Source organism: Pleurodeles waltl, unplaced genomic scaffold (genome assembly GCF_031143425.1).
Source record: "Pleurodeles waltl isolate 20211129_DDA unplaced genomic scaffold, aPleWal1.hap1.20221129 scaffold_125, whole genome shotgun sequence".
NCBI classification, from domain to species: Eukaryota; Metazoa; Chordata; class Amphibia; order Caudata; family Salamandridae; genus Pleurodeles; species Pleurodeles waltl.
This window is the reverse complement of record NW_027149831.1, coordinates 635,178-704,986: the sequence shown is the minus strand read 5'-3', so window position 1 is coordinate 704,986 and position 69,809 is coordinate 635,178. Positions and strand designations below refer to the sequence as shown.

Below are 69,809 nucleotides of genomic sequence, written 5' to 3'. Positions count from 1 at the left end.
GGGTTAAATCCAATAATGGTACCAGTTTGAATTTATCATCCTGAGCTGTTTGATACCAAACAACCCAGGGTGCAGAGTGGCCATCATGTAGCTGGGGAACTTGTGTTTGACCAGTGTCCAGTACATGCACTTAAAATGGCTGCTCTGTTCACTCACTATGTCCCATGTTTGGCAAGGACACAGCAGGGGCTTTTTGCTCATGCAATTATACCCTCACATATAGTATGGTGCACCCTGCCTTAGGGCTGTAAGGCCTACCAGAGGGGTGACTTACCCATATCATATGCAGTGTAGGGTGGATAGGGCACACAGGGAGTGTGCCATGTCGAGTTTGCCTTTTTAGGTTTGCCCCAGTACACTCAGTCTGCACTGGCAATGCTGGGTGCATCTGGGTGCCGGGCCCTAAAGGGTGGCACAATCAGTGCTGCTGCCCTCATGGGCCTACTCATACTATCCCAAGCCCTGGGTACTGGGGTTTCCATTTACTAGGGTCTTACAGTGATATGCAAGAGGGTATCCAATTGTGCCAAGCATCACAACAGATTTAGGGAAAGAGCTCTGGTCCAGGGAACCTGGTTAGCAGGGGCCCTGGGCACTACAACTTCTAGGGCACAGCAACATCAGGCAAAAGGAGGGGGTTAACCATGCAAAAAGCGGCCTCCTCTCACACCACTGATGAATATCCCCCCTACATTAGTCCAGGACCTACAAGCGCCAAGTATTTGGAACGGGGACTTCCATGCAGTCCACAACACCACATTTGACAGGGTCATCTCCTCACTACATGGCAATACAGCGGGGAAGACTGCACAGGCCTTTCAAGCCAGGCCAGGTCACGGTCAAATGCACTGTTCTCTGAATCCCCTTAGTGACTGTGAATAAGTCCCCAACAGGGGTACAACTGAACACACAAGACAACAATAATAAATCCTTTGGGATTACTGTAGAGTGCTACACCAAGGGACATGCGGGGACCGTCCTCCCCTACAAGATTACTAAGATGGCATCCATGTACCACAGCTTGACCCACTGCAACGTTCTATGGAGCTACATTCAACCCAAAACTCTTACAACTGTAGAACCAGGTGAGGGAATTGGGCACCCTAGTAGCGACTATGTGCATAGCATTGATCACCGTCCACCCCAGATCTGGCGGAGACCTGTTAGAGGCGCGTTCTTACAGACTGCTCTCCTCAAACAGACTGCAAAATTTTGGGGGAAGGTTATAGCTAAAAGATTATTACCACTGCTTCCCATGTTGGTACACACAGATCAAAATGCCTTCATACCAAAAAGGAATACTTTCTTAAACCTACTGCATCTCTTCCAAATCATGGAAGAATCTGAGTGCACAGGTCTGTTCCCTACAGCCTCATCTCTTGATATAGAGAAGGCTTTTGACACCTTAGGATGGCCCTACCAGACTGCAGTGCTAGAGAAAATGGGCTTTGGCCCAGAAATACTACTTTAGATAGGCGTATTATATACCAACCCAGTAGCTCGGGTCCATACATGAGGTGAGATTTCTGACGTGTTCAGTATACACCAGGGCACCAGGCAAGGATTTCTATCATTACCGATCATATCTGCCCTGGCGATAAAACCATTGGCGATCATAGTGCGTTTACAGGGTCCGGAGTGGGGGAAACTAAGCGGTGGCACCAGGGAGGCTATTTTGCTGGATGCGGTTGATTGCCTGGTGCACCTCCACGAACCCCAAGGAACATTCCCACAGGCAAAGGAAAAGCTTGAAGATTTCAGAACCATGCCGGGCTTGAAACTGAATTGGACTAAATCCTGCTTGTTCTCGTTGCGTAGTCTTACACAAGAGAGCAGGGCTGCATCTCCTGGCTCTGGGATGGTAGTGCAACATATTCAGATATTTGAGGCTATATACATATCAATCTGAGGCAGATCTAGTACAAGGGTACCTGTTGGAGTGCTGGCTGGCACACACAACTCCTCGACATTCTGGGGATCATTGCCCCTCTCTCTATCATGGGCAGAATGATGACAGCGAAACTGCTAGTATTACTCAAGCTATTATACCATTTTTCAGCACTGCCATTCCAGTTACCAAAATGCTTCTATCAAAACCTTAATTCTACCCTCATCAGTCTGATTTGGGGATCAGAGCAGAAGAAAGCACAAACTATATACTCCACTTTAACGGGGGGACTGGGTGCCTCCAACTTCGAACTCTACTGCGCCGCAGCCCAATTGCAGTGGGCGACACACAGCCTGCCGGATCCCCCAGCTCTTAGCGGTCAGTTCTTTTCCGTAACTTAAGGGCTGCCCTATAGTGGACTGGCTCCTGGACCACTATCAAGATCCCTCCTGCATTGGCCTCAAGGCCAAAACAGCCGAGTTCTACTGGTGGACATACATCCAACTTAAGCATGCTCATATGCTGTACTCATCAGCTCTACCCATGTGGACACTCTCGGATCTTCACACCCTAATGGAACATCATAAGGTTGGCCTGCGGACTGAAGCAGGTCGGGCTGCCTGGGAGACCTGTACACACACAAGACTTCCAGGAACTTGGAGAACAATACGATATAGATTGGGGGTGAATTCTGACTTGTAACCAGAGGCTCACCCTCCCTTGAAGGAACTATTAGCACTTGGGAATGACAGATGAGCGATCACAGACTCCAGCACTATGAACATTCCTGCACAGAAAGAGAAATGGGCCAGCAGTGAGGATTAAGACATCACAGAAAAACAATGGTCCACAACAGTGGGATATGTCTGTAAGGTCTCCAGGAACCCCTGCCTAAAATACACTCAGTTCCACTACCTACACCAGAAGTATCTCACACCTGTGCATTTACACCGCATTTTCCCTGGAATCCGCCCCCAATTGCCCCCTTTGCCTGTGCCTTATGGTGGAATTTTACCACATAGCGTGGATCTGCCCTGTCACAGGGTGTTTTGGGGCAAAGGCGCTATCACTGTTAACAGAGATCATGGGATGGGCTCCCTGGACTCCATGACCCCCACCCCTCCAGAGTGCATATCAGGAGTTCTTGCACGTACATGCAAAAACAAATATGTGTTGAAATTTATTGACCTAGCTTTTATACTAGTTAAAAGGCACACAGAGATGGCCTCGAAGACAGCAGATGCCCCCGACATACTGTTGTGGTTGAGGTACCTACTCACCATCACCAGTACAACACAACATTACAGGGTCAATATGTCAATACTGGTAGTGGGTCCAAAAGCCTCCGGGCTTTGGCAACAAAGGGCTTTTTTGAGAGTCGAAAACTTTATTATATGAGGGGACTTGAGACAGCAACTTATTTCCTAGAATTCTGTTCTTGGTGGATAACTCGAGCCTTTGTTAAGAGGTGGCAATGAGTTTATTTAGATAGTCAGTGTGGGAGGCAATGTGCTGACCACACACATTGAACAAGGCATGAACAAGGCTTCCATGAACAGTGCGAGGATCTTGGCTGTAGAAGGTTACTCATAAGATTCCAAGTGCCACGTCTGCAGTGACCAGGCAAAAGCCAAACACTCAAACACAAAAGCATTTTTAGGATGCTGTGAAGTGCTTTGTCTCTGTCCCGTTTTTGTGAACAGCATTTTATTAATGTACACATTATTTTAATGATTTATTCTTTAAAAAAACATGTTTTGTTTTTAATTCACAAATTTATCCATCTGCATAGAAAGCAACATCCCAACATACTGTTCTGGTTGAGGTACCTACTCAAATGGGCAACTGCGGAGGTCATGGCCTGGTGCTCGCTTTCTACTCACACAAGGGATACCTCAAGCAGCGATGCCTCGGATGCATACAAAGCTGGTGCCGAAAACAGACGACAGGCCACAGTGAACGTCCAGTTTTCTGCTAAAACTGTCAAAAGGAACCAAGCAAGAACACTCATTTCCCTTCATCCATCTGCACAAGAAGTGATAACACCAGAATTTCCATCAGACAACTGCAGAGACAGACCTTGTCAAACACCTCTCATTCTTATCCAAAGAACCAATGCTGGCCCGTCATCACCCCAGAAGAAGAAACCAACACCATGAAGTTCATCCTGTCAGGGGCCCCATCGGACCCCTTGCCCACAACACACCTACTCCAGAGCACTGCAACCCATAAGTGCCACGCCCACACCCATTTGCGATGCTTCCACCTCTTTCACAACATTCCCAGATGCTTGGAAACTGTCAGAATCCCGGTGGTGCGTACTCTAGTGCCTGCACCCGAAGCGATTCCTTGCCTACCTCAGGGTTACGTAGGCAAAGCCCAATAGTTTGCAGAGACCAACAAATGGTGGTCCTGTTGTGAATTCCACTGTGTCCGGTAATGCCTTGACCTCTGCCTGTGTTGTGGTTTACATTTACATATAGTAGGAGCTTTGCATGTCTCCTAGTTCAGCCTAAGCTGCACTGCTATAGCTACCTCTATCAGCCTAAGCTGCTAGAACATCTCTAATCTACTAATAAGAGATAACTAGACCTGGCACAAGGTGTAAGTACCACTTGTTACCCACTATAAGCCAGACCAGCCTCCTACATTGGAGGTGCAGCGGTGGGATAAGTACTTGTAACTGCTTAACCACTTTGTCATTTGGTGCTTTTCATAAGAAAATCATATACCAAATAGTTCAGTATATGTACATAGAACCAAAACAGCTTACTTTTCTGCTCTAAAACTTTTTACTAAGTTTCTGAAAAGTTCTGAAAACGTTTTAAAGTTTCCCAAAAGTTTGAAAAAGTTTTTTCTCTGTGCTTTCTAAAGTTCTAAAACGTTTTTCTCTCACTATCCTTAAACCTTTACTATCATGTCTGTAGTAGAAACCACTCCCAAGACTGTTAATGCAACATATGAGAGTTTAAACTACAAACGTTTGTGGGGTCTCTGCCTGGATAGAGGTTTGAGTATAGGTAAGAATCCTACAAAAGATTTCCTCTTTAACATGCTCATTGTAGATGACCAGAACCAGTCTGGCCCATCTCAGGAGAGGTTAGGAAAAGGGGAAGCTTCCCAGTCAGACTCAGAGGAGTTCCCTGAAGAAGCCTAGGAGGGTTCTTACAAAGTCCTGCCCCCTAGCAGGGCACCTAGTGACACTGGTACTGTTAGAGAGTCACACATCAGTACAACATCTTTCACTCCTAGAGGTCAGGTTACTAGGGTCCAGACAGTTAGGGACAGGTCTCCCTCTGAAACATCCCATATTTCCTCTGTGTCTAAACATTCCAAACCCACCCACCCTGAGGATAACTTGATGGAAAGGGAACTCAGAAAGCTGAGGGTAGAAGAGACCAGACTGAAGCTTAAACAGCAGCAGCTGACCTTGGATAGGGAATCCCTAGACATAGAGAGGGAAAGACAGAGGTTGGGGTTAGTTCCCCATGGTGGTAGCAGCAGTATTTCTTATAGCAATCCTGTTAGAGAGCAAGATTCCAGGAATCTGCAGATAGTCCCCCCTTATAAGGAGGGGGATGACATCAGTAAGTGGCTTGCTGCACTTGAGGGGGCCTGTATGGTACAGTTGATCCCTCAAAGGCAGTGGGCTGCTATCTTGTGGCTATCTTTCACTGGAAAGGGTAGGGATAGGCTCCTTACTGTCAGAGAAAGTGATGCCAACAATTTTAAAGTTTTGAAGGATGCACTCTTGGATAGATTTGGCTTAACCACTGAACAATACAGGATTAAGTTCAGAGACACCAGAAAAGAGTCCCCTCAAGACTGGACAGATTTTGTGGACTGTTCAGGGAAGGCCTTGGAAGGTTGGTTTCATGGCAGTAAAGTTTCTGACTATGAAAGCCTGTATAATCTTATTCTGAGAGAGCATATTCTTAACAATTGTGTGTCTGATTTGTTGCACCAATACCTAGTAGACTCTGATCTGACTTCTTCCCAAGAATTGGGAAAGAAGGCAGACAAGTGGGTCAGAACAAGAGTGAACAGAAAAGTTCATACAAGAGGATGGCAAGAAGAAAGATGGTGAGAAATCTCAGGATAAGCATGGGGATAAGGGTAAAAATAAAGGTCCTTCTTCAAAACCTAAACGCTCTTCAGGGGGTGGAGATAAATCAACTTCTTCCTCTTCTTCACAACATACACACATTAAAAGGCCACGGTGATTTGTGTGTAAATATAAAGGCCATAGGCCAGGGGATAAGTCCTGCCCAGGTAAACCCCCTGGGCCTACCACCACTGATACATCAAACTCTAGTGCCCCTAACAGTAGTGGTAATAGTGGTGGGACTGCTGGCAACAGTCAAAATAAGGGTGTAGTTGGGTTCACTTTTGGGTCCATAATAGAAACTGGGGTAGTCAGTCCCAGGACAGTTTCTGTCACACCTGGTGGCATTGGCCTTGCCACACTGGCTGCTTGTCCCCTTACAATGGATAAGTACAGGCAGACAGTTTCAATAAATGGTGTTGAGGCCTTAGCCTACAGGGACACAGGTGTCAGTATCACTTTGGTGACTGAAAACCTAGTGTCTCCTGCACAACACATCATTGGACAACAGTACAAGATTATTGATGTCCATAACTCCACTAAGTTCCTTCCCTTAGCTATAATTCAGTTTAGTTGGGGCGGAGTTACTGGCCCTAAGCAGGTGGTAGTGTCACCTAGCTTACCTGTAGACTGTCTCTTAAATAATGACCTAGAGGCCTCAGGTTGGGCTGAGGTAGAGTTTAATACCCATGCAGCCATGCTGGGTATCCCTGAGGCTTCCTCTCATTTCAGCTGAAATGAAAAAGCAAAGGAGAGAAAAAGGCCTGAAAACTCAGGATCCTCCTCCAACAACAGGTGAAAAGGGCATCAAAGTATCCCCTAACCACCCTACTATTCAGGATACCATTCCTGTGGTGGGAGAAACCTCTCCTGGGGTGGCACCTGTACCAAGGGAATCATCAGCTGGCACAGCTGTACTCCCTGAGGTGGAAGTACCTCTCTGTGGGAACTTTAGTGCAGCAACCCTGTACTGCCTCACAACACTTAGGATAGCAGCTCTCACCGGGGGGTGTAACACAGGGACGAGAGGCATTTTATTGCCACCTTTGCTGCTGGGTGTAAAACTGAACCACAGCTGAGATACAAGAGGACTAAAGGCTCATATTCAGGGTATCATTCTTCTGCCTTAGAAGCTCCTCCATCACTGAGAGAACTACCATGAGGCCAAACAAGCGTTAGATATTTTACAAGAAGAATACTTGGAAATTATATTTAGAGAGATATATATATATGAAAGGGAAACTCTCTACTCTTTGACTTGACTGTCCCCTTAAAGCCCACCGGCCGCTCTCCCTCGCCCACTTTGTTTTCTGTGAGGAAGTGCTGAAGTTTTACTTCCGGGTGACCGGAGGCAGCGACAGCACCAGCAGCTGGTGGGGAGGTCTGATGAGCAGCTCTCAGCAGAGGCAGAAAAGCAACAGAAACCGGTGAGGCCTCTGAGTTATATAACTTCTGGGTCAGCCGCAGTAGAGACAGAACAAGCAGCGGAAGCTGATGAGCTCCTCTCAGCAGAGGGAATGTAATAGTATCCGGGTTAGCGGCGGCAGAGTCAGCACAAGCAGCGGGTCTCAGCCTCCTGTGTTTCCAGCCTCCAGTTAATCTTCAGACCCTCACAGACCCCCCAGCTCGGACCCCAAATCTGCACCTGTCCCGCAGCCCCAGGAGGAGGAGAGAGCCTGGAAATGTCTGCACTGGTTTCTGCTCAGGTAGGAGATTGTCAGCACCTTCTGCTGTGTTTGTAGAAATAGACTGAATAATCCTGGAGGAAATCTCTGCCAGGAGCCGGGCTGAGCTGGGCTCTTCTATCCGGGGACCTCTGGGGGGGCTTTCCTTCCGGTTCTGGGGGTGTTTGTGGGCATCATTTGTGTTAAAGAGGAGATCTGTGCACTGCACTGCATCTTACTGCACCGAGGACTCTGTGCACTGCATCTTACTGCACTGTGGAATCTGTGCACTGCGTCTTACTGCACTGAGGGATTTGTGCACTGCATCCTACTGTACTGTAAGGAATCTGTGCACTGCACCCTACTGCACTGTGAGGGATCTGTGCACTGCACTTTACTGCACTGTGAGAAATATGCACTGTGCTGTATCTTACTGCACTGTGAGGAATCTGTCCACTGCATCTTAATGTACTGTGAGGAATCTGTGCACTGCATATTACTGCACTAAAGGACCTGTGCACACTGCACTATATCTTACTGCACTGAGGAATCTGTGCATGCTGCACTGCATCTTACTGCGATGTGATGAATCTGTGCACTGCATCTTACTGCAGTATGAGGAATCCGTACTGCACGGCATCTTACTGCACTGTGAGGAATCTGTGCACTGCATCTTACTGCACTGTGAGGAATCTGTGCACTGCTTCTTACTGGACTGTAAGTAAGGAATCTGTGCACTGCATCTTACTGCACTGTGAGGGGTCTGTTCATGCTGTACTGCACCTTACTGCACTGTGAGGAATCTGTACACACTGCACCTTACTGCACTGTGAGGAATCTGTGCACTGCATCTTACTGCACTGTGAGGAGTCTGTGCACTGCATCTTACTGCACTGTGAGGCATCAGTGCACTGCATCTTACTGCACTGTGAGAAATCTGTGCACTGCATTTTGTTTGCACTGTTTTCTAAGACTATACTGCATATTTTTGGTATTGTGTACATATATCTTGTGTATATTTGCTATCCTCATACTGAGGGTACTCACTAAGATACTTTTGGCATATTGTCATAAAAATAAAGTACCTTTACTTTTAGTATATCTGTGTATTGTGTTTTCTTATGATATTGTGCATATGACACCAGTGGTATAGTAGGAGCTTTGCATGTCTCCTAGTTCAGCCTAAGCTGCTCGGCTAAGCTACCATTATCTATCAGCCTATGCTGCTAGACACCCTATACACTAATAAGGGATAACTGGGCCTGGTGCAAGGTGCAAGTACCCCTTGGTACTCACTACAAGCCAGTCCAGCCTCCTACAGTGTAACGCAGGGACAAGAGGCTTTTTATTGTCACCTTCACCAGTGGGTGTAAAACTGAACCGCAGCTGAGATACAAGAGGACTGAAGGCTCATATTCAGGGCATCATTCTTCTGCCTTAGAAGCTCCCCCATCACTGAGAGAACTACCATGAGGCCAAACAAGCGTGAGAGATTTCACAAGAAGAATACTTGGATATTATATTTAAATATATATGAAAGGGAAACTCTCTACTCTTTGTCTTGACTGCCCCCTTAAAGCCCACCGGCCGCTCTCCCCCGCCCCGGCCCCCCAGGCCTCACCTCCTGTGTCACCTCGAAGCTCCCACTTCTTCCTCTGGGAGGAAGTGCTGAAGAGTTTTACTTCCGGGTGACCGGAGGCAGCAACAGCACCAGCAGCTGGTGGGGAGGTCTGAGGAGCCGCTCTCAGCAGAGGCAGAAAACCAACAGAACCCGGTGAGGCCTCCGAGGAATATAACGTCCGGGTCAGCCGCGGTAGAGGCAGAACAAGCAGCGGGAGCTGATGAGCTCCTCTCAGCAGAGGGAACGTAATAGTATCCGGGTCAGCGGCGGCAGAGGCAGCACAAGCAGCGGGTCTCAGCCTCCTCTGTTTCCAGCCTCCTGCAGGGGAGGAAGAGCCCCAGAGGGTCTGTTCAGTTAATCTTCAGACCCTCAAAGCCCCCGCCACCTCAGACCCCAAATCTGCACCTGCCCCCCCCAGCCCCAGGAGGAGGAGGAGAGAGCCTGGAAATGTCTGCACAGGTTTCTGCTCAGGTAGGAGATTGTCAGCACCTTCTGCGGTGTTTGTAGAAATAGACTGAATAATCCTGGAGGAAATCTCTGCCAGGAGCCGGGCTGAGCTGGGCTCTTCTATCCGGGGGCCTCTGGGGGGCTTTCCTTCCGGCCCTGGGGGTGTTTGTGGTCATCATTTGTGTTAAAGAGGGGATCTGTACACTGCACCATACTGCACTATGAGGAATCTGTGCACTGCATCTTATTGTACTGTGAGGAATCTGCACTGCACTGCATCTTACTGCACTGTGAGGAATCTGTGCACTGCATATTACTGTACAGAGGAATCTGTGCTCATTGGATCTTACTGCACTGTGAGGAATCTGTGCCATTGCTCCTACTGCACTGTGAGGAATGCGTACACTGCACTACATCGTCATGCACTGTAAGGAATCTGTGCACTGCACTGCGTTTAACTATACTATGAGGGCCATAACAGGAGGAAATCTGTGTACAGTGCATTGCTGTTTACCACATTATCAGAGACATTTACGGAGGAAAACCGGGCACACTGCACTGCCTTTTTACAACATAGTGAGGGGTGTTTACAAAAGAGAATGTCTGTGTGCAAAACCCTGCTTATTACTACATTTTGAGAGGTACTTACAGATCTGTAAGGTGTACTGATGTTTACTCACATTAAAAGGAGTGATTAGAGTAGAGAACATCTGTGCACGGCTTTTTACTCACACTACGAGGGGCATTTACTGTGGAAACATTTATGAACTGAATCAGTTTTCACAGACACTGAAGTGGTTTTAATTAAATTAGGGAATTTCTGCACATTGCACTGCATTTTACTCACAAAGTAAGTAATGTTAACAGAAGACAACCACCTTTCTACTTTACTTCACTTTGAGGCTTTTGCAGGAGAATTAATCTTTCCACCTGACGCTGCTCTTTACTGTGACACCTGAACAGAAGTTAAGACATGAATAAACAGTTAGATATTGATTTTTTCTGAAAGACAGTCTTTCTATAACACAAATTACCTATTACCAAACTGCTAACTATGGGAGATTCACTTTTTATATTTATATAAACAGTAGACTGCTGGCTTCTGGAGATTCACTTTTTATATTTATATAAACAGGAGTCTGCCAGCTTGTGGAGATTCACTTTATATATTTATGTAAACAGTAGACTGCCGGCTTCTGGAGATTCACTTTGTGTATTTATATAAACTGTAGACTGCTAGCTTCTGGAGATTCACTTTGTATATTTATATAAACAGTAGACAGCCGGCTTCCGGAAATTCACTTTGTATATTTATATAAACAGTAGACAGCTAACTTCCGGAGGTTCACTTCGTATATTTATATAAACAGTAGACTGCTAACTTCTGAGGATTCACTTTGTATATTTATATAAACAGTAGACTGCCAGCTTCTGGAAAGTAACTTTGTATATTTATATAAAGAGCAGACTCACAGCTTCTGGAGACTAACTTTGTTTATTTATATAAACAGGAGACTGCCAGCTTCCAGGGATTCACTTTGTATATTTATATAAACAGTAAACGGCTAGCTTCTGAGGATTCACTCTGTAAATTTATACAAATAGTAGATTGTAGCTTCTGGAGATTTACTTTGTATATTTATTTAAACATTAGACTGCCAGCTTCCGGAGATTCACTTTGTGTATTTATATCAACAGTAGACTGCCAGGGGGGCGTGGCTTGGTGCATGCGAAGATGGCCGCCATTTAAGCGAGCTCTGCAAATTAAAACTCCTATAATCCAGACATAATCCGGCGATATCCTGCCCTACGACAAAGTGCGCGAAACGCTGAGTGTGCGACTGCTGTGCGGGACCCTGTGGGGGCTCGAAAACAGCCTGGGAGGCCCCGTCGAGAGAGGAGGTGCATCGCGTCCTGGGAGCGAAGCAGTGTGAGAGCCTGTGCCGCTGGCGGAGGGGCTGTGATCGGCAGAGCAGGCAGAGGGAAGCCAACAGCGAGAAGAGGAGAGTCCCGGGGCTGGGGGATGAGAATTCGAAGGGGCTCGGCTGGACCCACGGGGGAGGCACCAAGCGTGTTGCGGCCTGGGAGGAGTAGAGGAGTTGAAGAGGCCTGTGAGACAAGTGCAATGTCCTGGCTGCCGGGAGAGAGTGTGAGCAGGGCGACCATCTAGGGTAAGCAGAGAGGAGAGCAAGCCCGAAGCGGGGACAGAGGGAAGTGATGTGCTTGCGCCCCCTCGTCTGGGTGCTGCTGACGGGCACTATTGGTAGTGGATGAAAGGTGCAGTGAGGGAGTCTAGAAGTCCTATGTCCGGGCCTCCCTGGAAAGAACAGTCTGTAACAGAGGAGCCTATAGGGGGGTTGTAGGAAGTTGGCTCTGTATGTGCTATTTCAAAGTAAGGAATAGCATGCACATAGTCCAAGGGTTCCCCTTAGAGGTAAGATAGTGGCAAAAAGAGATAATACTAATGCTCTATTTTGTGGTAGTGTGGTCGAGCAGTAGGCTTATCAAAGGAGTAGTGTTAAGCATTTGTTGTACATACACACAGGCAATAAATGAGGAACACACACTCAGAGACAAATCCAGCCAATAGGTTTTGTTATAGAAAAATATCGTTTCTTAGTTTATTTTAAGAACCACAGGTTCACATTTTACATGTAATATCTCATTTGAAAGGTATTGCAGGTAAGTACTCTAGGAACTTTGAATCATTACTTTAGCATGTATACTTTTTACATAAAACACAAATAGCTGTTTTAAAAGTGGACACAGTGCAATTTTCACAGTTCCTGGGGGAGGTAAAGTTTTGTTAGATTTCACAGGTAAGTAAGTCACTTACAGGTTTCAGTTTTTGGTCCAAGGTAGCCCACCGTTGGGGGTTCAGAGCAACCCCAAAGTTATCACACCAGCAGCTCAGGGCCGGTCAGGTGCAAAGGTCAAAGAGGTGCCCAAAACACATAGGCTTCAATGGAGGTAAGAGGGTGCCCTGGTTCCAGTCTGCCAGCAGGTAAGTACCCGCGTCTTCGGAGGGCAGACCAGGGGGGTTTTGTAGGGCACCGTGGGGGACACAAGTCCACACAAAAAGTACACCCTCAGCAGCGCGGGGGCGGCCGGGTGCAGTGTGCAAACAAGCGTCGGGTTTTCTATAGATTTCAATGGGAGACCAAGAGGTCTCTTCAGCGATGCAGGCAAGGGGGGGCTCCTCGGGGTAGCCACCACCTGGGCAAGGGAGAGGGCCTCCTGGGGGTCACTCCTGCACAGGAGTTCCGTTCCTTTAGGTGCTGGGGGCTGCGGGTGCAGGGCCTTTTCCAGCCGTCGGGAAATGGAGTTTCAGGCAGTCGCGGTCAGGGGGTGCCTCGGGATTCCCTCTGCAGGCGTCGCTGTGGGGGCTCAGGGGGGACAACTTTGGTTACTCACGGTCTCGGAGTCGCCGGAGGGTCCTCCCTGAGCTGTTTGTTCTCCACCAGTCGAGTCGGGGTCGCCGGGTGCAGTGTTGCAAGTCTCACGCTTCTTGCGGGGATTTGCAGGGGTCTTTAAATCTGCTCCTCTGTAACAAAGTTGCAGTTCTTTTGGAGCAGTGCCGCTGTCCTCAGGAGTTTCTTGTCTTTTCTTGAAGCAGGGCAGTCCTCTGAGGATTCAGGGGTCACTGGTCCTTAGGAAAGCGTCGCTGGAGCAGGTTTCTTTTGGAAGGCAGGAGACAGGCCGGTAGGACTGGGGCCAAAGCAGTTGGTGTCTTCTTTCTTCTTTCTGCAGGGGTTTTCAGCTCAGCAGTCCTCTTCTTCAGGTAAGTTGCAGGAAATCTAAATCTTAGGTTCAGGGGAGCCCTTAAATACTAAATTTAAGGGCGTGCTTAGGTCTGGGGGGTTAGTAGCCAATGGCTACTAGCCCTGAGGGTGAGTACACCCTCTTTGTGCCTCCTCCCAAGGGGAGGGGGTCACATCCCTAATCCTATTGGGGGAATCCTCCATCTGCAAGATGGAGGATTTCTAAAAGTTAGAGTCACTTCAGCTCAGGACACCTTAGGGGCTGTCCTGACTGGCCAGTGACTCCTCCTTGTTGTTTTCTTTGTTTCCTCCGTCCTTGCCACCAAAAAGTGGGGGCCGTGGCCGGAGGGGGCGGGCAACTCCACTAGCTGGAGTGTCCTGCGGAGCTGTAACAAAGGGGTGAGCCTTTGAGGCTCACCGCCAGGTGTTACAGCTCCTCCCTGGGGGAGATGTTAGCATCTCCACCCAGTGCAGGCTTTGTTACTGGCCTCAGAGTGACAAAGGCACTCTCCCCATGGGGCCAGCAACATGTCTCTAGTGTGGCAGGCTGCTGGAACCAGTCAGCCTACACAGATAGTTGGATACAATTTCAGGGGGCACCTCTAAGGTGCCCTCTGGGGTGTGTTTTACAATAAAATGTACACTGGCATCAGTGTGCATTTATTGTGCTGAGAAGTTTGATACCAAACTTCCCAGTTTTCAGTGTAGCCATTATGGTGCTGTGGAGTTCGTGTTTGACAGACTCCCAGACCATATACTCTTATGGCTACCCTGCACTTACAATGTCTAAGGTTTGGTTTAGACACTGTAGGGGCACAGTGCTCATGCACTGGTGCCCTCACCTATGGTATAGTGCACCCTGCCTTAGGGCTGTAAGGCCTGCTAGAGGGGTGTCTTACCTATACTGCATAGGCAGTGAGAGGCTGGCATGGCACCCTTAGGGGAGTGCCATGTCGACTTACTCATTTTGTTCTCACTAGCACACACAAGCTGGCAAGCAGTGTGTCTGTGCTGAGTGAGGGGTCTCTAGGGTGGCATAAGACATGCTGCAGCCCTTAGAGACCTTCCCTGGCATCAGGGCCCTTGGTACCAGGGGTACCAGTTACAAGGGACTTATCTGGATGCCAGGGTGTGCCAATTGTGGATACAAAGGTACAGGTTAGGGAAAGAACACTGGTGCTGGGGCCTGGTTAGCAGGCCTCAGCACACTTTCAATTCAAAACATAGCATCAGCAAAGGCAAAAAGTCAGGGGGTAACCATGCCAAGGAGGCATTTCCTTACAGGGGTGCACGATCGACTGCGGCCTCCACAGCGGAGAAACTTCAAAATAGAAGAGTAAGCATGGAGGCTCATGAGAGTCTGAAAGACGTAGCAGGCAAATGGGGGCAAATAGTCATCACGGAGAGGCGGGACAGAGGTCCGCTTTGCCATAGATCATGGTGAAGCCGAAAACCCACGGCCACCAGCAATCGAACAAAATGGACAACTATGCAATAACCAAGCAAGCCTCGACCTCGTCGGGGTAAGACTCAGCTGAACTTGGTGCAACGGAACCTTCGCTGGGAGCTATAAAGGCAGCAATCTCAGATCTCAAGTCCACCCTGGAGCCTAAGTTGGACACAGTGATGGTGGATGTCTCCCTGCTGCGCGTGGATCTACAGAAGATGGCGGACAAGATGTCCATAGCAGAATCCGACATACAGACACTTAGGTCAACTTCCAAGAGCTTGGAAGAACAAGTGCGAACCCTTACTGCGCAACGTGCAACAATGTGGACCAGGCTGGAGGACCAGGAAGGCAGCGCAAGACAGAGCAATATCATGGTAGTCGGAGTACCGGAAGGTGCAGAGGGAGCAAGTGTGGACCTCTTTTTGGAAGATCTTATATTAAAAATCCTCTGCCCCAAGAGACTGTCGAACTTCTTCTCGGTGGAGAGGGTGCATTGGACACTGGGCTGACCCCGAGACCGGGGGCACCTCCAAGAACAATCATTGCCAGAATTTTCAACCACCGAGATCGGGATGCCATTCTACAGGTGGCTCACACCCATGGGGACCTGCACTACGAAAATGTGATTATTAGGTTCTTTCCGGACTACACACTTCAAGTGCAGAAACAGCGCCACAGCTTTGACGAAGTTAAAAAAGCGCTGCATGCCAAGGAACTCAAATATATGATGCTCTTTCTGGCAAGGCTCCGGGTGCTAGCGGAGGGCAAATCCTCTTATTTTACCTCGCCAGCAGACGCGTGGGACTGGCTCGAAGGCTGGCATCAGAGAGTCCGTTGAATCCGGGAGAAAGGGTAAGGAGAGCCCACGAGAACTCAATGACAAGCTAGCGCTCCTGGACTGCCCCAAGACCAGGGTAATCTGGGGAAACGGAGAGGGACAGACCACCAGGCTAGGATACCGAGGGCAGCGGGAAGGATGTTGCAAAGTAAACTGACTGATTAAACCGACAGGATAAGATTTATCTGGCCCCCGTTTAGCATATCTGAGCTGGGCCAGCCAGCCTTTAACACATTTCTTGTTACATTTGCTGAGACAGGCACTCTGCAAGTTGAGGGTGGGCAGTTCTGAGCCTACTATGCAGGGTAGTAGGAGGGGAGGATCGAGTTTGGGAACTGGGGGGGTTAGCTATTTCACAATTGTTAATGTTTATCTACTGGTACTCAGGAGAAAAGTAATAGCCTTAGCAGGGAGGTTTAGGAAGGAGATTAGTCTACAGGGACCACTGGTTATGAGTCGCGAATACACTGGATCCGCCATGACAGACACTAAGGTGTTGTCACTAAAGGTCATGACGTGGAACATAAATGGCATCGGCAATAAAATTAAACGCACTCTAGTCCTACAGTACATCAAGAGACATACACCAGATGTAGTTTTCATGCAAGAAACGCATTTGAAGGGAAATCACCATAAGGCCATGGACAGAATGGGGTATTACATGTTGGCACACTCCGGCTTCACGGCCGCTTCGAGAGGCGCAGGAATCCTACTAAGGAAGGCAGTGGCGTTTATTCCCAGTCCCATATGGACCGACCCACTGGGCAGGTTTGTGGCCCGATCTGGAACTTGCCATGGGTGGGTCATCAACTTGTGCTCTGTATACATTCCCCCTGTGCTGCACTCAGATACTTTTCCGGCCCTTGGGGCACTGCTGCTGCAGCTGCCCCCGGGGACTTTAATTTTAGGGGGGACATGATGATACAATAGACCCGATGCTGGACCGGTCAACTCAGATGGGAGGGGCTGGGGGAGAGACCTTACTGAAATCCTTTACTGACTCAATGGGTCTAACAGATCTGTGGAGAGCCCATAACCCAGGTGCAAAGCAATACAGGGAGTGCAGAATTATTAGGCAAATGAGTATTTTGACCACATCATCCTCTTTATGCATGTTGTCTTACTCCAAGCTGTATAGGCTCGAAAGCCTACTACCAATTAAGCATATTAGGTGATGTGCATCTCTGTAATGAGAAGGGGTGTGGTCTAATGACATCAACACCCTATATCAGGTGTGCATAATTATTAGGCAACTTCCTTTCCTTTGGCAAAATGGGTCAAAAGAAGGACTTGACAGGCTCAGAAAAGTCAAAAATAGTGAGATATCTTGCAGAGGGATGCAGCACTCTTAAAATTGCAAAGCTTCTGAAGCGTGATCATCGAACAATCAAGCGTTTCATTCAAAATAGTCAACAGGGTCGCAAGAAGCGTGTGGAAAAACCAAGGCGCAAAATAACTGCCCATGAACTGAGAAAAGTCAAGCGTGCAGCTGCCACGATGCCACTTGCCACCAGTTTGGCCATATTTCAGAGCTGCAACATCACTGGAGTGCCCAAAAGCACAAGGTGTGCAATACTCAGAGACATGGCCAAGGTAAGAAAGGCTGAAAGACGACCACCACTGAACAAGACACACAAGCTGAAACGTCAAGACTGGGCCAAGAAATATCTCAAGACTGATTTTTCTAAGGTTTTATGGACTGATGAAATGAGAGTGAGTCTTGATGGGCCAGATGGATGGGCCCGTGGCTGGATTGGTAAAGGGCAGAGAGCTCCAGTCCGACTCAGACGCCAGCAAGGTGGAGGTGGAGTACTGGTTTGGGCTGGTATCATCAAAGATGAGCTTGTGGGGCCTTTTCGGGTTGAGGATGGAGTCAAGCTCAACTCCCAGTCCTACTGCCAGTTCCTGGAAGACACCTTCTTCAAGCAGTGGTACAGGAAGAAGTCTGCATCCCTCAAGAAAAACATGATTTTCATGCAGGACAATGCTCCATCACACGCGTCCAAGTACTCCACAGCGTGGCTGGCAAGAAAGGGTATAAAAGAAGGAAATCAAATGACATGGCCTCCTTGTTCACCTGATCTGAACCCCATTGAGAACCTGTGGTCCATCATCAAATGTGAGATTTACAAGGAGGGAAAACAGTACACCTCTCTGAACAGTGTCTGGGAGGCTGTGGTTGCTGCTGCACGCAATGTTGATGGTGAACAGATCAAAACACTGACAGAATCCATGGATGGCAGGCTTTTGAGTGTCCTTGCAAAGAAAGGTGGCTATATCAGTCACTGATTTGTTTTTGTTTTGTTTTTGAATGTCAGAAATGTATATTTGTGAATGTTGAGATGTTATATTGGTTTCACTGGTAATAATAAATAATTGAAATGGGTATATATTTGTTTTTTGTTAAGTTGCCTAATAATTATGCACAGTAATAGTCACCTGCACACACAGATATCCCCCTAACATAGCTAAAACTAAAAACAAACTAAAAACTACTTCCAAAAATATTCAGCTTTGATATTAATGAGTTTTTTGGGTTCATTGAGAACATGGTTGTTGTTCAATAATAAAATTAATCCTCAAAAATACAACTTGCCTAATAATTCTGCACTCCCTGTATACCTACTTGTCTGCATGTCACCAAAGCTTCTCACGCCTCGATTATCTATTCACACACCACTCCTGGGTAGGTAGCTTCCACGGGACGACACATCTGGGGAGGGGAATTTCCGATCATTCTCCGGTGGAGGCTATGTTAAGGGGAGCCTCGTGGGACTCGACAAAAGAGGAAGGGTCCTCCGACCAGGAAGGGGGCAAAGCGATATTTCTCTGAAAACTGTGGGACAGTACATTCGGCTAGTACTCTCTGGGAAGCATTTAAGATGGTACTCATGGGGCATGCCCAGGCATTGGTAGAGGGCCACAAAAAGGAGCGACATAGTAGGTATGTGGCTCTGTAAGGGGAAGTTTCCAACCCTGAAGCGGCAACACTTGAGGGAGGGGTAGTTGACCCACACAAGTGTCACAGGCTCCGACATAAACAAAAAGAAACGCAAGACTTGGGAACCAATGAGGCATGGGCCCATGAACAAACTATGCAAAGGCGGATCTATGAAGTCGAAGACAAAGCAAGTGAGCTATTCGCGTGGCTAGAAATAAGGGATAGCAGCAGGAACTGGGTTGCGGAGATCTGTGATGAAGGGGGAATAAGGTGCTCAAAGAGTGAAGACATAGTAGAGTCCTTTGCCACCTATTATGAACGTATATACTCTTCCCAGACGACCACTATCTGAGAGGATGTGAGGAACTATTGCAAGATCTCCAGCTGGAGGAGTTGTCAAGGTCCGATAGGGAGCTGTTAGATCAGGAACTGACAGTGGAAGAAGTGCAACATGCGTTTAGGGAGATTGCATCTTGCAAGGCAGTAGGCCCTATTGGACTCCCAGTGGAGCTCTTTAGGGGCATGAGAGATATTCTTGCTCCCCATATGCTGGAAATGTTTCAGGCAGCTAGGAAGGAGGGAGTTCTTCCAGAGACTCGCCACCATTGTGGTCCTACATAAAGAGGGCAAGCCCCGACATTCTGTGGCTCTGACCATCCCATCTCCCTTTTGAACCCAGAAGTCAAGGTTTTAGCAAAGATTCTGGTCAACAGACTGCGTCCCGACATGACTAAACTAATACATAAGGATCAAACTGGCTTTATGTCACATAAAAGCACTAGGTTGAATCTGAGGTGCCTGTATGGGATCCTGAGCACTACAGGGATCCCGGGGGCAGAGGAGGCAGTGGTGCTCTCGCTGGACTCCAGAATAGCTTTTGAAATCATCGTATGGCCTTATATTCATGCTGTCCTAACCAGGTTGGGGTTTGGACCCGGATTCCGTGCTTGGGTCCAGCTGCTCTACACTGTTCCTCGGGCACAGGTTAGGGTGAATGGGGTATTGTCCCACCCATTTATGCTTCATAGAGGAACTAGGAAGGGTTGCCCCCTGTCGCCATGGTTGTATGCCCTGGCACTGGAACTGCTGGCCACATGGGTACACCAGGATACCCTGGTATGGGGCATACACGAGGGGCACTGGGGAGAAGCCCGAATATCCTTATACGCTGATGATATTCTCTTGTACATCACAAGGCCCCGCCGGTCCATAGATAGACTACTGCACATTTTTCAGGTCTTTGGTACCTTCTCCGTGTATCAGATCAACTGGGACAAGTCCCTGGTCTTTCCTCTGACAGCCGAGGACATCTCTCTGCCGGCGCAATGCTTGGCCCCGGTGAGCGCTGAGGGGTTCTCGTATCTGGGAATCCTCGTTACGAGGGACCCAACTGAGTTCCTCAAGAGGAACCTGTATCCACAACAGGACTGACTTGGAGCAGATGTTCTGGATTGGCAAAAGCTCCCTCTGTTTTTAAAGAGTAAACTGTAAAATAGCGTTTAGTGGCAAGAAGCACCAACCAGGAATATCTGGTCACCCTGGACCAGGACAAACTCAAAACTTTCAGGCTGACCGCTATGGAGCACGGGTTGGCTACAGGAACCTAGCTAGGCCTGCTGAACGAAAGAACCTTTAAATCCTAGTTGTAGGGGCGTGGGCCCGAACCACCGATGCATCACTCCGTTGCAACGGTTCCAACGAGGCGTGTGATGCAGTGGCAGCTCCTTTATAGGGGACAAAAGGGCGGCGACCCCCCAGACCATCATGCCTCACTCTGCATCTCATTACTAACACATCACAGCTTTTACATTAAAACAAACAATCTCACTGATCATTTGTTTACATATAAAAGTGTAATATCATCTTGTGTCACAAGATGGCTCCTTTGGCTGTACTGGGCATGTGTCAGGCGTGAGCTGTTACAGCCCATCCTTACACATACACAATACACATCTGACATACTGCACTAGCGTCAGGCAGCTTGTCTGATAATGGCAATTTGGGGCCTGTCCATCATGCGCCCTTATGCCCCATCAGAAGTCACGATAATGGAAAAAGACAGCCTCATGTCCTATCTGAGCTTCTGATTGGGCATAAGGGGTTGTGCCTCGCTCTGGTGCCCTGTTTAGTGAATCTGGGCAGTTGCTAGTTGGGAATCATACTCTAACTACGTGTGGGTGTATTGTACTGGGAGAAAATTAGGCGCTATGGGTAGCGAGGTGAATATCAACGAAGAATGTCGAATCTCAAAATGGTGCACTCTTGAAAGACCACACCCAAAAGGTCTTGATAGATGCTAAAAACACTATTGCAAATATAAAGTACAAGAGGCACTCATTATAACATTAAAAATAATAGTACTTATGAGTCAGTATACATAGGCAATGTTTTGGACTTGGACTTTGGATCATAGCAATCTTGGAACAACAGATCAATGAATTCTACTATTTGGATTTGGACAGTGATACTGTAATTGGGGATTATGTTGGAAATAATCCTATTAATGTTCAGAAATATATGACAAAACATTGCCTATGTATACTGACTCATGAGTACTATTATTTTTCATGTTATAATGAGTGCCTCTTGTACTTTATATTTGCAATAGTTGGGAATCATGACTTTCATGTTGAGGACTACCCCACGTAAGTTTAACCTCGTGTGTATGAGGGGGAGCGTGTCTATACTGTTTATGTGAGTGTCTATGAGCCTGCACCAGTGCATGTATATGTGAGTGTATGTATGCGTGACATTGTACAAAAATGTGTCAGTATACATTTAAAACATGTCCTTGTGGTCATGCTACCTGTCACGGGAGGCAGTGAGTGTAGTCTAGGTCCAAATGATCAGAACTTCCCAGGAAGCTACGGAGAACGTTTCAAGCGTTCCTCGACCCCACACAAAACCTTTCTGACAGCGCCTCACAGAAACAAACATTGCCAGAGGTAAGAGGCCTCAGCGGAGGTGATGCTAGGGGTCGGGTGCTGCTGACTGGTTCTTATCTCATTCAGAAGGATAGGAGGCCTCAGCGGAGGTGATGCTAGGGGAGGGTGCTGCGGACTGGTTCTTATCTCATTCAGAAGGATAGGAGGCCTCAGCGGGAGGTCATGCTAGGGGAGGGTGCTGCTGACTGGTTCTTATCTCATTCAGAAGGATAGGAGGCCTCAGCAGGAGGTCATGCTCGGGGGGGTGCTGACTGGTTTTTATCTCATTCAGAAGGATAGGAGGCCTCAGCGGGAGGTCATGCTAGGGGGAGGGGGGTGCTGCTGACTGGTTCGTATCTCATTCAGAAGGATAGGAGGCCTCAGCGGGAGGTCATGCTCGGGGGGGTGCTGCTGACATGTTATTATCTCATTCAGAAGGATAGGAGGCCTCAGTGTAGGTCATGCTAGGGGGAGTGTGCTGCTGACAGGTTCTTATCTCATTCAGAAGCATAAGTGGGTTAGTGCATCTCCTAAACAATATCTGCAAAGCGTCAGGCATCCAAAAAAAAGTCCACATTTCCTCTGACCAGCACTTTCCTTCCCTTTGTTGCTCCCTCTCCACTTATTCCTTTTCCCCCCTTTATGTTGTTTTTTCCTTTTTTCTGTTCTCTTCCTTCATGTTCCTTGTTCTGCCATTGTGCTCCCCTTTCCTCTTTGTCTTTATTGCTCTTTTCTTTCTCCTCTTCCCTTTCTTGCTTTCCTCTCTCCCCTTTGCCTTTGTCTTTTTACCTCTCACCTTCCTATAACACTTGATTTCTTTTGTTCCTTCTTTTACTTTTCCTCTCCTTATCTTTTCCCCTTTCCTTCTCTCCCCTCATGTTTTCATGCCCTCTCTTTGCTTTTGTGTGTCCCTTTCCCCATCCGCTCTGCTCTTTCCTTTCTTCCCTTCTGTATTCCCTTATTTTATTTTCTTCTCCAATTGTTTATTCTCTTTTCCTTCTTGTTGTCTTCCCCTCTACATTACAGCTCTTCACATTTTGTTAATCTCTACCGTACCTCTCTCTCCTTTTCATGCCTGTCCTTTCGTTTGCTGTCCTCTTTCTTCACATTCTTTACTTGACCACATCTTTTCATTGCATCCTCTTCTCTCGTCCCCTTCGTTCTGCTGTCCCCCTTTCCCTGTCTTTCTCATCTCCTCTTCCCTTTTCACCTTCTCTAATTTGTGTCTCCTCTTAATTTGCTCTCCCTCATTTTCTCTTAATTTCCTTTCCTCCGCTTTTGGTCTTTTCTCCTCTTCCTTTTCTCATTTCCTTTCTCTTTCTGCTCTCTTGCTTTTATCTCATCACTTTTCATGATCCCTTTCCTCATCTCCCTTTTCTTGCTTTTATCTCATCACTTTACACGATCCCTTTCCTCATCTCCCTTTTCTTGCTTTTATCTCATCACTTTTCATGTTCCCTTTCCTCATCTCCCTTTTCTTGCTTTTATCTCATCACTTTTCATGTTCCCTTTGCTCATCTTCCTTTTCGTGTTCTCCTCTACAACCTCTAGCCGTTACCTTTCTTTCTGCCTTTTTTCTTATTCTTTTATTCGCTCTCACATATTCCCCTCTTACATTTTTTCCTCTCTTTTTTTCCTCTCCCTGTCACTGGGCCATCCTAAATCCCCTCCCCCACTTCTCCTCTTTTCTCCTCGCTGAAATTCTCCGTTGCTGTCGCCTCGTTTATTAATCTCTCCACTCTGCTTTTTCCTCTTGTTCTCCTTCACTTTCTTGCTGTTGCCACCAATTACTTACCGTTTCCATTGGTGACTCCATAATCTTCTGCTCTTCCTTTCTTCTCGCTGTTTGAAAGCAAATCATAACTCCTGATCTCTACACACACTCAGCGTACTCGACAGCAGCACATAACGGATAACCTCACTGTAGGAAGGTAGCCTCTTTCTAGCCTTGTTACCCCCACTTTTGGCCTGTTTGTGAGTATATGTCAGGGTGTTTTTACTGTCTCACTTGGATCCTGCTAGCCAGGGCCCCAGTTCTCATAGTGGAAACCCTATGTTGTCAGTGTGTTTGATATGTGTCACTGGGATCCTGCTAGTCAGGACCCCAGTGCTCATAAGTTTATGGCCTATATGTATGTGTTCCCTGTGTGGTGCCTAACTGTCTCACTGAGGCTCTGCTAACCAGAACCTCAGTGGTTATGCTCTCTCTGCTTTTAAAATTGTCACTGCAGGCTAGTGACTAATTTTGCCAATTCTCATTGGCACACTGGAACACCCTTATTATTTATTCCCTAGTATATGGTACCTAGGTAGCCAGGGTATTGGGGTTCCAGGTGATCCTTATGAGCTGCAGCATTTATTTTGCCACCCATAGGGAGCTCAGACAATTCTTACACAGGACTGCCACTGCAGCCTGAGTGAAATAACGTCCACGTTATTTCACAGCCATTTTACACTGCACTTAAGTAACTTATAAGTCACCTATATGTCTAACCCTCACTTAGTGAAGGTTAGGTGCAAAGTTACTTAGTGTGTGGGCACCCTGGCACTAGCCAAGGTGCCTCCACATTGTTCAGGGCAAATTCCCCGGACTTTGTGAGTGTCAATACCTATATGTAGCGTCACCATGGTAACTCCGAACATGGCCATGTAACATGTCTAGGATCATGGAATTGTCACCCCAATACCATTCTGGTATTGGGGGGACAATTCCATGCATCCCCGGGTTTCCAGCATAGAGCCCGGGTACTGCCAAACTAACTTTCCGGGGTCTCCACTGCAGCTACCGCTGCTGCCAACCCCTCAGACAGGTTTCTGCCCCCCTGGGGCATGGGCAGCCTGGTCCCAGGAAGGCAGAACAAAGGATTGCCTCTGAGAGAGGGTGTTACACCCTCTCCCTTTGGAAATGGGTGTTAAGGGCCTGGGAGGAATAGCCTCTCCTGGCCTCTGGAAATGCTTTGAAGGGCACAGATGGTACACTCCTTGCATAAGCCAGTCTACACCGGTTCAGGGATCCCCCCCAGCCCTGCTCTGGCGCAAAACTGGACAAAGGAAAGGGGAGTGGCCACTCCCCTGGCCAGCACCTCCCAGGGGAGGTGCCCAGAGCTCCTTCAGTGTGTCCCAGACCTCTGCCATCTTGGATGCAAAGGTGTGAGGGCACAATGGACAGCTCTGAGTGGCCAGTGCCACCAGGTGACGTCAGAGACCCCTCCTGATAGGTGCTTGCCTTTCTCTGTAGCCAATCCTCCTCTGTTGGCTATTTAGGGTCTCTCCTGTGGGTATCTCACCAGATAACGAATGCAGGAGCTCACCCGGGTTCCTCTGCACTTCCCTCTTCGACTTCTGCCAAGGATCGACTGCTGACTGCTCCAGGACGCCTGCATAACTGCAACAAAGTAGCAAGAAGACTACCAGCAACATTGTAGCGCCTCATCCTGCCGGCTTTCTCAACTGTTTCCTGGTGGTGCATGCTCTTAGGGCTGTCTGCCTTCACCCTGCACTGGAAGCCAAGAAAAAATCTCCAGTGGGTCGACAAAATCTTCCCCCTGCTAACGCAGAGACCAAACTTCTGCATCACCGGTCCTCTGGGTCCCCTCTCATCCTGACGAGCGTGGTCCCTGGAACACAGGAGCTCGGACCAAGTGTCTTCGACAGTCCAGTGGCCCTTCTGAGGCGATGCATCAGTTCTGATTAGCACTGAGGCTGCGTTGCAGAGCTGTAGAGTCATTGTCGAGGCTGCCAGCAACAACGGATATGAGGAAAACATTGCACAGTGTGGTTCTGAAGGTGTCGTGCTGGTCTCAAGATGCTGCAATGCAAGTCTGTTGCATTGGTTCCGACCCACACAGTGATGATGATGCACCAGTTCTGTTTCACACAACAGCAACGATGCTTTGGTTCTGCTCCCACAGCAGAGTACGCGTCGGTCGCAGTGGCGCAAACACCTTAGGCCCACTTCCAGAGGTCCTGGACTGGCGTGGTACCACTTGGCAGGGCAGGGTCACAGATGGCAGACTTCAGGTGCAGAAGCAGGGTGGTTGAAAGTCTTATGTCTCAGAGACTTCAGATCAGGAGGCTATTCATCTAGACATGGTTAAAGGGCTAATTAAGTCAGTGGTACAAACAGCACCGCAGGGCCAGTAGTAGAATTTAATTTTCAGGCCCTGGGCATGTGTAGTGCACTTTACTAGGGACTTATAAGTAAATTAAATATGCCAGTTGGATATCACCCAAAATCGTCATGCCATTCCTAATACCAGCAAAAACGAGGTCAGAAAAAATGGAGGAGGTAGGCAAAATGTTGGGGTAAGAGCACCCTAAGGATGTCAGGTCCAGCAGATCCCGTCACAAAGGCTTGAACTATCCAGCAAGAACAGAACTTTAGGTTGAGAGATGCTGCATCAAGTCCCCTAATTTGATAAAGACAACCACCCTCAAAAGGTCTTTATGTTTCAGTACCCTGACGATTAGGGACCCAGGAGCAATTCATATTAGAATGGCTCTATCCCTGTAAGTGCTAAAATCAGAACTCAAAAAGGGCCTCTTATCTAAGTTCTAGATTATATCTTTTTTAAGACTGATCCCTTGGAGATGCAGGGTTTCTTTTCTCCGTATCTCCCCTTCTGCATTTTCAAAATTCATACTCAAAGAGATAATTTCTATTCATGTGCACTCACTAAGAACACCTGCTACCAAGGTGCAACCTTGCTGTGGAGCCTAACATAATACATATTAGAGGTGCATCCTATCAATAAAAGAGTCCTTTTCAAGTTCTCAGTTATGCCCATTTCTTCACTTTATTTTCCTTATGTCTTTAAAAACACCAGAAATCAACAGCAAGCGACAGCCAACATGTTTTGTCCATACAAGTGGACTTTATGGCCCTCATTACAACCCTGGCAGTAAAGTCCGCTTGAGGAAATTCGATTTTTAATACGATCGTATCGACCCGCCATTTTGTGGCCCGCCGCCATTTTATGTTGCCTTCACTCAGGCAGCACAGCGAACGAAGTCCATTCTGCCTTTTCTGCTTATTCTGCAACATGGTGTTCAAAACAGCTTTCTGCCTCTATCTTTACAAGGCTGGTATTAAGGTCTGACCGAGTACACTAATCCCTGTCTGGTTTTCTAATCCTTGTTTCAACTATCTGTAGGCTCACACTATTCTCCGCCGATCTTATCTTATCGTCTGGCCTTCGCTGTCCTTTGCTAGTATTCTCTCATTTCACAACTGTCCTCCAAACGCACACAAACTTATCGCACCACATGCAACTTCGTTGTGGATCGGTTAATGAATTAGTTCAAGGGAGGGGTGACAAACACAGCTGGAGGGGAGGCAACCTTAAGTCACTTGATACTTTGTTTTCCAATTCCTTCTATTGGTGCTGTCTTGTTTTCCGACATTTCTATTGGCTCTGTTCTATCTTTACATTATTCTTACTGGCTCCTTTCTATGTGTTCTGGGAGTGTATGTAGTTAATAAATGGTTTTTATACGGTATATAAGATTGTGCGCCACAAAGTAAAGTGGCAGTCTCCTGAGAACATACCTTGTGTACTTCTTGGACAACTGTACTAGCTGCAGCTAATAAAATCTGATCTTTTACGCCTGACAGAGTGTCCTGTGTCTCTGTTAGTTGAGGCAGGTGAATCCAAGGAGATTTCAGGCGTACCCTGCGCCGCCAGGCCCATAAGGTTCTGGTTCTTCAACTGGCGCCCAACGTGGGGCGGCTTCAGCGGTACCGGTTCTGCCTGAAGGTCGTGAGGAACCCCGCAAGAAAATTCTGGAGGAATCGCGAGCCACGTCAAGCGACCCCTGTATGTCGAAGTGGTCCGAAGGTCTTTTTCAGCGCGGTTACTCCTTCCTGACGGCTACTGACGACTGCTGCCCTGACTGCCGCCCTGCCTTGGCCCTTTCTTTGATGATGTATGGTAAAGCGAGACGATAGACGGGCCTCTGTTGGTGTAAGAAGACATCCTTAGTTAAGTATTTGGTGGGTCGCGCCCACAAATTTTGGTCTTTGTTTTGTCCTTAGGTCCTTAGATTTGGCCATTGCAGTGGCCAAAGCCTAGGGGTAAGTGCATTTGTGCTGTGTAAACTGAAAGTTTTACCCCCTTGATGTTTGTGAACAGCCAGTAAAAATCGTGAGATGTCTGGTCTGACTAAGTTTGGAAAACTTTGTTGCTTTGGTTGTAATAGGGACTCCCAGCTTGAGGACTCCTGTCCGATTCCTTCGGTTGGAACTCCCACATATGAGCTCTATTCTAAACATGGTGTTGGTCCTATTGCCTTTAATAAGACATGGACCCGATATACAAAGAAAGATGGTGTTTTAAAATGGCCAGAAAATGGTAGTTTCGAAACTGATGTGCTAGATAATTTAGAAGCAACGTTATTTAAAAGAAAAGCCCGGCCGGCAATGTTTGACTCTTTTCGCCTTTGGCGTAAGGAAGCCAAACAGAGAGAAATTAAACAAGCGAAACGAGATAGGAAAACACAGGGAATGACGATTATACAGGCTGCTCAGCAATTCAAAGATGATGAAATAGATAATGCAATGGAAATTTCAGACAGACAGCATCGAATGGCAATAGATAAATGCTATCCGACGTTGCCTATCTCTTCCCTTGATAAGAGAAAAGATTTTGAGGAAGATTCCTTAATGTCCCACTTATTGAAATTGCCTCCGCCCTATGTACAAGGTGCTAATGCACCCCCGATGTTACAGCCTGTTCAGCCGCCAGTTGTGCTTCCGCCTGCTCCAGCTTTTCCACAATTGCCTCCTCAAGTATTGCCTATGCCAGCTTTGCCTTTAACTCCTTTGCCTTCTGCTCCTTTGGCAATTCCTAATGCTCCTTTAGTTAATTCACCTAATACCTTGTCCCCTATCCTTATGTCAAATTCTCCATCTATGCGTAAGCGATTTGCAGATACTGTCTCTGGTCTCTTATCACCTTTCTTTGAAGCTTTAAATGTGTCTCCAGCTTTTTCTCGAAGACAGTCTCGTAGTCAATTCCCAGACTCCGAAGAGCGAGAAAAATTGGACTCACTTGCTTGTAGATGGATCAAGAAGGGTCCCCAATATAGTACGTCTGATATTATGTCCACCTTTCTGCAATGGAATGCACCTACGCAGAGATATGTTTTTAAAGTTATGTGCGATACTCTCGCTAAAGAATGGGAGGATATGAATTTGGGTTCGGTCCCACAGGATCTGTTAGATGTTCAGGCTGACTTTGACAAAGGACTTATTGTGGGTCCTAAGGTTGAAAACGCTGTCAGAACACTTATTTCTTTCAGATCCCTATTGTTCTCACAGACTTTTCCTGATTCTGATCCTTCAGTTAGGACAGCACTGAAAAACTATCCCATGAGAGAGGTTTCTCCAATATGGAAGGAAGAAGTTGCAGCAGCAGGTGCTAATCCAGCTATTCCTGCGCATTTTCAGCGCATATGGATACATGTCCCCTGGAAAAGGTCTGAAGTTTTAGCACTTAAACAGTCACTACCAGATTCACGCAAAAATCCTGCTGGTTACTATAAAGAGTTGTCGCAAACAGTTGATGCATGTACTATGAATCTAGCAGATATTGACATGTTGATGGGAAATGTAGTTCCACAGACAATATGGGCTAAAATTCGTAGAGAGGATCACGCTCAAGAATTAGGCGGCGATTGGAACGCTATTATTGCCGCAGATAGAGGTCAAGTAGGTGGTGCAAAGCCCGACGCTTTGATCTCAGAACTCCCTGGTAGGATTATTACATTAATGAAAACAATGATGCCTGCTTTGAGAGTTAATTGGGATAAGCTAGCAGCATGTAAACAAAAGAAAGATGAAAGTGTTTCCGATTTCTTTACCCGATTCGAGGAGACATTCATTGATCACAGTGGTCAAGATATGGCTACAGAAGGGGGACAGCGATTATTTGTGGATAAGTTCGTATATAACTTGCTTCCTGAACTATCACACAAGCTAAAAGACTCCGAGAGTTCATGGGCAGTTTCTTCTTCCGCCCAGATATTGGCTACTGCACAATATTATGAAAATAGAGACAAAGAAGAAAGGGAAAAACAAGAGAAAAAGACGAAAGAATTAAAAACTAAAGTTCTCTTGCAACAGGCTTATCCTCCTCGTTATGTTCAGCCTCAGTTTCAACAGCCTCCGCAGTTTCAGAGGTTGTATCAAAAGCCTGAACCATTCATTCCAAGACCTTTGCTAGGTCCCAATCAATGTGCTTATTGTAGGGAGGAAGGTCATTTTAAGAACAGTTGTCCGGCATTGTTGCAGCGTAATGGAGCAACATCTGCTTCACGAGGTCGTGGTGGTCCTCAGTCAGCAAATAGAGGTAGAGGTCGAGGTGTGTTAACCCAAGAGCAGCGTTCTTTTGTTCCTCCAAATTCCGGAAATTACTTTGACCAGCAAAATGTTAGGTCTACACAGTATTACAGTGAGGATCAGTATATTGAAGGAGGGAATGAAAGTCTTCATTTTGAATAGGACAGCCATGGACAAAGTAAGGGGGTTACGTCAATTCCAGTGGATCAGAATGGACCTTATGTTAATGTCACTACAATGGGTGTTTCAGAGCCATTTCTTTTAGATACTGGTGCCATGAGAAGCTCTATCATTCATTCTAAACTCCCTGGCGCACCTTTGTCTGGCTTAACGAATGTATCTGTAGGATTTTCTGGCGCCCCTGTTCGCAATCCAGTTTCTTGCCCTTTGCCTGTTTCAATAGGCCCTTATGATTTAGAAGCTCCGCTTCTTCTGACGAATGGTTGTGGTGAAAATCTGTTGGGTTTAGATCTATTAAAAAGAATGCATGCTACGATATATTGTTCACCTTCTGGTGTATACCTCACTCTAGGACAGAAAATGACTAGTCCAATGTACTTATCAAAAGATCAATTCCCACCTGAATTGCTTTCTCTTCCCGAAACGCTTTGGGCTACGGGTCCGAATGACGTTGGTTGTCTTGAGATCCCACCTTATGTTGTTACTCTTAAGCCCAATGCTGAAATGCCACGTATTCCGCAATACAGAATCTCTACTGAAGGTGAGAAAGCACTTCTGGAAATTGTCCATGATTTGATTCAGAAGGGTGTGGTTGAGGAAACGAGAGGAAATACATGTAACAGTCCTGTTCTTCCGGTTCTTAAACGCACTGATCCTTCTCAGCCTCCTGTTTATCGTTTTGTAATTGATCTTCGGGAGGTAAACAAGATTGTCGTACCGCAGTTTCCTGTAGTCCCAGATATCACTGCTCTGTTGACGATGATACCTTCTACAGCGACTTGGTTTTCAGTTATTGATCTAAAGAATGCTTTCTTTAGTATTCCCATCGCCGAAGAGAGTAGAGATATTTTTGGTTTTTCCCTCGGAGTCCGAAGCTTCCGGTTTAAACGCGCACCTCAAGGTTATTGTGAAAGTCCCTCTATTTACAGTCAAGCTCTAAAATGTCATCTTGATGCCTTTTCCTTACCGTCCGGTGCCGCTCTCATTCAGTACATGGATGACTTATTAGTTGCAGCTGATTCAAAGGAGATTTGCAAAAACGTGACCGTTGCACTGTTGCGTCATTTGTTTGATCTGAATCACAAGGTTTCTCCTTCTAAATTACAATATGTCTGTCGCGAGGTGACTTATTTGGGTCATCTCTTGTCAAAGGAGGGACGACGATTGACCCCCGAACGAATTCAGGCAATTGCACAAATGTCAGTGCCATCCACACAAAGAGAGGTACGTGCCTTTTTGGGCATTACTTCTTATTGTAGACAGTGGATTCCGAGTTTCTCTTTATTGGCTAAACCGCTGTTGGCGCTAACTTTAAAAGATACGCCTCAGCCTCTTCCGTGGACTGACGAGTGTCAGAAGAGTTTTACTGATTTGCCTATTGCTTTGTGTTCTGCTCCTGTATTGGGTACTCCTGATTACAGTAAGCCCTTTACGCTCTATGTCCACGAAAGAGAGGGTTGTGCATTGTCAGTCTTAACGCAGCGTTTTGGAGATCAACAGCGACCATGCGCATATTTCTCAGCTACGTTAGATCCAGTAGCTAAAGCATTGCCTAGTTGTCTTAAGGCGACAGCGGCAGCAGCAATTTCTATTCGACAGTCTGCTGGAGTAGTGCTAGATAATACTCTCATTGTTATGGTGCCACATGCAGTGGATACTTTACTAAATAGGACAAAAACGCAGCATCTTACGAGTGCTCGGTTGTCCGGATATGAGCTGACGCTTTTGGCTAGTCACATACACATCAAACGATGTAATACCCTGAATCCAGCTACTTTGTTGCCTCTTCCAGAAGAGAGAGATGTCTCTGAACACCATGATTGTTTTCTCCGTACTGAAGAAGAGACTAAGGGTAGAATTGACCTAAAAGACACGCCATTAGTGAATCCAGATGGAACACTATGGGTAGATGGTTCTTGTTTCAAGCTCCCGAATGGAGATACAGTTTCAGCCTACGCTATTACTACTTTGCATACGATTGTGGAGACAGCACGCATTAGACATAATTCAGCTCAGGCAGCTGAATTGATAGCCTTAACTAGAGCGTGTGTGTTATCCAAAGGAAAAAGAGTAAACGTGTACACTGATAGCCAATACGCTTTTGGTGTAGCGTTTAACTTTGGGCGCTTATGGAAGGAAAGAGGATTCTTTACTTCCCATGGTACTAAGATACAACATGGTCAATTAGTGACTGAACTTCTTGAGTCACTTACAATGCCTACTCAGATAGCAATCGTGAAGTGTAGTGCACACAAAAAGATTGTGGACGATGTTGGTCGAGGAAATGCATTTGCAGATGAGGTAGCGAAAAAGACAGCCAGAGACAACACAAGTCGAATGTATGTTGCAGGTCCCGCAAACTGCGTAAGAGAAAAGGGAATGTGTGAAGATACAGTAGAGAGTGTGAAATCAATTCAAGGAGAGGCTACGGAGAATGAGTTGAGAAAGTGGAAGGAAAGTACAGGAATGTTAGATGAGATGGGATGTTGGGTTGAATTATCAGAACATCAACGTTGGCTGTTACCAGATGCTTATGTACTACCTGTAGTTACTATGGCACATGGTCCAGCTCACCTAAGTGCAAAAGGAATATGTAAACTTCTGGCTCCAGTGTGGCAAAATGAGGGGATCCCAAAGTGTGCAAATAATGTAGTAAAACATTGTATTGTTTGCTTGATGTACAATCCGGGAAAGGGAACCCCAACTCCAGCAGGTCATTTTGCTCCTCCAACATATCCATTTGAGGTGTTGCAGATCGATTATATTCACATGGAACGATGCAACAACCTCAAATATGTTCTGGTGGTAGTATGTGCTTTTTCTAGATGGGTAGAAGCCTACCCTCTGAAGGACAATACTGCTTTATCAACTGCCAAAATACTTTTGAAGGAATTCTTCCCTAGGTTTGGTTTGCCGCGCATTGTCTGGAGTGACAATGGGAGCGAATTTGTGGGTCAAGTCATGCAAAAAGTTTGTGCAGGTCTTGGCATAAAACAGAAGTTCCACGCGGCGAATCACCCACAGTCGGCTGGTTTAGTAGAATGCTACAATGGAACCTTGAAGCTTAAAATTGCTAAGGTGCAAGCTAGCACAGGACTTAATTGGCCTGATGCTTTACCATTGGCTCTTCTGTCCACCAGAACAGCAGTACACTCTCGTTTGGGGCTTAGCCCTTACGAAGTGATATTTGGTCGCCCAGCTAATGTATGGGGAGTTCCTCGCCCTAAGAAATACTCAGACTTGCCATACCCGATGTTGATTGACTACTTGCATGACCTTACAACTAAATTGCGTGTTCTTCATCAACAGGTTCAGAGTGCTCTACCAGAGGCTTCCACAGACCCAGGTCATTCCATCCGACCAGGTGACTGGGTCTGCACGAAAAATTTCCAACGACAGAGAAATTTGGAGCCCAGATGGAGAGAGCCACGCCTGGTTCTTTTGACCACAAGAACAGCAGTTAAAGTCGAAGGAAAGAAAAACTGGGTGCATGCCGTGCACTGCAAGAAAGTGCCTTTGCCCTTGCCTTTCGATCAGTGGGTCCGTAGAGGCATCAGTGACTCTGAAAGTGAGAAAGTTCCGCAATTTGTACCATTCAGTGATGCGCGTCTAATTGGAACACTTTCTGAGAAAGAGGACGACGACATCCTTCAAGAAGCAATACCATCGCATCGTCGCTTGAACACGACAAATCCAGGAACATTGTTTCAAAACCAGACTGCCTCTGGACAGGAACGCTATAATTTGAGACCAAGACCAAAGAACTTGTAAATTTCTCTCCTATGTAGTACTCTATCCCGGTTGCAGGGTCACGGTAGGAGTCTTAGTTACGACCTGAGTAAGTGGCAATAGGCCTGCAGGACCTCACAGTGTCATAGGACGGTAGATAATCGTGACTACAGTGATTGAGGAAGATTGCCGTGAGCATCCACTTAGAAAGATGGAGGCTACATTAGATAAAAGAGAAAGTAAAAATGTAAAGAATAATTGTAAAGAAATATGTAGTCGTTGTAGTATTGCTCTATGCGTCATTATATTGTCGTGTATTCTTTTGGCATCTGTAAACTGGATCATTATTACTCTGCAGCAAAAAGTTGTCTCTTCTCCTACCTCTACATCTTCTTCTACTATCTCTCCGCACCTATTTCACACTCTTCCCCAGCATGAACTCATCAGAAGAACTGAATACTTTAACAATTCCTTCGTCCAGTTGTTACATCAACATCAGTTAGTGATCAATACAACTGACTGTTGGGTGTGTGGACTCATACCACATACGGTAGAAAAAGGAATGCCATATTTAGTTCTTCCATTCTCCTATGAAGGTTCCGCTTGGGCTTATTTTGTCATTTTCAATAATGCATATCAAAGTAAAATTAAACAACCTGTCAGTTCACATAGTGTTGGTTCAAATTTCAGTCATAGTTTATTGATAAAGGGAATGGTAGCTATGGCTAAAATCATGGAAAAAAGTGAAGCTTCCATAGATGAAAGAAAAGCATATACCAATTGGAACATAACTAATTACATTTCCAGCCTCAATGATAAGGTTAAGCAAGGAAAATCTCCTCCGATACGGGTCATACCCCAACAAGGAAATTTCTGTCTGCAAATAAATGGTAGAACTCCAAACACCGGACAAAGAGAAAGTTTATGTTCCCATACATATGTTTATTCAGCCCTGAATTCACTGCCGTTAGTACCATCTCAAGGTACATACTTCGTTTGCCACGATAGGGCTTATACATGGTTGCCAGCTGATTTCTCTGGTACTTGTTATATAGCCTTTCTTCTTCCCCCTACATACACCGCTCCTGCGAACCATCATAAAAATAGATATGGCAGAGGGATTGTGGATTCGAAAGACACAGCAGGACAAGAGGGAGGAGATTTCCTCAAAGGATTTCTTCCCTTCTGGGGTCCAATGGCCAACAGCAGAAATATAAGGCAATTGGCTTGTGTCGTAGAAACCACCATAGACATCACTGTAGGAGCTTTAAGTAACATTACAGCTGAACTACAGGCTGATCGTCTTATGACCTTGCAGAACCGTGTTGCCTTAGACTTTGTTCTTGCGGACCGTGGTGGAGTATGCAAATTGATCGGATCAAGTTGCTGTATTTTCATACCTAATGACGCTCCGACAGTATACCAAGCTATCTCTAAGTTACACATAATCTCCGAGTCGATTCATCAGGACGAAGGAGATTGGTCCTTTTCAGAGTGGTTTTGGGGATTACTGTCCAAATGGGGTTGGAAGGTATTGACATTCTTTGGAGTAATTTTAGCTTTTATATTCTCTTGTTGTCTTTGTATGCACTGCGGTCCTGCCATCTGCAACCTATGTGCTACTGCATGTATTCCCAAACCCAAGTCACAAAGAGCAGAGAATATCAAAATGATGGTACAGCAACAGCTTGATGACCTCATGGCCATAGACATCGACTCAGATTAACATGAGTTTGTGTATCTTGCCTGAGTTCTGGCAAAAGGAGGGTCTGAGGAAATTCGATTTTTAATACGATCGTATCGACCCGCCATTTTGTGGCCCGCCGCCATTTTATGTTGCCTTCACTCAGGCAGCACAGCGAACGAAGTCCATTCTGCCTTTTCTGCTTATTCTGCAACATGGTGTTCAAAACAGCTTTCTGCCTCTATCTTTACAAGGCTGGTATTAAGGTCTGACCGAGTACACTAATCCCTGTCTGGTTTTCTAATCCTTGTTTCAACTATCTGTAGGCTCACACTATTCTCCGCCGATCTTATCTTATCGTCTGGCCTTCGCTGTCCTTTGCTACTATTCTCTCATTTCACAACTGTCCTCCAAACGCACACAAACTTATCGCACCACATGCAACTTCGTTGTGGATCGGTTAATGAATTAGTTCAAGGGAGGGGTGACAAACACAGCTGGAGGGGAGGCAACCTTAAGTCACTTGATACTTTGTTTTCCAATTCCTTCTATTGGTGCTGTCTTGTTTTCCGACATTTCTATTGGCTCTGTTCTATCTTTACATTATTCTTACTGGCTCCTTTCTATGTGTTCTGGGAGTGTATGTAGTTAATAAATGGTTTTTATACGGTATATAAGATTGTGCGCCACAAAGTAAAGTGGCAGTCTCCTGAGAACATACCTTGTGTACTTCTTGGACAACTGTACTAGCTGCAGCTAATAAAATCTGATCTTTTACGCCTGACAGAGTGTCCCGTGTCTCTGTTAGTTGAGGCAGGTGAATCCAAGGAGATTTCAGGCGTACCCTGCGCCGCCAGGCCCATAAGGTTCTGGTTCTTCACGCTGACCGCCATGCGGACGGTCGCCAACATACCGTGTCCGCGGCGGAAATCCGCTACGGGTATTATGACCCACAGTTAGAAATCCTCCACAATACAGACACCCACAAAAGTCTGCCACACCAAAGGTCAGTGATAAATTGGCTGTACCAAAACCCACACCGTTACGCCAACAGGAATACGCCCACACTATCATGACCCACAAATCAATACGGCGGTCATTCAACTGCGGTAAACCATTGGCAGTACACACCGCTTTGCTCAAAATACACACACACTTGCAAAACACAACCACATCGGACAATTCAAAATACACACACCTGATACACATACGCACACCACACCCACACACCCAATCCAATATAAAACACACACCCACATTACCCACAGCCCCTTAGAACGAAAAGTTTTGAAGATGCAGAGAGACAGAAAAGCAAAGACCACACCAGCATCCAGATGCACACAACACCATCACTCATACACCATCCACGCACAAAACACCACGCACCCCAAAACATCACCCCACACATCACATCACATACACCACATCATGGCACCTCAAAGACACCCCAGGTTTTCTGAGGAGGTGCTCAGGGTCATGGTGGAGCAAATCATCCGGGTAGAGCAACAGCTATTCGGATCACAGGTGCAGCAGACATCCATTGCTAGGAAGATGGAGCTATGGCGGAGAATTGTTGACAGGGTCATTGCAGTGGGACAGCATCCAAGAACATGGGATGTCATCAGGAAGAGGTGGAACAACCTACGGGGGAAGGTACATTCCATGGTATCCAGACACCAGGTAGCCGTACAGAGGACTGGCGGTGGACCCCCACCTCCACCACCACAACTAACAGCATGGGAGGAGCAAGTCTTGGCAATAATGCATCCTGAGGGCCTTGCAGGAGTAGCAGGAGGACTGGACTCTGGTAAGCCAAATCTTTACTACTATATCCCCCACCCTACCTGCATGGCACCACAAACACCTACCCCTACCCTCACACCCATCACTTCACTACCTCACATATACCCCACTATCACAACCCACCCATCCCAATACCAAACCCTGCATGTTACACCAATGCATGGACACTCATCACAGACCTGCCTGGACACCCATCACCAAAGCATGTCCAAAGGAGAGACTCACCCAGGGCACACAATCACCACTCACAGAAGGGCCAAGGCGATATTGCAAGCACAGTAATAAGAGGGAAACACACCCATTACTAGGATGGCACACACAGATACAATAACAATGCATTTACACCCCAACCGGACCCCTACACAACATCACCGGACAGGAGGTGCCAGCCATATCCAGTCCCCCCACAGAAGAGGCCCACAGTGACGACAGCAGCTCTGCACGCCTGGATCAAGATGACCAGCCCGGCCCATCAGTGACCTCTGGAGACTCAGTTCCCCTGCCACAGTCCCAAACCACCACAGAATCTCCCCCCTCAGGGAACACCACCACAGCACCCACCCAGCAGGCCCATGCCACTGTCCCCAGGACACGTCACTCAGCAGTGTGTCCACCACTACAGGGACCCCAGGCAAACCCACTAACCCAAGACAATCCGGGACCTGGGGTCAGTGGCAGTGGGCACACGGTTCAGGGGACAGAGGCACAGGATAACGGAAGCTGAGAGGGCTGCTGTGCGACAGGGGGAGGACCGGCCCAGGCACTCTCAAACATCATGGTAGCATACCACCATTCCCAGGAGACCATGGGCACGGTACTGGCAAAGTTTCAGGAGACCCAGCGGTTGCAGGAGGGACAGTACCTGGGGATCAGGGAGGATTTGAAGGCCATTAACACCACCCTGGTCACCATTGCAGGGGTGCTGGCAGACATGGCCAACACCATGAGGGAGACAATGGCATACCACTGGGCCACTCACACCAGCCCAAACGATGATCAGCCTTCCACGTCCGCAGGCGCTAGTGGACAGGAGGCCCCGCAACAGGAACAACAGGCCACCAGCACCCCACCCCCTGCAGAAGGAGAACCACCCCACAAATGATCCCTGCGATCCAGGCAGAAGACAGAGAACATTGCCAAGACCCCCGCCAGGAAATAAGACTCTCCTGAGTGTCACCCTTCTGTCCCACTCTGTCACCCTGTCCACCTTTAACTGACATTGCTCCACTTCCTATGCCTCATTGGACAATGCACCTGTGATACCGAGAGACTGGATCCTACTGTGGACCTTCCTCCACTATCACCCCAGCCCCTTCCACATACCCCTATACACATTAGCCCCTAAATAAACACCCTTAAATCACAAACCATTCTGGAGTCAGTCTGTACTTTCACAAATGTATAATTACAACTTCCTCCCCAAGTATCAATGTAAATGTTCATTTGCACATACCAATGTATGACATTTGTTGGGCAGCAGTAAATATAGCAGAAGGCAGAATGAGGTACCCAGATCTGTGAAATGGAAAGCCAAAGTGAACTGTCAGTGTCCATACACAGAGGTTAAGAGGCTGACTTATACAATGTCCTACAGTAGTCAGATATGAGATGAGCAGTGCCAGTCTCTTACCTGTGTCTCACTGGAAGTACTGCATGATGATGTTGTTTCGGTTGTCAATATCTTCTTCTTCTGCCTCCTCTTCTTCACTGTCCACAGGCTCCACAGCTGCCACAAAACCAACATCAGGCCCATCCTCCTGCAGAAAAGGCACCTGGTGCAACATGCAGCATGGCACGATTATCTGGCACACCTTCTTCGGTAAGTAGTATAGGGAGCCACCTGTTAGATGGAGGCACCGGAATCTGGCCTTCAGGAGGCCGAAAGTCCGCTCAATAATATGCCTAGTTCGCCCATGTGCCTCATTGTAGTGTTCCTCTGCCCTTGTCCTGGCATTCCTCACTGGGGTCAGTAGCCATGAGAGGCTGGGGTACCCAGAGTCACCTGCAAATGTCGAGGGAAATCTATTAGACATACATTAACCCTCAGTGACTACCCCATACCCAGACAACTATCCATACTGTGTGGAGACCTTGGGCTCACCTATTAGCCACACCCGGGGCCCCTGGAGTTGGCCCATCACATAAGGGATGCTGCTATTCCTCAAAATGTAAGCGACATGCGCTGAGCCATGATACTTGGCATTCACATGAGAGATGCACTGGTCTGCCAAACACACCATCTGGACATTCATAGAATGGTAGCTTTTTCAATTTCTGTACACCTGTTTATTTCTGCGGGGGGGGACAAATGCCACATGTGTACCATCAATGGCACCAATTATGTTGGGGATATGTCCCAGGGCATAGAAGTCAGCTTTCACTCTGGGCAAATCCTCCACCTGGGGGAATACGATGTAGCTGCACATGTGTTTCAGCAGGGCTGACAACACTCTAATCAGCAAATTAGAAAACATTGGCTGAGACATCCCTGATGCCATGGCCACTGTAGTTTGAAAGGAGCCACTTGCCCGGAAATGGAGCACTGACAGGACCTGCACTAGAGGGGGTATTCCTGTGGGATGGCGGATAGCTAACATCAGGTCTGGCTCCAATTAGGCACACAGGTCTTGGATTGTTGCACGATCAAGTCTGTAGGTGATAATGATGTGTCTGTCTTCCATTGTCGACAGGTCCACCAGGGGTCTGTACACCGGAGGATGACGCCATCTCATCATCTGCCCCAGCGGATGTGCCCTATGGAGGAAAATGGTGAGCAGAGGGTCATGGACCACATAGGTTGCACAAGTGTTTTTGCTGTAATGTGAGTAAATCCGCATGTGGCGTGCTTTGTCCGTATGTCTGTCAAAATGTGCTGTGACGCAGTTAGGTGCCATGCCATTTGCCCCCCTGAAATGGCGGCTGCCTGACCTGTAAGAAGGGACAAGGGGAAATGAGGTAACTGCGCTGTCATTGTGCAGCGTTGCAGTAGGCGGCAGAAGACCACTGCGCAATTTAGCATTGGTTATCATTGGGCCCTATGGGTTCCAAGAGCCAATGACGATGTATTCCAGCAGTGACGGTATGCACTGCCGCGGACGTGACTGCCACTTTCTATCTGTTCACTCACTTGATACCTGACCTTCAACAGGAGAGGACCTACGCAGCAAGTGCTGCTGTGACCTCAGTCTGGAAGCAACAATGGCCCATGTGTCTGGGGAAAGGGCCCCTGACTTCACCGCGGAGGAGTTGGACAGACTGGTGGATGGGGTCCTCCCCCAGTACACCCTACTCTACAGTCCTCCAGACAAACAGGTGAGTACACTGTGAACATGATGCGTGGGCCATGAATATATAGAGTGGTGTGGATAGAAGATACATGTGGTTGGGGGCTGAGGCCTGCATGTGAGGATGGTGAGTGTATGTGCGTCAGGGCATGGGTGGGAACTGATGGGCAATGAGTATGAAGGTCCGGACGGGAGAGTAATTTCCTTTCATCCTGTACCTTTCCTCTAGGTCAGCGCTCACCAGAAGAAGGGTATTTGGCGTGCCATCGCCAAGGAAGTGCGGACCCTGGGGGTCTATCATAGACGGAGCACCCACTGCCACAAGAGATGGGAGGACTTGCGCCGCTGGAGCAAGAAGATGGCCTCCCAACGTGGAATAGGTGCCCGTCGCACCATGACCCCCCTGATGTTCCGGATCCTGGCGGTGGCATATCAGGAGTTGGATGGGCGCTTTAGGGCTTCACAGCAGCCAAAAGGGGGTGAGTACAGTCTCATTCAACTGACTCTGCACGATTTACGAGGTGTCTGGGTGGGGTATGTGGGCTTTGGGTTCCCCTAGGCCAGGGCGAACTTGGTAGGGTAGGTCCCTTGTTAGGCAGGCTCTGAGGCACTCCAACCCCAATAGTGTTAGTGGGCATCTACAGCTAGTCAGGCTCCTGTGGGTTCCAGGTGTGCAGCAAATGGTGTTAGGCATAGTCCCCCATGGGCAGGTGATTTTCCTAGTAACTGCTAGTGCATGGCCCAGTGCATAGGGCTGCTCCCTGTGTGTTGTGTCCGCCAACGGTAGAGATGTTGCTGGCATTGACCATGTGTCTCCTCTGTCTTGCCCCCCCTTCTTGTTTTGTCACCCTGTCCTTTTGTGCATTAGCATCATCTGGCGGAGGAGCAGTGGCACCGGAGATGGAGGGAGCTGCATCCCACATAGCCTAGGAGGGTGAATCCACGGAGGGTGAAGGCACCAGTGGGACAGAGGGCGAGGGGAGCTCCACGACGGGGACAGGAGGGTACACCAGTGACAGCGGCGACTCCTCTGATGGGAGCTCTCTTGCGGTGGCAGGCACCTCTGTGCCCACCCCAACAACAGGTACAGCCGCCATCCCACTACCAGCACCGTCCTCCCAGCAGCCCCTCAGCGTGTTTCCCATGCCCGCTCACCCAGGAGGGTGGACATCTCCTTCGCCCCAGGCACCTCAGGCCCTGCACCAGTCAGCCCTGCTGCCCTCAGTGTGGAGGCTATTGACCTCCTGAGATCCCTCACTGTTGGGCAGTCAACCATTCTGAATGCCATCCAGGGTGTTGAGAGGCATTTGCAGCAAACAAATGCATACGCGGAGGGCACTCATTCTGGCGTGGCGGCCCAACAAAGAGCATTTCAGGCTCTGGCCTCTGCACTGATGGCAGCCATTGTCCCTGTGTCCAGCCTCCCCCCTCCAACTTCCACTACCCAGACGCAATCCCCTCTACCTCAGCCTATCCCAAGCACACCATCAGACCAGCATGCACACAGATCAACACACAAAAGTGGCTCAGGAAAACATAAGCACCACACATCCACAGGCACTCACACAAGCACCATACCCATGCAGGCACACCAACATCCACTGTCTCCACTGTGTCCCCCTCCTCACGTCCTCCACCTTCCTCCCAGTCTCGTCTCCACTCACACCTGCATGCACTACATCCTCAGCCACTACCTCCATCACCAGGACACCCATCACTACACACTGCTCATGTGCAATCACCACCCCCACTACCATTCACACGTCTCCTGTGTCCTCTCCCAGTGTGTCTGTGAGCCCTCCTCCCAAAGTACACAAATGCAGGCACACACCCACTCAACTGCCATCCACCTCACAACAGCCTCCAACCCATGCACCTTCACCCAAACTCAGCAGACGTACACCTCCTACAACCACTACCTCTTCCTTTTCCTCCACCCCAAACCCCCTCCATCTTCCCGTCCCAGTGTATCCAAAAAAATTTACCTAGCTAACCTGGAGCTCTTCCCTACACCTCCACCCTTGTCCTTTTCCTAGGGCCAGGACGGTCAAAGGGGGCACCCGTCAGAGCTGCCAGTGTGCCACCGACATAAAAGAAGGACCACCCTATTCCACCACCTGCAAAGATCAAAAAGGGACTGGCTTCCAGCAGGGGACAGTCACACCACCCACCCAGCAAGGCCTTGCAAAAACAGAGTTGACAGTGCCAAGGTCCCTGCAGTGGCTGTCAAGATGGGGAAGGGCCACAAGCCAAAGGTCACATCACCTCTGGGCACGATTTCACCTGGGGAGGGGCTGGTGACCACCAAATAATCATGGATGGCAGCCACATGCACCCCAGTCACCACCGCCGCTCCGACCGCCACCTGCACCGCCGCTGCCACAACATCAGTCTGCAGCATCCTCCCCAAGAATCAGCCATCCGAGGCTGCCGGACACGGTATGGTGTCTCCATCCACCCCAACAGTCATTTGCACCACAGCCAGCACTGGCAGCATCTCCGCCGCAGCCACCGCCACCTGCACCACCATCAGCAAAGCCACGTGCACAGCCGATGCCACTCTGTCGGACGTCAGCCCCATCCCCAGTGTGCAGCCGTCAGAGTCTGCAGGTGATGCCCTGGACCCTGGACATGCCACTTGAGACACCACCTCCAGCACTGACACAAACCAGCAATTGGCAGCCTGAGTCGCCACAGATGGAGTATAGGTCTGCCTCCATGGAGTATCATGCTACCTGTTCCGGGTACATCGTGTGGCTGTGACACCCAGGTGAGACGAAGTCAACATGCCACACCCCAGGAGCATCATCACTGTGCACAAAGCCCCCTCCAGAACCAGTGGAGAAAAGCATCCACTAATACAGTCCTTGGCAGGATGAAGCACTCTGGGCACAAAGCCCCCTCCAGAACCAGTGGAGAAAAACATCCACTAACACAGTCCTTGGCAGGATGAAGCACTCTGGGCACAAAGGCCCCTCCAGAACCAGTGGAACATGTCAACGACTTGAGAGACTGTGGCTTTGCACTCCCCAGGGCCAAGCAGTGGGCAAACCACCCACTTGAGAGACTGTGGCTTTGCACTCTTCAGGACCAAGCAGTGGGCAAACCACCCACTTGAGAGACTTGAGTAACTGTGGCTTTGCACTCCCCAGGACCAAGCAGTGGGCAAATCACCCTCTTGAGAGACTGTTGCTTTGCACTCCCCAAGACCAAGCAGTGGGCAAACCACCCACTTGAGAGACTGTGGCTTTGCACTCCCCAGGAGCAGGCAGTGGGCATGGAGCCCCCTCGAAGAGCAGTGGCGTCGTACCATCATCCGGCTGAGGTGCCCCACTCCCCTTCCCCTTGAGGTGCCTGTTTTTTTATCGACCTGATGCCCCTGCAGTGTTCTCTCCGTTTTGAGGCAGGTGTCATGTGTGGGCTTTGCCCATGCTTTTTGGGACCACTGGTCCACGGACATTTGATGGGACAGTGTACGGACTTGTGGACTTGCTGTAATTATTTGTGTATACTGCTTATTTGCTGTTCTCTTGGGCTATCTGATTGTTCGAATATTACACTAGTTAAACTAATTTCGTTTGGTCCTTGCGTTCTTCCAGGGGGTGACGGGGTGTATCAGTGATGTTATTGGATATGTGTGTGTGTGTTGGGGGTGGGGGTGTTGCATTTTGCGTGTGTGTGTGACTTTCTTTTCCCTCCTCCCCTCCCCTGTGTGCTAGGTGCAGTACTCACTGTGGTCGTCCCCGCTGCCGCCTTCTTTCCACTTCGTGGTGTATTAAGAGATACAGCAACATGGACAGGACCTGAAGTTCGGGCTCCATGGCGTCCTGGTTCTTCGTTGAGTGTCGAGAGGTGAGTGGTTTCCCTTACAAAGACTGTTTCAGCCGTGCTTTTGATGGCGTTGGTACCGCCCCGGAAAAACTGGCGGATTGGTGCCTTGTAATAGTGTGGGCGGTTCTTTGTGTTCCGCCTGTCTGTTGGCGGTGTCCGCCGCGGTGTTTGTTGCTACCGCCGTGGCGGTCGGAGTGTTAAAGTGGCTGTCTGTGTTGGCGGTTTCCGCCATGTTCGTGATTCTATTTTTTGACCGCCGGCCTGTTAGTGGTATTACCGCCGCTTTATCACCGACCGCCAGGGTTGTAATGAGGGCCTATGTGTCCAAACAGTAAAAACTCCACATCATTTTCACTGTGGAAAGGCTAGTAGCCCCATTGGCGAGTGTGGAGTTACACTCTAACAACTCAGCAGTGCTACCTTCCAAATGATACTACTAAATATGGTACTTCAACTTATTAAACAAATCATTGTATGAAACTGACTTGTTGCTCAAGTAGAATATAATGTGACTCTTGTACAAAAGTAGCCGGTTATTGTTGCACAAAAGATGCTGTCCTCGAGGTAGCCTTCTCCCCTTCTTAGGAAGAGGAACAAAGGAGCTGCCAAGGAAAGAGGTGTAACGCCTCCAGACAGGATGGCCAGAGTAGGTGAGCGCCCAAAAGGCAAGCTTCAACAGGGAAGCCGCCTTTGAAGGGCAAATGGTAGCCACACACCGAAGGATCTGCTCCTTTGTTTTAGCACAAACAGGTAATGTGGAAAGTGTGAGGAAAATATCCAAATGACTTGACTGCAAATCGTGCTTAATTCAATTGCGTTACTATGAATTTATCTTCTCAAATTATTCAACAACATAATTGATACAACCCAAGTCTCTCTGTTCAATCACTTATGTACTTGTTATGACGTCTTTTTATTATCAAATAAATAACAATGCAAACCACATAAAATTGACACAGCAACAAACAAATAAAAAGAATTACATGTACATGAATAACCAATGACAAAGCAACATCTAATGCTTTTGTTATTTGTACATTCTTACATATACAACCATTCCTTGTCTTTCCAAACATTCATTGTTTTTAGAAAAGGTGGTACATCAAATATATTTCAAGTCTATGATCCATCTGGATGTAGCAAAAAAGGGACGGTAGGTGAAACCAATAGCAAAGTCTATTAATTGGTTCAGACCTTCCCTCATGAAATCTGCATCATCGTTCATCTTACAGTAACGCCTCTGTTACAAAAGATAGGTTTACGCATTTTGACCTTAAGAGTTTGAGGCCTCTGCAGGACCAACAGAAGACAAGAAATCAAATTCCTGTCTTTTGAAGGGCAACTTAGGGCGACAAAAGCAAAAAGAAAAGACGATGGACGGAGTACGGAACAAATCAAACATTAACCCCCAGTCACAGATCTGGGTTTAATCTATCGTTTATTTTGTCCACCATGCCACCCCAGACCTAGACTTAGCCATCATCTATTCTTTTTGCTTTTGTTGCCCTAAGTGGGAAGGTATACCCAGATGTGAGTCCTGTGCTCGCTATGATGAAAGGCTCCAGCTAGCCTAGCTGATGATGGGTGATACCCCAAATCCAGTCCCAGGATGCTTGTTTCTGTTTTAGGGAGAACCAGAATTGCCATTTTGGGCTGGACAGTTCCCATGTGGAGCAGGATTGAGGCAGATTTGCATATGACTGGGTCCAACCTGGAATGGCATGACGAGCAACACATGATGGATTAAACCCAACTCTGTGACTGGGGGTGAATGTTTGATTTGTTCTGCATTCCATCCATCATCTGTACTTTTTGTTTTTGTTGCCCTAAGTGGGAAGGGTAATCCCAGACGTGGGTCCTGTGCTCACTTTGCCAGTGAATTCAAGCTAGCCTGACTGATGAGGGGTGATATCATGAAACTGGTCCCAGGATGCTTGTTTCCAGTCCAGGGAAGCCCTGGCCTGGCAGTTTGGGCTGGACTGTTCCCATCGGGAGCACGGTCAAGATTGATTTGCCTATAGCTATATTGTTCACCTCCACCACAAAACTCCATGTGTCTTCCTGACTTCTGCAATGGCTTTATTCCTGCAAGTCCCAGCAGTGCTGAGATAATACAGTGCCTTTAATAAAATGGAGACTTTCCAACACTGAAAAGACTCTGAACACAATGTACAACAAGAGCCTGATTTGGGCAGATGGGCACTCCATCACAAAGGGACAGGTATCCTGTCCACCCTATTGAAAGTTCATTATATCCTGTGACAATTGTAATAAGGCGGACGTGATCTGTCACGTTTTGAAGCAATAACCTGTCCGACAAACTCCAAATCAGGTCCTAAGCCTGCGTCAAGTTGTAGAAGGAGTTTTAACCAGCGTTATAGAAAGATTGGCTAGAAGCAGATATAGGGCCTGATTTAGAAATTGGTGGCAGGGAATACTCCTTCACAAATGTAACTGATATCCCGTCCGCCCTATTAAAAGTGCATAATATCCTGTGGTAAGTGTAAGAAGGCGGACGGGATATCGGTCACGGCAATAACCTGCCTGACAAACTCTAAATCAGGCCCTAAGTCTGCAACAAGTGTTGTAGAAGGAGCGTGAACCAGCATTATAGGAAGGGGACCTAGAAGCAGATATAGTCCCAGAGTGACTGAAAGAGGGATCTGATTTTGAGAGAGAGGGCCGATAGCAAATGAACCCTTCAGTCTTTTCTTGGAAGCCCCAAGAGTGTTTCCTAGGATGCTTTTGGTTTCATATTGTCTGATACCTGAACCCTCACCTGGATCTCCACCTCGAGGCAGGCTGCCTCCAGGGGTTGTGTTTCCTGAGGCTCTGCTCCCCTCAACTAGAGGGCCAAAGTGGTAACACCCACGCAGCTAGCGCCCGTGTGAGGCAACAGGAATAGGATACACTGTACACCAGTACCCCGCCCAGTACAGATGGAAGCAGACCCAGAGGGGAACACGCACCTACCTGTGCACCTCCTGTGTTTATACCTCATAAGGTTTGTACCTTATAAGCACCTACCTGTGCACCTCCTCTGTGTGTACCTCCTAAGCACCTACCTGTGCACCTCTTCTCTTTATACCTCATAAGCACCTACCTGTGCACCTCCTCTGTACCTTGTAAACACTTTCCTGTGCACCTCTTCTCTTTGTATTTCATAAGCACCTACCTGTGCACCTCATTGATGTCTACCTTATAAGCACCTGCCTCTGTACCTCCTCTGTATGTACCTCATAAGTACCTATGTGTGCACCTCCACTGTTTGTACCTCATAAGTATCTATATGTGCACCTCCACTGTTTGTACCTCATAGGCATGTTCATAAGCAGCTACCTGTGCGCCTCCTCTGTTTATACCTCATAAGCACCTACCTATGCACCTCCTCTTTTTATACCTCATAAGCACCTACCTGTGCACCTCCTCTGTTTATACCTCATAAGCACCTACCTGTGTGCCTCCTCTGTTTATACCTCATAAGCACTTACCTGTGCACCTCCTCTCTACCTCATAAGCACCTACCTGTGCACCTCTTCTCTTTATACCTCATAAGCACCTACCTGTGCGCCTCCTCTGTTTATACCACATAAACACCAACCTGTGCACATCATCTCTTTGTATTTCATAAGCACCAATCTGTACACCTCCTATGTGTGTAACTCATACATGCCTACCTCTGCACCTGCTCTGTTTCTGCCTCATACATGTGCACCTACTCTGTACCTCATAGACACCTCCTGTGCACCTCCTCTGTTTCGATCTCATACACACCTACCTCTGCACCTTTTCTATTCCTCCTAAGTACCTACCTGTGCACCTTCTCTGTATGTACCTCATAGGCACCTACCTATGCGCCTCCTCTGGTTGTACCTCGCAGGTGAGCTTCTGGAATTAAGCTTCTAATCCCGGTGCTGACAACCGTGGCCCTTTGACTATCAGGCCATTATCTGACTTCTGCTGAACGCTGCAGAGTGAGTGCACAGTCGTAGGGGCGTAGGGGAACTGAAGGACAGGAAATGAGGTAACTTGAATATAAAAAATATTGAAAGGTAGAAATGCTGCATCCCCTGTGGACAACTCACACCTCCTCCCACTCTGCCGAATGCTCAGCCAGTCACAAACGAGCAGCTTGAGCCCTAAACAGACAACATTAAGTCAGAAAACATGTGACGGTAGAAAAGGGGAAAAAAGATTTATAGGCACACATCTGTGGCGGGGATATGTGAGGTAAATTATTGGTTTGGATGGATTCTCTATAAGTACTAGATGGCTGCTATTTTTGAACATTAAATGCTATGAATCAATGTTTGTTTGCCTTATTTGTGCAGATAATGTAAAGGTAAGTGTAAAGAAATGGCTCCCTGTTGCAGTTACCCCCCACTTTTTGCCTGATACTGATGCTGACTTGACTGAGAAGTGTGCTGGGACCCTGCTAACCAGGCCCCAGCACCAGTGTTCTTTCACCTAAAATGTACTTTTGATTCCACAATTGGCACACCCTGGCATCCAGATAAGTCCCTTGTAACTGGTACCTCTGGTACCAAGGGCCCTGATGCCAGGGAAGGTCTCTAAGGGCTACAGCATGTATTATGCCACCCTAGAGACCCCTCACTCAGCACAGACACACTGCTTACCAGCTTGTGTGTGCTAGTGAGAACAAAATGAGTAAGTCGACATGGCACTCCCCTCAGGGTGCCATGCCAGCCTCTCACTGCCTATGCAGTATAGATAAGACACCCCTCTAGCAGGCCTTACAGCCCTAAGGCAGGGTGCACTATACCATAGGTGAGGGTACCAGTGCATGAGCACTGTACCCCTACAGTGTCTAAGCAAAACCTTAGACATTGTAAGTGCAGGGTAGCCATAAGAGTATATGGTCTGGGAGTCTGTTTTACACGAACTCCACAGCACCATAATGGCTACACTGAAAACTGGGAAGTTTGGTATCAAACTTCTCAGCACAATAAATGCACACTGATGCCAGTGTACATTTTATTGTAAAATACACCACAGAGGGCACCTTAGAGGTGCCCCCTGAAACTTAACCGACTATCTGTGTAGGCTGACTGGTTCCAGCAGCCTGCCACACTAGAGACATGTTGCTGGCCCCATGGGGAGAGTGCCTTTGTCACTCTGAGGCCAGTAACAAAGCCTGCACTGGGTGGAGATGCTAACACCTCCCCCAGGCAGGAGCTGTAACACCTGGCGGTGAGCCTCAAAGGCTCACCCCTTTGTCACAGCACCGCAGGACGCTCCAGCTAGTGGAGTTGCCCGCCCCCTCCGGCCCCGGCCCCCACTTTTGGCGGCAAGGCCGGAGAAAATAATGAGAATAACAAGGAGGAGTCACTGGCCAGTCAGGACAGCCCCTAAGGTGTCCTGAGCTGAGGTGACTCTAACTTTTAGAAATCCTCCATCTTGCAGATGGAGGATTCCCCCAATAGGATTAGGGATGTGACCCCCTCCCCTTGGGAGGAGGCACAAAGAGGGTGTACCCACCCTCAGGGCTAGTAGCCATTGGCTACTAACCCCCCAGACCTAAACACGCCCTTAAATTTAGTATTTAAGGGCTCTCCCTGAACCTAGAAATTAGATTCCTGCAACAACAAGAAGAAGGACTGCCTAGCTGAAAACCCCTGCAGAGGAAGACCAGAAGACAACAACTGCCTTGGCTCCAGAAACTCACCGGCCTGTCTCCTGCCTTCCAAAGAACTCTGCTCCAGCGACGCCTTCCAAAGGGACCAGCGACCTCTGAATCCTCTGAGGACTGCCCTGCTTCGACGACGACAAGAAACTCCCGAGGACAGCGGACCTGCTCCAAAAAGACTGCAACTTTATCCAAAGGAGCAGCTTTAAAGAACCCTGCAATCTCCCCGCAAGAAGCGTGAGACTTGCAACACTGCACCCGGCGACCCCGACTCGGCTGGTGGAGGACCAACACCTCAGGGAGGACCCCCGGACTACTCTACGACTGTGAGTACCAAAACCTGTCCCCCCTGATCCCCCACAGCGCCGCCTGCAGAGGGAATCCCGAGGCTTCCCCTGACCGCCACTCTCTGAAACCTAAGTCCCGATGCCTGGAAAAGACCCTGCACCCGCAGCCCCCAGGACCTGAAGGACCGGACTTTCACTGCAGAAGTGACCCCCAGGAGTCCCTCTCCCTTGCCCAAGTGGAGGTTTCCCCGAGGAAGCCCCCCCTTGCCTGCCTGCAGCGCTGAAGAGATCCCTTGATCTCTCATTGACTTCCATTGCGAACCCGACGCTTGTTCTAACACTGCACCCGGCCGCCCCCGCGCCGCTGAGGGTGAAATTTCTGTGTGGGCTTGTGTCCCCCCCGGTGCCCTACAAAACCCCCCTGGTCTGCCCTCCGAAGACGCGGGTACTTACCTGCTGGCAGACTGGAACCGGGGCACCCCCTTCTCTCCATTGAAGCCTATGCGTTTTGGGCACCACTTTGAACTCTGCACCTGACCGGCCCTGAGCTGCTGGTGTGGTAACTTTGGGGTTGCTCTGAACCCCCAACGGTGGGCTACCTTGGACCAAGGACTGAACCCTGTAAGTGTCGTACTTACCTGGTAAAACTAACAAAAACTTACCTCCCCCAGGAACTGTGAAAATTGCACTGTGTCCACTTTTAAAATAGCTATTTGTGAATAACTTGAAAAGTATACATGCAATTGAAATAATTCAAAGTTCCTAATGTACTTACCTGCAATACCTTTCAAACAAGATATTACATGTTAAATTTGAACCTGTGGTTCTTAAAATAAACTAAGAAAATATATTTTTCTATAACAAAACCTATTGGCTGGATTTGTCTCTGAGTGTGTGTACCTCATTTATTGTCTATGTGTATGTACAACAAATGCTTAACACTACTCCTTGGATAAGCCTACTGCTCGACCACACTACCACAAAATAGAGCATTAGTATTATCTATTTTTACCACTATTTTACCTCTAAGGGGAACCCTTGGACTCTGTGCATGCTATTCCTTACTTTGAAATAGCACATACAGAGCCAACTTCCTACAGTAAGGCACTACAACAAACCCCTCATTCTGTTTTACAAAAAGGCCCTGGAAGGAGCTGCATCTTACAGACCTTCGTCTACTTTAGGAAGAACTAAAGATTTGCTTTTTAAGTTGTCTCTCAGGGCCAGCATCAGGCCCTATAAACTCTGCTAGTTTGAGGGAGATGGGCAGATGTTATGGCAATAGGAAGCCCACCCCAACTCGCAATAATGCTCCAATCCTCCAGGTTAGAAAAAAACAGAAAGGCTTGAACCAGGGGAGCTGTTGAAAGTGTCAAAGGTGACTTGATGAACAGTAAGGTGAAGACAGGAGTTGGCATTTGAGCTGGTCCAATGTGAACAGGGAAGCATTGCTTTAAAGTGTGAATCGAGTTATTATTATTATATACTTCCTGAAGAGTAACCTTTGTTATATAGTTCCTGAAGAGTTACCTTTGTTATATACTTCCTAAAGAGTTACTGAAATAACAGCAGCCCAGCCCGATCCCTCTCTTTTTCCACAATCAGTTCTTGTTTAAATGAAATCTTGTCCCTGTGTATCTACCTAAAGCTGCGCCAGTAGCACATGGGCGCTCCCCTCCTTTTCTGAGTTACACTGTGACAACTGGTAAATCACCTCCTTTTCAGAAGTTAATGAGATGTGACATGTTCAACAAAGCTTTTAAATATCCGTGTATGGTGAAACATTCCTTGCTAACTTTCAAAGACGGTAAAGAAGAAATGTAATTTACAACCAAATAAATATTCTGTATTCACATTCCATTATGTTTCCCTTTGGTAATTTTGTTTTTTATATCTTTACATCCAGCAGAAAACAAGCCTTGAATGCATGAAATTATTATGAATAATGAAGATAAAACTGCAAATCTGCAAAAAACAGTCACTAGCAATGCGCTTCGGTATTCAGGAAAACATCAATGCAGTCAGCGACAGAGGAACCTGCACATAAACTGATCCTGGAAGAAGCCGTTAAGGGCAATTCTGTGGATGTAAAAGTCTGAGCTGTGCACCTCAACACCACGAGACGAAGAAATGACTGCTTGAAAATGAAGGCAGCAACAACAATAACAGGCTACCTCTTGTATAAACACGTGTCCAACACCAGCTTTGATCATGGGATCAGTATGATGTGGTTATAGCAGAACTCTGTGTTCTAAAATGATAACAGACCATCATTCAGTGCTCTAGGTGTATTGTAAACCCCTTCTGACCAAACCACAACAACCAGAGAAAAGCACAACGGAGGGGTAGAAGAGAAGAGGAGTTTTGCTGACTACAATACAATGGACTGTCCCAATTTGCACCGGCCAGAAGGAAGATGAATCGTTACCCACAAGCATGCATAGCCATAATCCAATCTAAAGGCACAACCACCTACAACATACTTTATACATATTATGAGTGTGGCACGTATTTAATGGCTATTGAACATTAGTTTTAATTCAGAAACCAAACGTGCAAGTGCTTTATCAGCCATATGGCTCATCAGGAAACACAGACTTGGGATGTAGACAAATATATAACTGACCCACAGACACTAACCAAGCAAAACATATCATACTCATTTAGCGAGTGCTTTAGTTTCTCATCTCAATTAAAGCACCATCAGCAAACTCACACAGGAAAAAAAACATTAAAGTCCAGTGAATGTGTGAGGAGTATCAGTCAATTACCAGAATTACAGAGACATCAGCAAACACACACAGGGGAAAAACCAATCAAGTGCAGTGAATGCGTGAAGAGCTTTAGTCGATCGTCACTCCTAAAACAGCATCAACGAACACACACTGGGGAAAAACCATTCAAGTGCAGTGAATGCGTGAAGAGCTTTAGGCAGTTTTCACACCTACGAAAACATCAGCGAACACACACAGGGGAAAAACCATATCATTGCACTGAATGTGGAAGTAGTTTTAGTGATTCTTCATACCTCAGGATTCATCAGCGAACACACACAGAGGAAAAGCCATTCAAATGCAGTGAATGCATGAAGAGCTTTAGTTACTTAGCAAGCCTAAAAAGTCATCAGCGAACGCACACAGGGGAAAAGCCATTCAAGTGCAGTGAATGTCTGAAGAGCTTTAGTCACTTAGCAAGCCTAAAAAGACATCAGCGCTCACACACAGGGGAACAGCCATTCAAATGCAGTGAATGTCTGAAGCGCTTTAGTCACTTAGGAAACCTAAAAAGACATCAGCGCTCACACACAGGGGAAAAGCCATTCAAATGCAGTGAATGTGTGAAGTGCTTTAGTCAGTTGTCACACCTACAAATGCATCAGCGCACACACACACGGGGGAAAATCTTTAACATTGTTGTGAACCCGGCAGTAGTTTTAGTGACTCTTCAGCATTAAGGAGTCATCAGCGAATGCACACAGGAGAAAAAAGATTGAAGTGCAGTGAATTGTATAAAGAGGTTTAGTCACTTATCAGGCCTACAAAAGCATCATCAAATACACCGGGGAAAAACATAAAGGTGCAGTGAATGTGTGAAGAGGATCAGTTGATTATCAAAACTACGAAGACATCAGCAAACACACAGGGGAAAAACAATACTATTACGGTCAATGTGGAAGTAGGTTTAGGAACGTGTCAACATTAAGGATTCATCAGCGAACACTCATAGGGGAACAGCCTTTCAATTGCCCTGAATGTGTTAAGAGCTTTGGTTTACCAGGCCTACAAATATATCAAGGAACACACACAGCGGAAAAGCCATTCAAGTGCAGTGAATGTGTGAGGAGCTTTAGTCAAATGCAATGAATGTGAAAATAGTTTTAGTGACTTTTCAACATTAAGGATTCATCAGTGGACACACACTGGGGAAAAGCCTCTGGAGTGCAGTGAATGCGTAAATAGCTGTTGTCAGTTATTAAACCTATTGGTACATCAGCAAACGCACACAGAAGAAAAACAAACACATTGCAATGAATGTCAGAACTGCTTTAGATTAATTGTATATAAATGTGTTTTATGAGTTTCTTATTTACAGAGAGTCATTCAACCAAATCGTAATTGGGTAAAGGACAGAATCAGGCATGATGGCACAGTTCTTGATAGGAATTATTGTGGAATGAAGGGGCCCAGCAAAAAGAGTTTCTCATAAAACTATGAGCGCCATGAACGGGTGAAGAGTGAGCAGTGATGAAGTTATGGTTGTCTGAGGGTCTGATTGTTGTGGAAACAAAGATCACATCTAGAACTTTGTTCTTCCTATGTCTCGAACAAACTCTGCTTTTTGTGCTTTTTTTCATAAAATGGGAGGCTGTGCATCTGAGCCCAGTAAGAACATGCAGTGCAAAAATTCTAGCAAATGCAAACCATGTCATCTGCTTATGGACATGTTGTCAGGGCTCTGGAGATGGGAAACTCTATTGGTAAAATGTACATATTACTGCTAACAAATGCTGCTGCAGTTTATGTATTGAACTACAGTGAAGCACAGGTGTTCAGGACACAGCCTATTTTTAATCCAGAGCATATACCTTGCTTTTACATAATGTTTGCTGCATCATTCACGCATTGAATCAGTTGATGCATCCGCTCGTTCTCTGGGCTTTATAACTAAGTGTGACCCTTAGCTCTGCTCTGGCTTGGCTACCCCGATGAATTTTGTGACTTGCCGAGCTCTTATTTTTACTAGAATGAAACCACTGAACCAGCAGATTTTATTTGCAGAATGTGGTGAAATAGTTATATCCCACATCAAAAACATATCATTGCTAGGAAGATCAATTGCTCACCCGGCAACTCCTCTTCACACCAGTTGTCCCTTATTCTCAAATGTTCAGAAGGATTTGTTGTATGAATGTCAGAAGTGACAGTGACATTCATTAAGCTAATGCAAGAAGGAGTGTGTGGCATATAGAGAGAGGGAACGAGAGATAAAGGGAGCGAGACAAAGAAAGAGGGAGAAAAAAGAAATAAAGTGAGAAATAGAAGGGGAGGAGCGGCAAGTGAATAATAAACAGGGCACAAGTTGTGAGGAAGAAAGGGAGGGGACCACTTCTCATATGCAAATCACAATGACGTCACATGTAGTGATGTCACAAAAAGTGATGTCAGGCATTGCTCCACTTTGTAAACCCTTATGCCACATTATGCCTGAGACAGGAATCTATTCAATTCCACTGCGCCATTTATCTCGTCATTTTTAATGCCTGCTTAGTGCAGGTGTTACGTTGAGGCACACCATTGTTTATAATGGGCCTGTATGTACTTTTCACGATTAGCATCAACATTTTTGGCGCTAATGATCCTACGTGTGCTTGTGGCATTAGGGGGAACAATGAGGTGCAAGAAAAGTGGCGCTTCATGTACTGAAGTGCCACGTTTCCTAAATCTGGGCCTATATTTTTACTTTCTCCCCACCCAAATCCTGTTTCCTCTCTGCCCCGTGTCTGTTTCTTCTTCCCCTCACATATGCACTGGTCTGTATTTATTCTCCCCCATTCCAACTGAAAGGCTGGCCGCTTCCTAGCGCTTTGATTTTTTTTTCGTGGACTGGTTGTGCTGAGGCAACGATGGAGGGAGGATTATGCTCCAAAGAGCAAACAATAGTAAACTACAAAAACTCCAAACTACAAAAACTACAAATCCCATAAACATTAGTAGTCCAGACTGCCCAATCCCAGGCAAGCCCCAACTATAAGAGTCTCCATGACAACCGCTCCTCCTCTTTCTTTGCGATAGACGAATCACATTTCACTCCTTCACACTTGCCACTGAACACGTAGGCGAACTCGAAAAACACAACAGAAAAGATCAAATCTCAGACCGAAACTTCAATCTCCTTTGGAAACGGTACCTAAATGGAAAGAAATGCACTGTAATAATTTTGGAAATGAATTAATCTTAAGGGGGGGAAAAACATGAATTTGAAAAACACTTCATCATCACAAATTTGTATGTGAATAATCCAACATCAGACATTGTAATTGTCAGTAAAATACGGGTGGGATAATCCTCGCCTCCGTGTCCTTAATAGAATTGAAAATTCTTGACGCGATAGCTAGAATTTTTTTTTATTCTATGTCAGGACCGGAGGCTTCGGATTATGCTAGTTTAAAGCTGATCCACCACATTAGATGCAATATCCACAATGGGTTTATGATAAAATACTTTAAATGTATTATCTGAAGACCAATCCGCTGCTGCCTTGATATCCGCTAATCTGGAACCCGCTCCAAAGGATTTGGAAGCCATAGCTCCCCTAATGGAGTGAGCCCCAAACACCGAGGTATCAATACCAGCTTCTCCCAAAAGCCAGTTGACCCATCTAGCCAACGTTGCCGACGAGACAGGACCAAATGGCCTCTGAAGGGATATTAACAATTGACCTCCTGCATCTCTTCGAGACTCCCGGGTAATATTCTCATAAACTTTCAAGCATTGAACTACACATAATTTCTGATTATGAGGAAAGGCTGGGTATGAAATACATCTTGATGCAGTCTTTGTTCTTCTAGAAATAGTAAACGAAACTCCTGTAGGAGTAAATACTCTACCTGTCAGATCCAAAGCCTTTTCATCTGAGACGCGTCTGCATGAAATAAGGCATAAAAGAACAGTCAGTTTGGCCGATAGCTGTTTGCATGACAAATCATCATTGCAAGGCCAGGACCTAATAAAACGAAGGACAATATCCACGTCCCACAAAACTGAATAACGCGTTTGAGGAGGTTTTACCATCTGAATACCTCGAAGAATTTTAGAAATCAATGGATGCTCACCAACAGGTTTACTATCCACATAGGGATGTCCTGCCGAAATTGCAGATCTGAAATTATTAATCGTTCTGTAGGCAAGACCCTGTGTAGCCAAATCTGAAAGAAAATTAGCTATCATGGAAATCTGGGCCCCCACGGGATCAATATCCCGTTCACTGCACCAGCACACCCATCTCTTCCAGGATGCCTCATATTGTTTATGGGTGGAGGGGGCCCAGGATTGAGACAAAAAGAACAAAGAGTCTCCTGAAACTCCCGGCACTTGCCATCGGCTCCTGAAAGTCTCCATGCCATGAGTTTTTTGATACTTCATCGATACACACGCGTACTCGCGCTTCACGTTTTGACTCATTGGAAGGTGGATTGATATAAATGATATCAGATAAGTTGCTTAACGGAATTATTCTGGGATTCACTTGTAAGGAATACTTATGATATAGGACGCATCTACATATATGTTTAGCCCTGATGAAGTCATTGGGAAACTCCTGACGAAACACGTGTTGGCTATCAATTTGGATGCGGCTGCTAAAATTTAAATAATAAGCTATATCATCCTTTGAAGAATAGGATTGAACCTTGATTTGAGAAAATCTGGACTGGCTATCAATTTGGATGCGGCTGCTAAAGTTTAAATAATAAGCTATATCATCTTTTGAAGAATATGATTGAACTTTGATTAGAGAAATCTGGACTTGGACTTTGGATCATATCAATCTTGGAACAACAGATCAATTAATTCTACTATTTGGATTTGGACAGTGATACTGTAATTGGGGATTATGTTGGAAATAACCTTATTAATTTTCAGAAATATATGACAAACATTGCCTATGTATACTGACTCATAAGTACTAATATTTTTCATGTTATAATGAGTGCCTCTTGTACTTTATATATGCCATGAGATGTAGATGTTTCTGAATGACTAGAGGATGAGGGGATCCCGAGGGATCCAGAAGAAGGGACTGGAATAACGGCAGACGTACTGGGGGTGCACATGAAAGTGCCATCGCCACCGGAAACCACGCTTGGGCTCTCCAGAGCGGTGTCACTAACACTATATCTGCCATTTGTCTCTTTACCTGAGCCAGGACCCTCTGAATCATAGAGAAAGGGGGAAAAGCATAATGAATGTTGTGAGACCAATTTCGGAGAAAGGCGTCCGTTCCCACAGCTACTGGGTCCGGTCTCCAGCTGAAAAATCTCAGAAGCTGGGTATTGAGTCGAGACGCAAACAGGTCTGTTACACAGGGACCCCATCTCTTCACTAGATTCTGAAACACTGAATGATGCAGCATCCAATCGCTGCTGTCCTTCAAAAATTGTGAATTCCAGTCTGCCACCACATTGGTTCGACCCGGAATGTACTCTGCTATTACATGTATCTGGTTCTGAAGGCAGTAATGCCAAAAGTCCCTGGCAATCTGAGATTTGGTACCTCCCAGGCGGTTGATATATCTCACTGTTGATATATCTCACTGCTGATACATTGTCCATCCTCAACAGAATGCAACAGCTGGCCTTGTCGGGAGAGAGCGAACGAATCGCAAACGCTCCCGCTAGCAGTTCTAAACAGTTGATGTGGAGGTTCAGTTCCTCCGAAGACCAACGGCCCCCCGTCTCCACTGAGCCACAACGAGCTCCCCAGCCCCAGCGGCTGGCGTCTGATTCTATGATCATCTCCGGAGAGGATGCAAAGATGGCTCTGCCATTCCAAGCCTCCATGTGATGAAGCCACCAGATAACATCTGTCTTGGCTTCCTCTGATAACGGGATCTGATCCGTATAAAATAGACCTTTGCGCAGGTGCAATATCTTTAGGCGTTGGAGAGCCCTGTAGTATAAAGGGCCTGGAAAGATCGCCTGAATGGAAGAAGCCAGAAGCCCTACCAGTAGGGCTAAAATCCGTAATGATATAGTCGGAGAGACAAGGGCTTTCCGTAATTCTTTCTTGATTGAGGTTTGTTTCGCTAGAGGTAGTTTGAGCTGAGTCTGAATAGAATCCACTTGAGAACCTAAGAATTCTATACTTTGCAAGGGAAGCGTTACCAACTTCTCGCTTTTGATCAATAACCCCAGATCTTGAAGAATTTGAATCGCCCAGGAGAGATGAAGGGCGACCAACTCCCTGGATTGTGCCATGATCAAAATATCGTCGAGATAAATGATGAGGCAAACGCCTCTTTCTCAAAGGAATTGGGCCACCGGACGGAGGAGTTTCGTGAAGCACCACGGGGCAGAGGAAAGACCAAAGAGGAGAACCTTGAATTCGTACCATAGGTGTTTCCACTGAAACTGAAGGAACCGCCGATGCGGGTAAAAAATGGGGACCAAAAGATAGGCGTCTTTGAGATCTAGCCGCACTAAGCAATCTTTCTCTTGAAGGAGATCCCTCAACATATGGATACCCTCCATCTTGAAATGATGGTAGACTATCCAGTGATTGAAGTCCTTCAGATTTAACACCAAGCGAAAACCTCCTCCTTTCTTTTGCACTAGAAAAATGGTACTGACGAACCCTTTTGGATGAGGGCTTGTAGGTACAATTGCTTGTTTGCGTAGCAGACTTTCGATTTCTGCGTCTATAAAATTGCTTTCTGCTAGGGAAAAAAGGAGAGGAAACGGAGGGCAACTCTGTCGAGGGGTGTCATAAAATTCTAGTTTGTAACCTCGGACAGTCTGAAGGACCCAAGGGTCTTGAGAAATGCTCTCCCATGTTTGAGCGTGTTTCTCCAATATCCCCCCAAGAATCACATCCGAAAAATGAATAATTCTCACCTGCATTGGTATCTTAGGCCCGATCTGAACCTTGGTTTCTGAAGCCACGTCCACGGCCTCGCCGGCCTCTAGAGGGATAGAAGCCTAAAGGTTGGTAGTATCCCTGACCTCTAGGAGCATAGTTGGGAGAGGTCTGCTGGAAACCACGGCCTGGCGCTCGACCTCTGTAGCGTCCGGCCCTGTTAAAAAGGCCACCTGTGAACATTAGTTTCATGGAGGATTGGGCCTTGTCAAGGGCTGTAAAGGTGGAGACGTACTTGCCCAAGTCTTTCACAAATTTCTCTCCGAATAGGAGACCATTAGCTAGGGGTCCCAGTTCAGTGGGTGCCAACTCCGCTAATTTAGGGTCTATCCGCATGAGAAAAGATTTTCTGCGTTCGGAAGACATGGCGCAGCTCGCATTCCCTAGAAGACAGATGGCTCTTTGGGCCCCATTCGAGAACAGTTTGAGGATCTAAGATTGAGTTGATGATGCCAAGGTATTTATAGCAGCGAGCTGTTTCAAGGGTAATGCCATTCAACTTTATATTGTTGGCTAGATTCAAAGGACATCCCATGGACATGGTTTTGGTCTTTGAGGTGTTAACTTCTAATTTGTTTGTCTTTGCGTATTCACCTAAAGTAGTGACCAACTGCTGCAGCCCTATTTTCATGTGGCTTAGCAGAACAATATCGTCAGCGTATGAAAGGTGTGATAGGGTCAAACTTCCCATCCTTGGAGAGTGCGAGTTGGTTGCATCCAGCTTCAAGGAGAGATCTGCAGTGAAAAGGTTAAAGAGGTGCGGGCCAAAACACAACCCTGTTTTAATCCTATATTTGTCGGTATCCTCCTAGAAATTTTTGAGCCATCTGCTACCTTGACCTGCACCCAAGTTTTACCATATAGCATTTCTATGCATCTAAGAGTTCGCTCTTGCAGGCCCCTCTTTCGCAATTTGCTCCAAAGAAGTGCTCTATCGACTCGGTCAAAAGCACTTTTGAAGTCCACAAAACATAAATATATTTTTTTCTTTAAGCATTTTGCTCGGTTGGCAATGTCTCCTAGTGTAAGGATGTTAATCACTGTACCATATCCCTTCCTAAAACCAGTTTGATTCAAAGGAACCAGGTTGTTTGAGTTTGACCAATTGAGCACGTCGGCCAGAACTAAGATGGCGAAGTATTTGGCCTCGCTGTCAATTAACGCTATCAATCTGGCTGGGTTTGCTGTACAACCCCCTTTGAATATTGGGTTAATGATTGTGTTACACTCAACTTCAGTATACAGGATTGACAGTGTTGTTGACAATATTCAGGGTCAGCCTTAAAGACAGCTTGCAGGAGACCATTAGGACGAGGGGCCCCGTCCCTGCGACCCTTCCTGATGGCTAGGGCGACGTTCTTGGCGCTAAACGCTGTCCCGCTCTGACTGACGTCTGTGAGTTTTATTGACTCTTTCAGAGACTGATTTACTTCAGATGAGGGTGGTTTAAAGAAAACGTTGGCAAGGTATTCCACCCATTTTCCTTCTGGGACTGATGTGAAGTTTATTGTTCTTGCCTGCCGGCCGATTCCATTCACTGTTGACCAAAAGGCCCTTGAATTAGCCTTCTGTGAATTATGAAGTAATTTGAGCCAGAAGTCGTCCTCCTTTTTGGTTCGCATTTGCCATACCTGATTCTTGTAATTTTTCCGTAGGGTTTTTTTTGGGGCGCATCGAGTTGCAGTAGGAGAGCTATCTTTTATTAGTCTAAGGTTGCGCCTCAAATCCTTCCTTAGTTCTAAAATTTTTACTGGTAGGTTTGAAGACCTTGCCTGATTATTATGTGGCAATTGACACCTGACGAGGCCAAGAGAGGGTACTGACTGAAGAAAAGTGGCCCACGCTTTCACTGTTGGTAGGTCCTGGCATATTGCCAAATGAAGCAAATGTTTTATGTTTCTACACAGCCTTGGTAATGAAGACTCCGACCAGATCAGGCGGTTTAGGTTGATAGATGTTATTGTCCCTAGTTCCTTTATAGCTGGAAGAAGGCACAGAGCATTCCAAACGAGTTCTATGTGCTGAAATGAGTGGTCACTATGGAAAAGTAGGTTTAATTTTAAATTTGCTAACATGAGCTAGCAAAGGAAGTGACACGGCTGTATAATCTATTATTGTCACGGACTTTGCACTATGATGAGTAAAGCTTTGCGGGACATCATCGTTGATCCTGCCATTTAGTACCCTCATACTCATGTGCTCTAGTGCCTCTACCAGTTGTTTACCCCATGTGTCCAGTCTTTTCTGCGCTGGCAGTGTTTGCAGCGGCACTGACCATATGGCATTTCCAGCTGCCAGTTGCTCATCTGGTTCTGGAGAGTGCATTAAGTTAGCATTGAAGTCGTCTGTCACTAATATGTCCCATGCTGGATTAGCGCATCTTATCTCTTCCACCCTATTCAATATTTCATCATAGAGCAGTACTTTCCGATTTTTCCGCGGATGGGCATAGACATTAAAAATGACTAGCGGGGCGTGCTGATTATTACTAAAGGTGATTTTAATGGCCTGCAGGTCGGTCTTTGAGAAAGCCAACTGCTCTGTTGATACAAGTAATGCCGTTGAAATGTATGTGGCTAGATCACCGCTTGGCCTACCTGATTTCTTTGATTTTTTGGCACTAATGTGGTGTAGCGAGTAGCCTCCTAATTCGACTGGGTCCTCCAGCCATGTTTCTTGAAGCAGGATTATAGAATAATTGCAGCTAGTCATTGCTGTGAACCCATCTGATACTATAGTTTTTGCACCGGTGATGTTCCAGGACATTATGGTGACAGCCAAACTTTGATCTGTCTTTACTGCATTTAATGCACTAGGTCAATTGTTTTTCCTCGAATTTAAAGTGTGAGCCATCCATCTCCATTCATCTCGCTCTCCCTTAAGAACAGTTGGGGGGCCACTGTTGGTTTTTAAGTCAGGTGCCTTCCATTTAAACTGCCTTTGTTCCAGTTCCCCGGATTCCGGGTCCCCTATGAATTAATTGGCCGTTGGCAATTTTTCTCTAGAATTTAACAATAGGGGAAAGGGATAGCGTTGACTAGATGGTTCTGATAGCCTTATGCCCCAAATTTCGAATTGCTGTTTGACTGCCATAATTAATGTAGAAATATCACTTGTTCTCCACTTTGTTGCTCCAGCCCACTTTGAGCGCTACCAGGGAGGAATTTCACTGATGTCAAGTCTGCGGATACGATTTTCTTAGTTGATGGGAACTCGACGAGAAGCCTCAGAATGTTACCCCTATTTAAGCTGTCTTAATGGCCTCATGATTTATATTGCGGGGTAAAAAGGATCTTCCTTAATTCCCAGTCATTCTCGGTGGCCTGAGTGGATTGTAATTGGTGGGGGTGATCGATATATCTCTGTGTCTATGGCCTTCTTAACTGGCCCCCCTCTCAGTGGCTACTATATGGTACCCTATCTAACTTGGGTTTTTGTTTGATTGAGGAAACTTTGTTTAAGAAATTGGTTGTCGAAGTTTGGATATTATGAAACGTAACTATAGTTTTTTTAGGCCTTGATTGTTTGTGATTGTAACCACCCTAGAGGGGTGGCTGTGACTTGGGCTTGTTGTCTGGAGCTCTTCACTGCTGAGAGTGAGAGTTTATGATTTACGGACCGTGCTTTTGCCTCATCAGTTATTTTTCTTGAAAGTGGGTTGTAATTTGGTCGATTGCCCAACATTGTATCTGGGGAAATTTCTATGACTTGCATAGCACCAGCTTGGGTGCTAGATCCTTTCCATGGGTGTAACTTGAGGCTCGACATAATGCCTGCTGTGGTACCCAGGGAGGTTACTGCAAATTGTGTGGCAGCTGTGTGCGAAGTGGTCGCTTGGCAAGGTGATACTTGAGGCACAAGTTGCTTCTTGTTCTCACCGAATAGAGTGGCGGCTAATGCCGCTGCGTGTGGGGCGTCCTTTGGTCTTAATATTCCAGCTTTTATTGACCATAGTTGGTCCCTTCTCGGTATTGGAGTGTCTGGTTGGTTTGGAGATTTTTCTCTACTCGTGTACGTTTTTTCCCTTGGACACCTCTGACGGGGTGCCTGGTCCAGAACTTTCCTCACCCTAAACTCCGAGGCGTGCGGGTTAAACTGAAAATTGTACTGTTGTCTGGGACATTTTGTGTACAGCTGACTTTGGTGAAGCGGCAGTTGGTGACGGACCTAAACCATTGACTGTCCCATCCCTTGTGGCTTTCCCGTGATTTATGGCCTTCTGATTCCCTGAAGACCCAGAGCCTTGGGTTTGTGGTTTTTGGAGCACTGAAAATATTGGGTAAAGATTATCATTAACTGCTTTGGCACTTGTTTGTTTCCTTGCCTTCCTGGCTCGCTTTTTTTGTCTCCTAGTTAGGGGTTTGGTTTGCGAGCTGGGCGCTCGTTTGTACACTCAGAATTAGTGGGCACTATTTCTTTCAGCTGTGACGATTCATCCGTACTAATTGAGTATATACCTTCAGTATTTGCCTCATTTTCTGTAGGACTACTTGCCGCCAGGCCTGGTGTCTTTTGAAGTGTGACTTTATAACCTGAATCGTGGTTTGTATTATTGAAAGTTGCTTCATTGATGTTGCTTGTTTTAACTTTCTGCAGTATCTCTGTTAAAATAGATGGTAACATGCTTAGTTTGTCTATTACTGGGTCACAGTTGCAAAAGACTTGCTGTTGACTAGATATATGCTCCAATGGCCGGATGGCCAGCAGATCCAGCTTGCGATTGATGTCGGCGATGTGTATTGCCATAACATTCATTAGGTCCATTTGTAAGTCAAGCTTATCCGATTGCATGTTAAGAGCTGTTGTCGAACAATGTATCAAAGCCATGTGTACTGTGCACAGTGCCGTTCACAATAAGGGTCCAGCCTTCCTCAGGTGGATTGTTACATTTTATACTCCTCAGAGGTCGCTTAGATCATCATCAGCTTCTCTAATTAACACTCCTTGTGCTAAGAAAGCCAGACGGGGAGGCAGATCCTTGGCTTTGAGAGCAGTCAGTCTCTGGAATTGACTTCTTCTGGAACTCCGCCAAGAAACTTTCTTTTCGTAGGAAACTGGAGACTTTACTGTTTTCAGTATAGGCCCTCATTTGGTTTGTTGGTTTCTCTTCAGCGCTGGTAAGCCTTTAGGTAGCCATGCGCTTTATAAATCCAGTAAACTAAACTAAACTAAACTACCTTAGGGGAGACCTATATGTAAAAAAAGGGAAGTTTAAGGCTTGGCAAGTACTTTCAAATACCAAATCAAAGTGGCAGTGAAACTGCACACACAGGCCTTGCAATGGCAGGCCTGAGACATGGACAGGGGGCTACTTAAGTGGGTGGCACAATCAGTGCTGCAGGCCCACTAGTAGCATTTAATTTACAGGCCCTGGGTACATGTAGAGCACTTTACTGGGGACTCATAAGTAAATCAAATATGCCAATTGGGGATGAATCAATGTTACCATGTTTAAGGGAGAGAGCATATGAACTTTAGAACTGGTTAGCAGTGGTAAAGTGTGCAGAGTCCTAAAACCAGCAAAAACAGTGTCAAAAAAGTGGCAAACATTTTGGGGATGTCCACTCTAAGGCTGTCAGGTGTAACAAATATCTCTCCACCATCACCCTTCAGAAGAGAAGAGACTTTCGCCCAGTGACATCCTACCTTAGAGAGAAAGGAGCCTTCTATTTGTGGGGGCCTCCATTCCGTCTCATATTCCACTGAAAGGGGCAGCTACACCAACTTCGCTCACTGTCCACTGACCTTCTGGGCATTGACAGAGACACGAATGTGGAGGGCAGACCCAACACAGTGAACCGTAGAGGCTCCAGGAACTCTCACTGGCACAAGTGGCAATTTCCTTCCAGAGCTTTGAAACCAGATCTGGACTCTATGGTGCAAGAAAGAAGAGCAGTGCTGGAGACGATGGAAGGCAGCCCTGATCTACTAGAAACAGACGGAGAACAGCGGGCCAGGTGTCAAGCACTTGGAATGGCTCGGGTGCGCTGTGGGTGCGAAGAAGAAGGAGGAGACACGGGGAGGAAAGGGAGCTGCTGGACCACTGACCCTGATCCCACACACCGAGGGAAGACAATGGCTCAGACGTGGGCCTATTCTTGCCCCAGGACATTATTCTTGTTCTTGTTTACATTTACTAATGGGAATACAGGTTGAGCACACTCATATTGGCTTCTTAGACTTCCCGAAAGGAACCTATTCACTACCAGGGGGAACTACACACTACTAACACGCATCAGGAATATAAAGGTCAGAACATGGGGTGAAGCCCTTACACAACCTCCCATTACACATGATCCACTACGGATAGTAACACTCACTGTGAAGGGCCTCAATAATCCTGTGAAAAGAAGGGCCATTCTTTCATACCTGGAACACACAAACGCAGACATATGTAGGAGACATACCTCCTTGAAAAAGACTGGCACCTCCTGAAATGTAGGGCCTTCCAGCAACAATTTCACTCCTCAGCAAACAGTAAAACCGCAGGTGTGGCAATCCTCATTTCTAAATCCTTTAAGGGGCGGGTGGAGGATAAGATAGCGGAGATTAAGGGGCGGCTACTGGTACTTCACATAGGTATAGGGGAGCAGACCCTTGCACTCAGGGCAGCCCTTAAGGAGGGCCAAGAGCCTTTCTTCTGCAAAGCAGTTGTGGAAACAATGGCCACTAGGAAGAAACTGGCCTTACTGGGGGGAGATCTCAACATGGTGTTTCCGAATGACCTAGACTGATTAGCATCTTGGCAGGGGGAATTGGGCGATATCTCATAGGAAGGCGCCCACTGACTACATGAGATAGAGCTGCAGGATCTGTGGAGGGTGGTCCATCCCCCAGTCCCAAGATTACACCTTCTACTCTCACGATCATAACACTTATGCTAGACTCAACCATTTTCTAGGCACAAGGAAACTGCAGAGTCTAGTCTCCACCATGGAGACAGAACCCCGCTCCTTGTCCTGTCACGCTTCAGTAGTGGTTGACATTACTCTCCCTCCATTGACCCAAGCACATCGGTCATGGACACTGAGAGACACTCTTAACCAGACCTGACACTGTCAAGCAAGTTGAACAAGCCATCCGCTCCTATCCCCTGACCAGCGACACAGCTGATACCCCTGTTGCGGTTCTGTGGGATGCATTAAAAGCAGTGGTCAGAGGAACCTTTATAGCAATTCCCGCTGGTGACAATAAGTTATGCCGGGAGAAGAGAGAGCAGCTACAGCAGCAAGCTAAGGTATATGAATGCATTCACCAGAACACAGGTGCCCCTAGCGTGTGGAGGCAACTAGAGGCAGTGTGAAAACAGCTGCCGCATCTAGACCTCAACAGAGCAGAATATTCTCTCTTCTTCCTAAAACACGCCTTTTATGTGGGAGGAAACAAATGTGGGCGACTACTGGCCAACAGGCTCTGTGCCCAATGCCAAGTACAGGTGTCAAAGTACTGGCCCAAGAGGAGGGCTCAAAAATCAGGAACGATGAACTTATCCCTGCTCGATTTAGGGATCTATATAGGGATCTTTATTCTGCACATCCCATACCTAGGGACACAATTGAGGAGTACTTAAAGAAAGAGAACATATCTCACCTGACCTCCATGCAGACAGACGAGATCAATTGAACCAGCCGCACGGAGGAGGCCATAGTGGCCATTGTTTGCCTGAAACTCCATAAATCATCAGGACTGGGCAGCTTCCCGATGAGTTTTTATAAGACCTTCTACCACTCACTGGCACCTGTCTTGGCTCGGGTATTTAACTCTATAGACAGCCACATACGCCACCCAAGTCCATGAGAGACGGGTCCATAGTAGTAATTCCCAAGCCTGGAAAGGACGCTCAGAAATGTGAGCCAGAATGGCTGATTTCCCTCCTCAATGTCGATGGCAAGTTGCTAACTAGGCAGCCCGACTGAAACTGCTGATGGCTGGGATGATCAGCCGTGACCAGGCTGGATTCATTCCTTTGAGACAATGCAGTGACAACTCTAAGCGAATCCTTTCTCATCATTGACAAAGTCAAGCGCTCCAAACGTGAGGTGTTGCTCCTAGCAGTCAACACCGAAAATGCGTTCAACCATGTCCAGTGGCCCTACTTGGCAGCTACACTTACTTGTTTTGGCCTCAGACTTAGGTTCTGGAACTGGATAAAGAGCAATTATGGCCACCTGAGGGCTACAGTGAACAGGACAACATTGACCCCTTCCCTATTGTTAGGGGGACCCAATAGGGGAGTCCACTGTCACCCCTCTTATTTGTGCTCTATATGGAGCCCTTCAATCAATGGGTGCAGGACAACCCGAACATCACTGGGGTCTACTTTGGTGGGGAGGAACACACCATCTGCCTTTACGCTGATGATGTTGTTGTAGCCCTCAACGACCCACGCTCAGTGCTACTGACATTTATGGAGGAAGCAGGTCACTTTGGCATAGCTGCAGGATTTCGGATCAATATCCACAAATTCAAAGCCCTGAACATCTTGGTTTCTCCACAAATGGCAACACAACTCTCCAGCAGCCTCCAATCCAGTGGACCACGACTGCCGTTCCCTATCTAGGGATATAACTGGCCACAATGGTCTCTGACACCGCTACATTGTACTATTGCACCCTACATAGGCAAATAATGCAAGACCTAGCCCAGTGGTGCTTGTACCCGCTCTGCTGGCTCGGCAGAATAACAGCACTCAAAATGATTTCTCTTCTTCCAATTCTCGTTTTGTTTCAAACCCTACCAGTGGACCCACTGCCAGGCATGATCGAATCCCTCCAGCAGGCAATGTCCTGTTTCGTGTGGGCAGATAATCGCCCTCACCATGTGCATAGCTGTAGGTCCCCCATTGAATGTGGCCTGGGAATCCCAAACCTTAAGCTACACCACTGAGCCACCCAGCTTTGCTATTTCATTGATTGGTCAAGAGCAGAGACTGAAAAACCACAACTTTTCATGGACAGAGCGATCATGGGCATACACCTATGGAAGGTGCCCTTCCTCATCAGACCACAATGAGCCTGGGGACTTTATTCCTCCCCAATTACCAGGCCAATGCTTAAGGTGTGGGACAGAGTAACAACAACTATGAGCTTGACCACCTTTCCCTCACCCAGCAATGACCATGAGCTTGAACACCTTTCCCTCACCCCTGACGTCCATATTCGACAACTCAGACTTCACGCCTGGCCTAGACCGGCATGCGTTTCACTGATGGCAGGAAAGTGGCTGCAGCTCCATATAACATTTGTTCGGGGAGGACGGCGTCCTCTCCTTTGAACAGTTGTGAGAGGACTTTGTGATGCCAGAGACTGAAAGACTCTGCTATCTCCAGGTCAGGCACTGGGTAACACATCCCGCAATAAAACCAGGAGCCCAGAGATACTTAACAGCTTTCAAACAATGGCTTCTGACAAAGCTCACAGATAAGGGTATTTCAGCCCTCTACAGACTTTTACTTCGGGCTTCCCTGATCTTGAAATCCCCGGGGCAGACACAATGGGAGCAGGACCTGGGTAGACAACTGAACCCTAAAGAGTGGGGGAGATACACTATAGAGCCCGGCAAACCACTTACAACACTGCAAGTACAGAAACGGCTATAACAATCACCACCTATTGGTATCATACACCTCATCACCTACTGTTCTGCTTTCCTACTTATCTCGTATCAGAGCTTACAGAACATATCAAGAATGCACTTCTGAGTTCAAAGAAGACCTTTATTGTTGTTAATTCTTCCCCACCCACAAGTTCGTGAGA

General features: G+C 47.0%; 1 protein-coding gene across 3 annotated transcripts; it reads left to right on the top strand.

Moving 5' to 3' along the window:
- Positions 1–9,391: 9,391 nt before the first annotated feature.
- Positions 9,392–56,485, top strand: LOC138273934 (zinc finger protein 79-like). Of its 3 annotated transcripts, none has more exons than XR_011200309.1 (2): positions 9,392–9,749; positions 33,467–36,240. XR_011200309.1 is itself a non-coding variant. In XM_069218916.1 (2 exons), exon 2 carries the CDS (start codon positions 52,998–53,000, stop codon positions 53,874–53,876), a length of 879 nt encoding a protein of 292 aa, XP_069075017.1. In that variant the 5' UTR covers positions 9,469–9,749; positions 52,332–52,997; the 3' UTR covers positions 53,877–56,485. The 3 variants fall into 3 exon arrangements, 2 of the variants coding, with proteins under 2 accessions (XP_069075017.1, XP_069075016.1); XM_069218916.1 differs by lacking the exon at positions 33,467–36,240 and adding an exon at positions 52,332–56,485 and having other exon boundaries at positions 9,469–9,749; XM_069218915.1 differs by lacking the exon at positions 33,467–36,240 and adding an exon at positions 52,329–56,485 and having other exon boundaries at positions 9,469–9,749.
- Positions 56,486–69,809: the final 13,324 nt, after the last annotated feature.

Coding starts and splice junctions, on each gene's coding strand:
- LOC138273934 (XM_069218916.1), top strand. CDS start 52,998: ATGGCTCATCAGGAAACACAGACTTGGGATGTAGACAAATATATAACT.